General features: G+C 30.4%; 1 protein-coding gene across 4 annotated transcripts; it reads left to right on the top strand.

Moving 5' to 3' along the window:
* Nucleotides 1-37,527: 37,527 nt before the first annotated feature.
* On the top strand, nucleotides 37,528-67,841 carry LOC143916818 (uncharacterized). 4 transcript variants are annotated; one of them, XM_077438063.1, is made up of 9 exons: nucleotides 37,528-37,615; nucleotides 41,758-41,916; nucleotides 55,453-55,562; nucleotides 57,812-57,958; nucleotides 62,431-62,507; nucleotides 65,278-65,802; nucleotides 66,920-67,025; nucleotides 67,204-67,322; nucleotides 67,399-67,841. In XM_077438063.1, exons 2-9 carry the CDS (start codon nucleotides 41,795-41,797, stop codon nucleotides 67,516-67,518), a joined length of 1,326 nt encoding a protein of 441 aa, XP_077294189.1. In that variant the 5' UTR covers nucleotides 37,528-37,615; nucleotides 41,758-41,794; the 3' UTR covers nucleotides 67,519-67,841. The 4 variants fall into 4 exon arrangements, with proteins under 4 accessions (XP_077294189.1, XP_077294191.1, XP_077294190.1 ...); XM_077438064.1 differs by lacking the exons at nucleotides 37,528-37,615; nucleotides 41,758-41,916 and adding exons at nucleotides 52,169-52,201; nucleotides 52,412-52,533; XM_077438065.1 differs by lacking the exon at nucleotides 57,812-57,958 and having other exon boundaries at nucleotides 37,539-37,615.
* The last annotated feature ends 4,248 nt before the right edge of the window (nucleotides 67,842-72,089 follow it).

Raw genomic sequence — 72,089 nt, 5'->3', positions numbered from 1 at the left:
AGCTTAAACTTCTAGATATGAAATTTCAGTCCAATAAACCAAAAATTTTCTGAGAAAAACATAAAAAACCTCGATTCCCTAGAGTAAAATTACTACTTCCGGTTCAGATTAAAGTATTAAAAAAATATAAGGTTTTAAAATTTATAATTTCTATTACATGTAGAAAAATTCAGTCTGATTCAGTTAGCGGTTTGGGAGATAAATGAATTCAAAAACTTTAAAAAGGGGGGACACCTTTCCCTTTATACTTTCCCCTTATATGTATAAGGGGAAAGTACCATTTCCGGTCAACTAAAAAATTAAAAATAAATGACCTCGTATCGATAATAATTTCAGTAACCGATACTAAGTTTCAGTTCGATAAGACTAACGGTGTTAAAAAAATCCCCGAAATACATACTAGACCATGAAAATGTGATCAGTGATCGATTCCGAGTTCAAATCAGTCAAAATATCGATTTCGAATTTTTGCATGATCACACAACTTCATCTATTGTTACTACGTACATATATAGATAAAGTAAAAATGATTAAAAGCGCTTTCCGATTTTTTTACCGATGAATCTATCGATCAGATGGCAACTTAAATGAAATGAAGTATAAAATCTAGCATTCGTTGAATCGTATGGATCAAATTAAACAGCTTGATTTAATATTAAAATCAAAATATTACAAGTTACAAACGACTAATTACAAAATCGAAATCATTCACGGTGCGCATTACTATAACAAGCTCGAATCTAACGCCATTGTATTCCCATGGTACAATAAATTTGCGGACTTTTGTTACGGATCACAAAAGAAGCTCGTACAAATCACCGTATAATTGCCGAAAATTAATTCAATTTTTACCCGACAAAATAATTATCCGACAGGTGTATTAATTTCGAACAGGTGAGCCTTTGAAGACGCAAAGTGTTTACGGTATGTACGTAGGTATTACCTATATATAAATAGCCGTTTGGCTGAAGCTTCATTAGACAATTTATGGATGATCGGCTACACCTAGAGTGGCTGTCATCATCAGATCAATAACCGTAATTTCGATTTTTAAAATATGTAAAAATTTTCAAACAACGGCTTTAAGTCTTAAAGTTAAATTATATGTAAAATTTTCCCACTGCTAGGTGGAGAATTATAATTATCAAGTGAGATATTGATGAAAATGAACGCAAAATATTCAGAATAGTCCAAAGGATTGAATACCTTGAGAGCAGGCAATAAGTACAAAAACAAGTACTCAGAAAAATAAAAAAAATAAATACGAAGAATTGCATAAAAAACCGAACCGAGATCTGATAAGAGTGAGTTGAAATTTTAATTATCAAACTAATTGAGATAGCGTCTCAAATGAATGTTTTTCGTATGAAACTGGTTGAGTTAATTGGTTTTATTCCTTGTAAAAAATTTGAAGACTTGATATATGTATGATGTATTATTTATTTAAAAAAAATATAAATTATAATTAGCCTTTGACAATTGTGTCTATTGATGCATGAAATTGCGTTTTATTTATGCCAATTTTTATCTGAGATATTCAACTCTTAAAGTACATATGTAAATTAATGTTCAAATTTTCAATATTTATTATTTTAGTATTTTATAAATAAATCGAATATGAGTATTAAAATATATTAAAAACACAAAATTTAAAATTGGTTTTAAATCTTATTATTTAAAAATATCTAGTAGACGGGTCAATGACACACAATATCTTGTTGAATTCAATTTAACAATTAAATAATATGAAATTTTAAGTTAATTCAATACATGTAACTACATATATGTAACTATGTATATGTAAATGAGCAAAGAGTGATATTTTGAACCCGGACTTTTTCGGTTCCCGGGACATAAGACAGAGATCGGGATCAATTCCGGGATTCCCGGCATCCCGGGAAATACGATGAATATGACATATTTTTAATCTAAAATTTATTGAACAAAATATTTAAAAAAAAATTAAACATCTATTAACTAGAAAAAATATAATTATGAAAGTAAATTTTATTTGAAATAGCTTCTTAAGAATGCTAAAATATTTAAATGATAATCTGAAAACCTTTTTCTAGATATGACACAAATATTTTCATCAATGAAAAAAACTCTTTCAATTTTGGTCGAAGTTAATTTATACAAATACATACATACATAATTAAAAAATATATATATTATCTATTTTTCTCAAGTCAGCATTTTTATTTTATTTTTTTAAGTTGAGACTATTTTCATTTACGCTATTTTGTAAATTTGCTTTTGATAACTACTTATTTAATTCATCTTTCATAATCAAACACACAATTGTCTCATCTTCATTTGAATCTAAAAGAGTCTTTTTCATCGTGGAATCGTCAATACAAGAAGGTCGCTTCATAATAGTTTCATTATAGGATATACATTAATTAGCCTTTATTATAACATTTAAAGAACGTTTTGATTGAAATATTTTTCCAGGATTTTGAGATAAGAAATTGGGATATCAAATATTACGTGAATTCCCGGGGATTAAAATATTCACCAATATTTAACTTTATTTAATTAATGTCACTTAAAAAGTCTTATTTATGTATATCACATGTATTTAAAAAAAAATTAAATAATACCCAATGACATTAAAAACCCGAATCTGCGGTTCAACCCAAGAGAACTAGTGCGTTCATTACGCTACAATCACTAGCTCAAATCATCTGTTGAATACTCTATTTTTGGTGATTCAAAACCTCTCAACATGGTCAGTCCCACAATATTCATGTACAATCATTCTTCCCCATTTAAATATTTATTTTTTGCTATAATTATTATATTATTTATTTCAAGGATATCATGTCTCACGGGTTGATGGTGCTCGGGGCGTTTGTGGTGGTGATAGCAAGGCTGAGTGCTTCTCCAGCTCCAGCTCCAGCACCGATGGCACAACCTGATCCGGCTTCTGCTTATCTACACAGTAAGTCCTCAAACATACATACATATATCGTGTCCGGATTGTTCATTTGTACATTTCAGATGATGATTTTTGCACGTTGAGTTTCAACAAACGGCATGTACCTCACTTTGAGGCCATTCTCAGGACGACAGCAGCCTCCCCACGTTATTTATTATAATACATACATTATAAGTGGATAAAAATAACAATAACAAATTAATGACCAATGTAACCTGACAGGTTGCTCCAATGCTTCACACCAGACTTACAAAAAAACAAGAACAATAAAAAATTAGCAATCATTCATCTCATTCAAATAGACTTGTGTTGAATCTTATGAAACTTACCAGTTCATCAACATGACAATATCAAACAGGTTCAAATACTCATCTATCATATTAAGGAACCGGGTAGGCTTTACAAGAGACGAGTTATTAGCCTTTACAAGAGACGTTTTCGCAGCAATAGGTTGGAAAAGTCTATCGCATGACGAAAAGCTCTATCGCATTCAGGCGCTCAAAATTTAAGTTCCGATAAAATCAAAGGGTTGTCAATACTTCGCTTTAAAATTCCAAAGATTTGTAAATGGCAGTAATTCTTCTCGAAGACAGTGAATCCAGCCTAGGACACCTTGTAAAATTGCATTGGGAAATAAATAGGGGTAATATTTATATTTCCTCATGTAAAGGTATCGAATAAACTATCGTTATCGTTTCTCTGTATCGTCAAATCGGTATTTGGATTATTATTACACACATTTCGATCGCCCAAAAGACAATTTTTGTCTTGAAAATCACGAATACGAAATATTTGGCAATCGAGTTCTCGTTAGTATTTTTGATTTTTAAATGCTTTTTATTATTACTAAATTATGTTCACAATACATCTTATATATATTTCAATAGCTATTGATCTACTGATCATTTTCGACTTTACAATTTTAATTTAATTTTGTTAGTAATCATAATCATTATAATAATATAATCATTATAATAATTATATTATTATAATGTTAATATGTACAGCATAAAAGGAAAAAGAGCTCAAAAACCTATTTACAATTCTTATAAATGCTCATAATATATCTAATACATAATATTAATTAAAGTCACTCAAAGTCGACGATCTAAAGCAGATTGTGTTTAGGTAATCTGTGTTTATACCTGAAGGGTATAGACATTTTGTTGTAATCACCGAGACTATTCACAAGTGTGTTAGTATGGTTATTAGTGATTCTGTCATAGAATCTACTGGTTAGTTTGTTAGTAATGTCTGTAACAAATGGAATATTATATATGGCATGCAGTTTTTTCAAGTTAGTATATATGGGTGTATTATAAATTATTTTTAGGGATTTATTTTATATTATTTGGAGTTTGAAAAGGTTAGTATTCGAGGCGTTATCCCATACAGGTGAAGCATAGGTTAATAATGGTAATATGAGCGCGCGATATAATTTTATTTTATTTTGGTTATCGTTAGTATGATGGACTTTTCGACTGCCAGATGTTCCATTATAGAGATTTCAGTGACTTTTGGACGAGCGTTTTGTGAGCAATAATCACCGAACCCGTCAAATCATATTCTTGATGCCACAACCACTCATTTCCATTCATCACTAAATATTCAACGCATGGAACATACTCGTGACGAATGTCTCCGCCGTGTTGATTTAATCTAAGGGGATTGAAAAGAAAAATTGAGGCGCACTTCGTTGTAGTATGTATGATCGTCGCACAATTAATGCGAATTATGCGAATCAGTGAATTTCGTCAGAGTGGATCAACTAACGTTTCCCTCTATCTCTCTCTCTTTCTCTCTCCCGACCATAAAATGTTTTGAATCACTGAACATATTAATATACAGACCCCCCCTCCGGGTCGTCAATCTCGTATACACGTCACATATGTAAATTATTTATGTACGTGTTTAATTAGTATATGTATATGTATGTATATGTATGTGCACTGGTAACCAGGTACACGCATTCGTGCACTTTAAAGAATAACGCATTGTCATTTATTTATTTATAGTTTTGGACCATTGTGGCCATTACAGGGAGAACCTAATGCGCCACAATGGTCATCATGACGTATGTACGAACAATCAGTGTGGCGTCAGTCACAAGCTTTGACACACATCTCACCAAATTAAAAACAATGAAATACAATTTATGTATTTTATTACATTTTATACCAGGAAGGCATTACAGGTAAACCCCAATGCGCCTTCCTGGCCAATTACAAACAACACAGCATTTTTATTATACAAGTCGCTGAACTACGAGACACTGAAAAGCTCTCAAACTAACGAGACATTTATGAATTGTACATAAATTTTATTGTACATTAATCATACTCAAATAGTGGTGACATAGTAGGTAGGAAGGTTTTTAGCCATTTTTTAATTGGGAACCGTTTCAACAATGAAATCAGAAAAAATTGGCAAACTCTGATAGGAAACGATCGACTTGGAGTCAAAAATATCCAGGTCTAACCAGCAGCACTACAGATATACTCAGAAAAATTATTTTCAATCGAGGTCAGCTTATGGGATCGAACCCAGCGCCTCTCGGTGTTAGGCAGAAGCTTAACGACTGAGCTATGCTGCTGGCTAATGTATGTATGTATGTATGTATGCTGGCTAACAATATATTTGTGACTCCAAGGTTGATCGTTTCCTATCAGAGTTTGCCAATTTATCTCATTTCGTTGAAACGATTTCAACAAATTGGAAACCCTGTCCTATCTCTTTCACGAAAATTCGAGTTATTAAGCATCTTTATTTTTGCTGATTATGAAATGCTGCAAAAATTTGTCCATAGATGTCACTGTGGCTGTTAGTCGTTTGATTATATATAGATAAATGTCGTTTTTAATTAATAGGTATATACCTGTTTAAATAATAAAAATAATTCTTAATCTGTATAGCACTCTCTTCGCGATGGGGCAGTCTATTAGATGAATGATTATGATTGATTGAATAAATAAATAAAAATTAAATTAAATTTCAATCAAGGTGCGGATGTTCACATCGAATCTATGGTTGATTTGGGTATCACTTTTGATCCTCAACTCACCTTTCACAACCACATCAAGATAGTCGCTGACGTTTCTTTTCGTCGACTTGGATTTGTCTTGAGATATACTAGGTTATTCTCCAACACTTTGTCTTCTCGATTGATATTCAATTCGCTTGTGAGAAGTAAGCTGGAGTATAATGCGATTGTGTGGAATTCCCATGAAGCAAACTACTCTCCGATGATTGAGAAAGTGCAAAAAGCATGGGTACTACCCATGTCTCTACCCCACTCCTTTACTTTTGGGGCATGCTTGGGTATGATTCACTTGAAATTCAAAGAAACTTCTCATTAATTTATTTTGATGTCCAGCTTTAAGTAGTAATACTAGTAGTCCCTAATAATTATGTGCGTGGTAGACATCATCATTACATGGTTGTACTTCCTGCCCGCACAGTCCCTTTATCGGAGGGCTCCTATTCTAAAAACTATCCGACTTATCAATGATATCGTTGCTGCTGAGCCTGAATGTGAAATTTTTCACCTCAGTGAGCGTAGGTTATCGGAGATTATTTTAACATATTTGCCTGGTAGCCTGCGCTCATGATTATTTTCATAATTTAATGTGATGTATGTGTAGAATTTTGATGTTCTGTCTTCCATTTGGGCTTCACAGGGATGTTTTGTATTTGTAGCTTGTTATTATTTATCGGAACAGGCTGTAGGTGCAAGTCCTTCTTTGTATTTTTACTTATTTTAATTTTAACCATTACTGTAAACTTTTTTATGATTGTGTTAAATGCTGTATTATTTTTTACTTTTCTTTATTTTTGTAATTTTTTGTATTTTTGCTTTTGCTTTTTGTTTTCTCCCTCTTTATTTTATTATGTAGGCCATTGTGGTGCATTAAGTTCTTTCTGTAATGCCACAATGGTCCAAAACATTAAATTAAATAAATAAATGACGACACGGCGTTGAAGAGAAATTAGTTGAGCTCCAACCATCACTTGAAACGGGAATGGGAATTTCATGCCTTGTACTGGCATTGCAACGCACGCCGGGTTCAGCTAGCAAAATAAATAAATAATTCTATGTGTATGTAGATGTGCGTATAGGAGCTTTGAGGCTCGTCAAATTTATTATTAATTAAACAACACTACCCGAAAAGTGGAGTATATCGCGATTTAATATTACGGCGAATCCGTTTCACGCCAGACGCCTGCCAGCATTTATTATATGACAGAGGGGAATTACGACGCGAAACCGCAAAATTGCGTGTTTTCTTTGGGCTTCGCGAATTCGAGGATTATCCTCGTCAAGACGAGAGAGAGAGAGAGAGTTTACGACCCCTGGAAAAGCGAGTTTTGATAGGTCGAGCCGGCCGTAATCGCACTCCATGAACGCGATGGATACGTCGACTAACTTTTCCCCATACGGGTAAAGTTGCACGCAACGCTTAAAGCATCCGGCCGCAGATATGGGGTTAACGTTGACAAATCGTCAACTATTCGGATCAATTCGGTCGAAATAGCCCCACTTGTATGTAGGGATGCTATAGCGATTGATTTTATGTCAACGCACTTTTTCAACTGTGGTGGGTCTAAAGTTTTGAAGAAAAACTGCAACTATCAGTTTTGATTTTTAAATGCTTTTTATTATTACTAAACTATGTTTACAATACATCTTATATCTATTTTAATACCTACTGATCTACTGATCATTTTCTGTTTTAACTTTGTTTTTTATTTTCGAGCAGATTGTATTTCGAGCAACTGACGTTCTAGGAACTCGTATATCGAGCAATTTGTGATTCTAGCAATTTATCTTTGAGCAACGGTTCAAAGCAATTAAATTTGAACAATATATCCGATACCATAAATTATTGAGTTCATAAGGAGTTAAATTCTTAATTAATTCAGAATTAGAGATTTATAAAAAAAATCAAATCACTGTGAGACTCTAAATACAAACCAAAATTCACATTTTTCATCAATAAAATATATTTCGTTATTTAAATTTAATATTTTTTCCAGTCTGTGTAAATAAACAGCCTTTTTTCCATAAAGTTCAATTATAAAATCAATGAAATTAGTTTTAGAAAACTCTTCAAGTTAATTTTTATAAAATCGAAAACCCTTCTAAGAAAAAGTTTTCATACATTGAAAGCTATGTATAATAAGAAAAGTGATTAAATTTATATAATCACGAGTTTTTATTTCCACACGATTTAATATACTTAAATAATCGCATTTATTATCGAAAATAAATTCTTACAAACGTCGTAGTTCTTTTTATTACTACATAAAAATCGTGATATAATAATAAACATTCATACTTTTCTTGAAATGAAAATAGCAATGTTTTCTTCTAAAAGCTTTGCGCACTCAAAAGATAATTTAATTTATAATAAGCACATCTTAAAAATCTTTTTACTGAAAATAACGTCAAAATTGTGCCTACGTAATTAAATAAAAAGCACATCATCGTTCCGAGTAAATATAATATATAAAAATAATGCGATTCCTTTTATTTTATAAAATGAAATCGATCAATAACAGCCGTTACTGTATTTTCCAATAATATAAATTGATTGAAACTGGAATTTGCATACAAAAGGATAAAGTAATTAGTGTCCTTTCATAATTGAACATAGCATTAGTATGCAATAATTATTCAATCAAATTTACATACGCTCAATTCAATTTAAGCTTAAATTTCATATATTGTATTTGTATGAATTTCTTTGAATAAACTATCATATTTCAAAATTTATTTGTATGTATTTTGTTCACAAGACTTCAATGAGTTTACATACGTCGATTATTTTTCTCTGTTGGACCGTTTTCCGAACGTTTTCCGCAGATTTAAAATTAATCCGATCAAAGGAATCGTCGGAAAATTTCTCTGAAACGATTACCTACTTAACGAACGATTGATAATTCGTGTGGAAAATAAATTTTGTGTATATTCAACACATAATACTTTTATCCTTGTAACTTGTAACCACAAGCTGGGTCGTTTTTCACCTCACTTATATTATTATTACATACGTACAATTTTATTTACATTTTTTATTACATGTCAACTGCGTTATAAACGACTTTGAACAATCCCAGATCTGATATTGAGATACGAAAGTCACACTTGGTTGAAATTTGTATGTACATATGTTCAAATTCGACAGGTAAAGAAAATACGAAAATGCGTACAGATAACATCAACAATTGAATAACAATGACAGTTTTTGTTTATAAAGTTATACATTATTTTCGTCACTTTGAAGTTTTGTATACCGAATTATTTAAATTTAGTCTTATGAATTGATTAATTTTATATTTATAAACGGAATAAATGCCAAGTGCTTAAAAGCTACAAAATATAATATTCAAATGTGAAACTTTCTTTGTGTCGAATTTAAATTTCAAATCGTTTTATATTTGCCGTATTTCAGTTTGTATTATATAATATATATGTATTGTATATTTGTAAAAGTGTTTTGAGGTGCAGTAGGAAAATGCAATTTGTTCTACGAATATATTCTACATATGTATTATATTCGAAACGGACTGAACAGCAAAATAAAACAATATAAAACCACACAATATAAAGCACGTATTGATATCCGAGTTTGGTCCAGATTTTAGGACCAACCCTGTATAACAAAATGGCTAATTTTTCAAGCCATATGTTGCAAACGACCGTACCGCAAATCCTCGCTGAAATACAAATTAACCTTTCGAAATGTTAATTACAAACTCGAAAAAAACGTGTTTTTAATTTGACTGAGTTCAATTTAAACGCTCTTTTTACTTTTTTTTATATACAAAGTACTAATAGATAAGGTATTGATTTCGTGGGAATTTTCGGCTGATACGAGTATATGTATTCATTCAATCGATCATTGATTTTTTGTAGAAAATGTGTATATTTTAGATAAGTGAGTAAATTGTAAAAAATCATATTATTTGTAAATAGGTTTTTGAGCTCTTTTTCCTATTATGCTGTGCATTAACATTATAATAATATAATACTATGATTACTAACCAAATTAATTTAAATTGTAAAATAGAAAATGATCAGTAGATCAGTGGCTATAAAATAGATATAAGATGGATTGTGAATATAATTTCGTAATAATAAAAAGCTATTAAAAATCAAAATATTATTAATATTTAGTCGACCGAAAGAAATATCTCCACTTACATATATGTAGGTCTTCTATTTTTTATTTTCCTCTGAATATTTTTATCTCCTAAGCCGATCAACACATCCGAGCTGAAACTTTATACGTGTATAAGTTTCATTAAATTTTTTTTTTTTAAATACTAATTAATACTATTAGTCTTCACATCTATTCAGTACTGAACTGGAATTTCATATGTAACATAATACATTTAATATACCTGCTCTAATCAGTCAAACCGAAAGTGTTAGTTTTCTCTCTATTATATGTAAGCCTCTTAAATGTTTCTTATTTTCACAATAAAATAAAGATTAAAATACATACATACATATAAATATATATAATACATGTCAGTCTAGGGCTTCCAAGCCAGCTCAAACCGAAAGCGAAAAGCCTGCTTTTTCACCATTTTTTAAAAAACGAAAACCGGCTTTTTGGCTCGATCAACCGGTTTTCTTTAATTAATGTTTTATTCCTCAAAATTAACAATTATGAATTTCAAATTTCTATGAAGGATAAAAATAAATGTAAACTCTCTTAGGCGTATATTTAGTATTGGACGAAGACCAGGTCATAAACCAATAAAATATTATTGAAAGTATGTGGTTTCAATGACCTACCCAAATTCAGGTATAGAAAACATTATTATCGCAAAACCTTTCACTTGACAACAACAAAAAAGTAGTCGTATACTCAAATGCTTTACGCATGGGAATTTCCGGAATACAATTGTTTTTTCTTCGAAGGAATTGGAAGACCTTTAAATATTAAGATTCTTTATCTATTCACAATTCCACAATTATAGTTTTTCTGCGAGGTTACACATTATTTTTTTAATAATATATTCTTGATAGTAACTTATTTAAATAATTTAATTATTTGTGCATATTTACGATCTGCCATTTTACAGCTGTGATATATAATACAAATTGTATTATTTGTAATAATAATATATAATAATGATCTAATGAAAGTTCATAATGTTTATAACTTAATTTAATTTATAAAAAACTATTTTGTTGCTTATGTATACATATTTACATTTTTTTTTTCGATATAAAATTTTAAACAAAAAAAATCATAATTTTCTAAAACCGGTGAAAGCCAGCCAACCGGCTGTTTATTTGTAAAAAAAAACCGAAAGCCGCCTTTTTCTTTCGGACGGTTTTTTGGAATATCAGTCAATATCTCGAGGTCTAAATTTCTCACGATTGAAAATTTATATTAATATTTTTTATGTATCTACTCTGTCATAATTGATTAGGTTTGGCTCAAATCTACCAACAATGAAATGGTAACTCTGTATCTCTCGAAAAATATTTCATTTTAACCACACTATGGAATACGGTGTGTTATACGCATTTCTGTCATCGAACTGATTGCATTTATCATTCGTCATTGTCCGACAGTGTATTGTGGTATAATTATAATAATGTGATCGGTATACTGTGTGGCAATTTCAATTACTTTCATGTCGTTCGCGTAAAACACGTATTCGTGATCAATAATGCATTTCATGACAGTTCGAAAAATAATTTATTCAATTAAAAGCCTTCTAATGGGCTTTCAGAGACATTTCACATTCTTGGAATTGAAAAATTTCGCCGCTCCTTAAATGAAAAGAATTTATTAAACACGATCAAAAGCTCTAACGTAATTATTTTCCTAAAGTGTCAATTTCCACGTAATGATCCAATTTAGTGAAAGCAATTAGTGCGATTGTCTCGTGGCTAATACCTTATACGTAATATTTATTCTTGTATTATATAAGCTCCAAATAAACACTGAAAATGGTGTCAAAAATTCCATTATCTATTATATGATATGTTATTCCACATTTAAGAATGAAATGTAAAAAAAATTGACGTGTTGATATTAAAACATAATTGCGTTATAAACGTCTCAAATATAATAAATAAACATATATCAAACGATTTGAAATAAGGCTTTCATAACATAATGACAAGTAGATGATTATATATTTTTATATATGTATATTATACATATATTTTTACAGCTTTTCCTTTAAATCTTTTGCTCCTTCAAAATTCTACTTCCAGATCTTACTTCGTATGCGTATTTAATTCAAACATACCTAATATTTTGTTGAAAAATTAAATTATTTAAATTATTATACATGTAGGCGATAGAGCTAATAAGCCCAAAAGGTTGGCTTACATTACAAAATAATATTAAACAGTAAAAAACACATTAAAAAAGAGTTAGTAAATAAAGTCTATACATTTTTGATTAACTATTTATCATTGGCTTACGAACTTTGACTACTTTGTTTTAAGAAAAAATGTGTTGTGTTTTATACAGTATTTTTCCTTTTAGAATTTTAGAGAATAGAGTATTATATATTATATACTAGCGTAATTATTAAAAAAATTGTCTTATGAATATTAAAAAAATCATATACTATCAATAATACTCGGCTTTTCCTGAATAATAAAAAAATTCACTTCATACCCCAATTTCACGTACACATATGTATATATAATATGTTAATGAATTTTATTTCTATACAATTGGCTATAATGATATTCTAATTCAACTCGACGTCTATTTTTATAATTACATTAATTAATTAATAAGCGTACACTTATCAAAAGAGCACAGCTTTCTCCACCGATATTCTATTTCGGTACACTATCGTAAAAAATTTATACGCTTATTCCAGACAAACCGATCACTCGTATAAAATCAATATTCTCTAAATCGTTTAATTGTTTAACGAGAGACTCAATTACGTTTCCAATATCATACGATCATTGCGGTCCATATGAGATCGCTTAATTTGCAATATATTCTATTATTACGACAGCGGTTGCACTTTCGAACCGGATACTCGTTCTACACACTCTTCCAGATACCTATGTTTAAATGCTTGGATTATAAAACAAACTAATAACACTGTTCGACACGAAAAATGGTTCAGAGACGAGATATAACTATTCTTATAGATCTATGCCTAGTAAACATGAATCTGGTAATAAAAAATGTTGATTGGCTCGAGATTCGGAGATACATATGTATGTATGTACATATATGTACATATGAGTTTTTTAAATCGCGCGATTTTTCTATATCTTGGTGTTGTTCAGTCGATGTCTCAAAATTTGTCAATTTCCAGTTCAAAATGAATATTTAAATCTATAGTCGGATATTTTATCTTTCATTTGTAGTACTTTTCAGCTTTCAAATCTCTCTAAGTAATCGTCCAGTTCAAATCAAATGTCAAAAGTACGTATTTTCACTTGGGATTTTTCCCACTGTTAATACTATTTTATATTAAGTATTTTCTTTTTAAACATGTTTATTGGGATAGTGTTCTGGCCACACTATTTTTTATTTTCATTTAAAAGGATTAATTGGAAGTGTGCTGAATTTTAAATCGGTAAAATTGCGAGCTAAAAACTCTGTTCTAGTATTTACTCGTAATTTACACAAATTTGAATTGAATTAATATTAAATTGTCTTTATATGATAATTAAATAAAATTCCACATTGATAAAATCATATTTCGACTATTCTTGTGGATTAATAACAAAAATTCTATTGATAACTGGCTTACCTCGATAAAATAAACAAGTAATTAACAACTAACAATTACAATTGTTCAACCTAACGTTTTTAATTCAGAGTTTATTCACGCAGCTTGAGATTTGATTTGTCGCGTTCGAGAAAATCGGTATTGAAATACGTCGTATATTGGATTTTGCGGTTTTCCATGAAAACATATATGTATATATATATACATATATGTATATATATATACATACTACATATGTTTGAGTCTGTGATAAATCAATCGAATGTGTGTAGATTGACATCAAAAGACCTGGTATTCTGACAAAGGAAATATTTAAAGAGAATCTTTCGGTCCGTGGGCGAGTTTGTCTGTATTGTAATATTGGTGGAATTGTATAGGAAATTGGGGATTGATTGGAAATGAAAGGGAAATAGGCCCAGTTTGATGATTTCGATTTATAGTCTGATATGTTTTTTATATATCACCTCTGGAATGTTTGGATATACTATGACACAAAGGTGATATTTCTTTGATTTTATCTATGTTTGAAATTTCAGCAATCTCTAGATATATTTCGTTAAGTTTTTATCCTAATTATTGAACCTATACTAAAAATTTCCTTCAATGACTTTATCGCCACTTTTTATATTATTGAAGGCCAATGAAGTCAACTTAAATACATATAAACCTTCAACCTAAAGTTGTGTTTAATTTAAATATATAATTAATAATTCTTAATCTACATACATATATAGCACAATCGTCGCATTAAAGCAATCTGTTAAGACAAGCGTGCATGTTTGATTGAGTAAAATAAAATAAAATAAATAATAAATATTATACAGGTTTTCATCGGATTGGATCACTATTTGCTATTTTGGATTATATTTAATTTAGTTGATAGGGACGTGTTGATTGTATAATATTTTAAATAAATTTAATTTAAAAGTATATATTTATCTATATATGTATATAAAATTGAATGTCTGTATGTCTGTTTGTCTGTCTGTCTGTCTCTCTCGTATAGGCTTCTAAACCACTGAACTAATTACTATGGAACTTTCAGTCTTTGTTGTATGCATGTCCGGGAAGCTTGCCGTGAAAAAAAAGCAAGAATAAGCTTACTGTGTATGACATGCATATGTAGGTGATTAATGTAATGGTTAGAGTAAAGTCGTTGAAATGGCAATGGATGGGTCAATGGACGAATGGTGGACAAAAGAAGTGTTAGAATGGTACCCCAGAGAATGCAAAAGGGTAAAGAGAAGACCGCAGGGAAGATGGGTAGACAAAAATAAGAAAATTAGTGGGGTGAGATGGATGAGAGTTGCACAAAACAGAGACTAGTAGAAGCGTGTTAGAGAGGCCTTCATCCAGCAGTGGATGGTAAATAACTGTAGATGACGATGATGATGCTTTTGTTCTATTTTTAACTATTGCAAAGTGAATAAATTTAATTTAAAAGTATATATTTATCTATATATCGATATAGGGATATAATTGAATGTCTGTTTGTCTGCATGTCTCGTATAGGCTCTTAAACCACTCAATCGATTATGATAGAACTTTCAGGATTTGTTGTATGCATGTCCGGGAAGCTTACTGCGAAAAAAACGTTAAAAAACCTCTCAATAATAATATTCGTAATTACGATTTTAACGACGCTAAAGATTGAAGCTCCATTGTCTAGTCAAGGAAATGTATTCGTGGGTAACCACGTTATCAGTTGGTTTATGACGACACTGCTTTGAAGAGACACGAGTTGAGCTCCAACCATCACTTGAAACGTGAACGGGAACTGGAACGGGAACGGGAACTGGAACGGGAACTAGAACGGGAACTGGAACGGGAACTGGAACGGGAACTGGAACGGGAACTGGAACGGGAACTGGAACGGGAATTGCATGGGTTATTGTGGCATTGCAACGCATGCCGGGTTCAGCTAGTACATATATATTATGAACATAATCATATGGTTACTATTGTATATTTTCGCTTTTATTAATTACTTTTGTGCTTAAGCTTCTTGAGCTTAAATAAATACTCATTGAGAACTTTTTTTCTTCTTAATCGTATTATACATATTGTCCCATACTTCAAAGAAAATAACGATTTCTTCATAATCCTAGTGAAGCTCGTAAAGTAATAAAAAAAAAGAAAAAAGAAAAGGCATTCATCCCAGACGGGATAACTCCTTTACGTTTTAGCAAAATCCGTAATATGCTTTTTTGAGATGACGTATGACTGAAATTAAGTCGTGCCGTAATGCCAGACAGAAATAAATTTGCACGACAGGCAAACCCTCCTCTTTATTACCCTACTACGAAGTTATTTTTACCTATGCACCCTTCAAATGCGTATTTCAATCGACCGATTCAAAAAATAATTGAAAATTAATAATACGGTTCCAGCGAAACGAAGCGAACAAGCAAAATTTGCATATATACATACCTGCGTAAAAACGTCTCTCGCTTTAATGATCGAAAATTATTTTAATTGCAGTCGAACTCGGTTATAAGAAGATTAGGGGGACTGAAAACATTCCCTCGTAATATCAGTAATGAGTAAGCTTACATAACATCACTTAAATTACATTTTTTTTTGTACTTTGTTACTGCTCACAATTTAGTATCGATGAAATACGTATATTAGGTATGGATAAACCCACTAACATACTCTTACCATTTAAATGCCATTAAGCTAAATTCAGTTGGGAGTTTTAGTGATTTGATAATCTTATTTTGGGCGAGTTTTGGTTTTGGACATTGATATTTGCTCAAGAGCTACAAAAATGTTGGGTTTCATGAAAGGTTTACTTGCACTGCGTGCAAGTAAACCTTTCCATAATGCATTAGCACTCCATACCCTATATAAATAAAATTAGATTGCGCGCTCATATAACCTTTATTAACCTATGCTTCACCTGTATGGAAGAACGCCTCGAATACTAACCTTTCCAAGCTCCAAATAATACAAAATAAATCCCTAAAAATAATTTATAATACACCCGTATATACTAACTTGAAAAAACTGCATGCCATAAATAATATTCCGTTAGTTACAGGCATTACTAACAAACTAACCAGTAGATTCTATGACAGAATCACTAATAACCATACTAACACACTTGTGAAGAGTCTCAGTGATTACAACAAAATATCTATACCCTTCAGGTATAAACGCAGATTACCCAAACACAATCTGCTTTATATCGTCGACTTTGAGAGTCTTTAATTAATAATATGTATTAGATGTATTATGTGAATTTATAAGAATTGTAAGTGGGTTTTTGAGCTCTCTTTCCTATTATGCTGTACATATTAACATTATAATAATATAATATATTTATTTATTTATTTTATTTATTTTTTAAACAGACCATTGTGGCATAACAGGAATTCCTAAAGCGCCACAATGGTCAAAAAATATAACACAAAAAAGAAAAAAAACAAAATAACAATTAAACATAAACATAATACATCCATACATACATAAAAAATAGCATTTAATAATAACAGATAAAGTAAAAATATCAAATAAAATATAGCATAAGGAATGCCTTGCACCTACAGCCAGTTTCAATAAATATGTAAGAAACAACTACAAATACAAAACATCCCTGTAAGGCCCAAATGGAAGAGAGTTAATCAAAATTTCACTCATAAATCACAATCAATCATGAAAACAATGATGACCGCAGACTACCAGATAAATGGGTTAGAGTAATTTCCGACAATTTACGCTCACTAAGGTGGAAAATATCACATTCAGTCTCGGCAGCAACGATTTCATTAAGAAGTCGGATAGCTCTTGGAATAGGAGCCATTCGAAAAAGGACTGTGCGGGCAGGAGGTACAGCCAGCAAATGATGATGTCTACCACGCACATAGTGATTAGGGACATAAAGCCCCAACTGCTCCAGCAACAACGGGCATGACGTATTACCACGTAAGAGCAGGAGAACGAAACGAATTAATGAGAAGTTTCTCCGAAGTTCAAGGGAATTATACCCAAGCATGCCCAAAAGGAAAGGAGTGGGGTAGAGATATGGGTAATACCCATATTCTTTCCTATATAGGAAACGAAGAAATGCTTTTTGCACTTTTTCAATCATCAGAGAGTAATTTGCTTCATGCGGATTCCACACAATCGCATTATACTCTAGCTTACTTCTCACAAGCGAATTGAAAAGCAAGCGAGAAGACAAAGGATTGGAGAATAATCTTGCATATCTCAAAACAAATCCAAGTCGACGAAAGGAAACGTCAGCGACTTTTTTGATATGGTTGTGAAAGGTGAGCTGAGGATCAAAAGTGATACCCAAATCGACAATAGATTCCACACGCTTCAACAAGACGGATCTAATGGAATATCCGTGACAATAGAGCGAATGTGCACGTCCATAGCTCATAATTGCACATTTGTTTAAATTGCAATTAATACTATGATTACTTACAAAATTAAATTAAAATTATAAAATAGAAAATGATAAGTAGATCAGTAGCTATTAAAATAGATATAAGATGTATTGTGAACATAATTTAGTAATAATAAAAAGTATTTAAAAATCAAAAGATCAAAATACCCTATATGATTCGCTAGTACGAAGCATTCTTGATTTTTTTAATATTATATGGGGCCCTAGTGATTGGGGCCATTTCTTGAGAATTGAGAGTACAGAGTAGGTTTCTAAGATACACATGATAGTTTACTAGCGAGTATTCCTAAAATTCATATGAATTATCAAGGGTCTTCTACCACCCCAAATTTTTAGTGTGCACAAAATATAATCGTTCCTTCACCTGAGACCCTTTCGATTACACCTCTGGCATACATATTAATATGAAAAATGTTCAACAGGCTGTATATATACATATTTATACATATACATAGGTATTGTAATAATCTGGGGTGAATAACTGAAACGTGCGCTGAAACGCAACCCCTCTACGACCGACGCGAGTGCAATTTATGACGAAAATAACGACGCCGCTGCGTCGCCATGTTCTATATCCGTCGGCCATTTTCACAAACCACCTATCAATATTTAAACCTGTGATTTCCAAACTGCGAAAACGTCCCACTACGTACCTTCTTCAATTCCGTCGCAGTTTCAGCCCGACTATATTTTAAAATATAGTGAAATCCATATGCAATATATATGTAGTTAGTCATTGGATTTTATTGCAAACTACCTACAAACAAACTATGTAAACCAAGTGATCCGTGAGTTCGATCCATTATAATGCTGGTTAGATTTGGGAGTATTTGTGACTCTAAATCGATCGTTTCTTATCAGAGTTTGCCAATTTTATCTGATCATTGTTGAAACGGTTTCTCAAAAATTGGCAAAAAATCATCTTTCCTGTTGTCACAAATCTTCTGTATTTATTGTATGTACAGTTTGTAAAAATTATGTTCAAATCTAAATCCATAGATGTCTCAATGGATTAATTATTTAATTAATTGTTATTTCGTGTTCTTCAGCTTCTGGAAATACAGTGATTTTAATAATAAAATGCTGCATTGTTTGTGATTAATTGTCCAGGAAGGCGCTTTGGGGTCTTCCTGTCAAGCCTTCATATATATTTACGTATTTAAAACATGATTTCTGGATTTAAAATACGTTCACTGCCACCATATCGATAGCTTGGTGCACATATGGACATACATACATACTATATTGCGTACCACATAAATTACGATGAAAGGAAAAACCTGAATTATTCCAGCATCTACAAACTTAAAATTAGATACAAATTCAAAAATGGACATACAATATCTGTGCACTAAGCCATCGATTTAATCATTTATTTTTAAAATAGACAATTGCAATTGTTTACCAGAAGAAAAGTCATGGATTTAAATCCCGACCGGAATCAAAAATTGATTCAATTTTTTTGATGATTGCGAGTACATATGTATGTCTTTGCTGCTGGTAAGATTCGAATGGTTGTAAAATTCAGACCGACCATTTCCTGTTAGAGTTTTCGAATTTTTCTAAATGAGTTGTGGTGGTTCTAATTAAATCGGCATCCTCTCTATTCGTTCAACTAGTATGAATTTGTTGATTGTTTCAAGCATATGCTTGAAATGTGCTTGCATTTTTTAATCAATATATGTACATACATATGTTTGAATATATACAGTAAGCTCTAAGGTGTTGATTTAGTGGGACATGTTATTTTATTTTTACATAGATATATACCAGGAAGACTCCAATGCGCCTTAAAGACGATTAATTACAAACATTGCAGCATTTTATTATGAAATAAATCACTGTATTTCCAGAAGCTGAATTAATTACATGATTATTCCATTGAGACATCTATGGATTTAGATTTTGTTCATAATTTTTACAAATTATACCCAGAATAAATATAGAAGATTTGTGAGAACAGGAAAGAGGATTTTTTGCCAATTTTGAGGAACCGTTTCAACAATGATCAGATAAAATTGGCAAATTCTGATAAGAAACGATCGATTTGGAGTCACAAATACCCCCAAATCTAACCAGTAGTATGGCGGATCGAACCCACTGATCACTTGGTGCTAAACATATACGTTACCATTAAGCCATGCTGCTGGCTAAATTTCATGGCAAATATTATATGAAAATTAAAAAATATATATATTTTAATAAATACAACATAAGCAATTTTGAATATTACGAGAAGTGGCTGAGTAAGATTTGAAACATTTAAATATTTGTAGTGAAAAGCGATACAAATGAGAAACGAAAGGAGGATAGTTGTATAAGACATGTAAATAAATTGATGTAAATAAACGTGGCTAAAATGCGTAAAGCTATATATGTAATTTATTTCTGAACGTTTTTTATCAAGATCCAATATCATATTTATTAGTAAAACTGAATATCAATAGGGAAATTTATATTTGTTATTTCTGACATTAATAATAAAAAAGTTATATTCGTCCTAAACGTCGAGTATTTTTTTGGCAAAGTATTGTACATATGTATATATTGTTTTATGAAATTTATTACATGTAAATTTTCGTTTATGCTCATTGGGAAAAGCAGAAGCGACTTCCAATATTAATAAAATCAATATCATAACAAAATTGCAAATATTTGAAAGCGCTCGCTTTTATAATGCGTAAACAAGTAAATGTATGTACTTATACATACATTCAAAGCGAGCTTATGTATATTTTATGCGTTTGCATAAATAAAATTTTAAATTATTAGATAATACAAATACATATATATTTATTATTCGTACAATTTTAAAGTATTATATGAAACTGAAAACATTGAAATCGTTTACAAATTTATTTATAAAGATGTATACTGAGCGATATTTTTCTATTCACTATCCTATATAAAGAGATTGTTTTTATTAAAAAAATAGATTAATCTGGGTTTTTCATTTTATTTTAACTTACATTATATACATAGGTACATCCTCGTATATATGTATGTATATATTACTACTGTTGATTATCAAACGATTCTTCAGCTTATTTACACATAAAATATCTTCACTCTGAGTTTTAATCATACAATTTTATATAAAATAATAGTCAACTAGAATTTATATTAGCCGATATGTACATATGTAACTCAAATATCATCTTCAAATCTCATTATGCCTATACATATATTATTATTTTCAATTCTACAATGTACAAATACAATATCGGAATTGATTACTATCGTAACGTGTCTTGCAATTGACTGTCTTGTCAAATTCAGACGTATCAACTGCACTATCTGCATGCAAGTGCATAACCAATCTTCGAGACTGTTTCCTTCTTATATTATAAAAGCGAATATTCATTTATAAATAGAATAGCAATGTAAATTAATTTTTTCATTCGAGTTTATCAGATTAACGCCTACTTAATAGCTTCGTCTTATTTGCGTAAGCCACTTAAGAAGAAAAGCTTTTTCCCCGATGGAAAATGATAAATTTTTTGCTTGACTCGAATTTAAATTTGAAAAACCGACCCTCTCCATATTCAGAAAATAGGAAAGTCGACCAATGTTCGTTCACATCGCTCAAAAAAATTTACATTTCCTCTGTAAAGGAAAATTTGTTTTACAATTCAAAAAAAAAAATTATCAACGCTCATTCAAATTCAATGTGGATTACTTTTTATTAATATTCAATATCAAAATTTTATTATTAAAATAGATTATTAAATAGCACTTATAATAGCATTTATTATTCATATTAGAAAATGTATATTTATTTATTTTAGATACAATCCAAACATCGTTAAAATCATTACAAAATAACTCAAAATTGATAAGTGAAATGCTAATCAACCATATGTAAAGATGGAGCTAAAATTTCGAACATAGATATAATAGATATAGTTTTATAGATATTTCTTTATAATCAAATACATATTTTTCACACATTTTCATACTAATTGATTTATCACACCTGACAGCAACAACACGTAAACTTTTCCAATACGCGCCCCATTTCAGCATCACTCCTGAGACTTTGGACCCCCGCAGCTGCATACAAATTGCACCTGCACTACCCCTAGGGGTCTCAAGACTGCTATATAACTTTATGCATATAACTTGAAGACTTACGTCCTGATTAAATTAAACCAGGCGGCCTCGACACTGACAAACTGTCTCTTGCAATATTCACGCCCGTTATATAAAGTCAAATTTTATAATTAAATGTTTCACAAACCGAAGAATAACAGACAGATATATCCAAGATAATCTCCACATAAAAGAATCTCAGTCGATCTTATTGAAGCATTGTTTCGTCGAACTTTGTAGGCGACATTTCGCCCACGTCTTGACCTTTCGTTTCAATTGATTCATTTACGCCACACAATGTATTCTTTTTATTATAAGTCTTCGTATTTGTTTTATTTATGGTATTTTATGTGTGTGTTTAATACGAATACGTTTTTTTTATATATTAAGCACGCTTGAATAATACTAAAATACATACGAAGTCACAACAGCGTAAATAAATCGATACACCTTTCACCGTGAACTTTCTACAATTTTACAGCACATTGATTAAAAAGATACTCCAAGAATAATCTTCCTTTGGTTTTAGATATAATTAAAAAAAATTGCTAAATAAATCAATCAACCATACTAAAAAAATAGTGAAACGTCTCGATGATTAAAACGAATCTCTTTCATTCAATTAAATCACACAATATCGATGAACGAATTGAATTTAGGTCACTAATAATGTAACTAAATGTATTATGAACTATTAACTTATTAAGAATAATTAATTATATAATAATTAATTGCATATGAATTGATATAATTTATTACATACATACGACTGTTTTTGAATCAATATTATTAGATAGACATTGTTGTTCGAAGTTTCATGCGATGTTAATGTAACTTCCACCTAAAATAACACATTTGCATTCGCAACTGTTTTCATTCAAAATATAGCACAAGATACTGTGCATCATATTTGTTTTAAAAAATAACAAACTATGCATCATACTTGCGTAGAAATCAACTCGTTATAATAAACAACCGAAACTCCAATCAATTATGCATCAAGTCACCATACAAACTCGCCACTATTTCATTGAACTTTTCTCGTCAGACGACGACTGTTTACATGTCTTATTAAGTTAATATCCGGTGTGGGTTTAACCGACATTCGTTTTAACTGCTAAACTAAAAACATCAACCGAGCCAACCTCATTAATCTTGTATAACATTGTTCGTCCTGCGAGATTCGCTCGTTAAGCGCTACACATGCAAGCGCAAATTGCGCGATAACTTTGAAAAACCCCCTCTAAATACCTCTAAAAGAACGACTTCCGCTTTATTTGTTTGCGGAAATCTTTTCGATGCTTTTGCGGATTATAAATTGATTACAATGTTTTAAATCGCCGCACTGTGACTGTGTTTAAGGTGAATTGAATGGTGTGAAGATTTTGCGGGTAAATATAGCGATACAATCAATAGCGCGATGTTCTTTTACGTGCATAATGTGAAAACCTGAATCGTATATGTAAGTTTATTTTCCGGGTTTTCCGACGGTTTATTTTTATATTTTCTGAGACTTCATTCGATTTCAGCGCGTTCCGTTTTGGCTTCCGAAACAAAATATTCTCGCACAGGTATTGTGTATGTGCCTGTAATAAATAGTGAATACAAACAGGGATATGTCAATAGCGAGCAAGTAAATCAAATTTTTACATTTTATAAACATATCATTATATATTGAGAGAGCTCAGAGTGTTCACTCGTTGATGTCTATTCACAATTTTTATGTCTATGTAGTAACAATAGATGAAGTTTTATGATCATGGGAACCCGAAATTTTTTTATTTTTATTAAATGAATTGCATATTCCATACATGTATGTATGTACATATATTTATATGTTACAGTCAAAGTGTATTTTAAGTTACAATAAATGCCAACTGGCATTTTTGGTCATTCATATTCGAATACAATTCAACTAGTAATTTATATATCTACATACAAGCGCAAATATACTTTCAACAATTTGCGCCAGTTGAGTTTTGACAGCTCTGATGTTTTTACGAATGCTTTAGAATTTAATAATACGTTAATATTTGTTAGATATAACGAATTATGGTAATGAGTATCGTATTGCGATAACTATAAGAATGTGTTCAAAACAAAAATGCAACTTTTTAACTCAATTTATTAATCGAGTGACGTTTTCTCGAAAACTTAACCACTCCATCTTACATGGTACCAACTTTTAGTTGAACAATATTTTCAATTGTAATATACATATTTTGACCAGTTGGAATGGAATTCACCATATGAATCAACTTAACTATAACGGTAGTTGGTACCAGGTTACATAAAATATATTCCAACTAATCAACATATATTACAACGGGCAGATACACTTCAACTGTAACATATACACCATTTTTTTTAACCTTTGAAGGACGGAGCGTCGAGATCGAACGAGTGTCCCGAACCGGGGTCGAGTAAGACCCCAGTAATTTTAATCAAAATACAGCTTTTATCATTTTTTTCATCAACATAAAAAAGTTTTAGTCCTATAGCATGTTTTTGATTATTTTTGTATTAAAAAATAACGACAATCATCAACACGCAAACGCACATAGGTAAAGCCAACAGGCGACTACATGACTCAATAGCCACGTGCCAAAAGCGACGAAAACAATAGCTTACGTAAATATAGCTGTATCTTTCTCTCGCATTGATTCATCGATCAACAGGAATATGCAAGGGGACAGTCAAAAACATGACTTATCGCTACAGCCTTTAAATCATACTTCGGAACGTAGAAATGAATAAATGTATTTTTTTACGATGTACCCCTTTTCTAAATCAAACAAAATCTATTAAAATAAATTTCTTGTAGTTCATTCTAGGAATCCAAGAAATATAGGGTGTATAGCTTTGAAAAACACATATTTATTACGAAAAACGTAAAAATTGGGGCACTTGCCCCACTTCGGTGAGGAAGGGTTGAAAGCTAAAAATTTCTCAACAAAATATTTAATACTTTCTGGTAACTTAATATGACTCTATTTTCGAAATCTACTTTACTTACTAAATCTAATCAGCAGCAGCATAGCTCGGTCGTTAAGCTTCTGCTTAGCGTTGAGAGGCGGCGGGTTCGATCCCTGGGCTCGAGCCTCGAATTAAAATGGATTTTTCAGAGTATGCTGTTGGTTACATCTGGATTTGTGACTTCAGGTTGATCGTTTCCTATTAGAGTTTGTCAATTTTCTCTGATTTCATTGTTGAAACGGTTCCCGGAAAAAAAATTGGCTAAAAATCCCTCCTATACGATATGTCACCTATAATTTGTTATTAATTAATATACAATAAATAAGATTGTGTACAAATTAATAGATGTCTCATTGATTTACGAGTTTTACAGTTTCTCGTAAGTTAGTGATTTATATAAAAAAAATGCTGAATTGTAATTTGTAATTGGCCAGGAAGGTGCATTGGGGTTTACCTGTAAGGCCTTCCTGGTATATATGTAAAATAAAATAAAATAAAAATAAAATAAAATAATGACTAAAATATTACTCACACTTTATTGAATTATTAAAAAACTGGATCATGAAAACGTGATCAGTGATGGAATTCTGAGTTCGAATCTGTTAAAATCTCGAGTTCAGCCAACACCTATTTATTTAAGGGTCAGAATAGGTTAGGTTAATTTAAAGTTAGTTCATTCTAGGAATAAAAGATATAAAAGGTGTATAGCTTTGAAAACCGCATAGTTGTTACAAAAAACTTAAAAATTGGGGCACTTGTATACCCCACTTCGGCTAGGGAGGGTTAATATGACTGAAGGACTGAAGGTACAAAAACTACATACATACATATATAAGTCTTTTGAGTTGCAAGCAATTGATTACAAAAATCTATAGCTCGATCATAATGCTTTCGACAAGTTGATAAATATGGATAGTACAAATAAAATCATTGTATCTGTTGTTAAATTGTATCTACCTTAATCTATTACGTGTAGTGCAAGATAGGTATTGCACGGCTAGACCACAGTTCGTGTCGTTTGCCACTTACCGAAACGACTTTATTAATCACCATAGAAAGTTAGGGTATTTGTTACCTAACTTAATCAATTATTAATTGTTGTTACAGGTAATTTGCCGGAATTGTGGGAAGTTTTGGCGAGACACGACGCTCTGGAATCGAACCACCAGTTGGCGCGCAAGTCGGTGCGTTCGCCATCACGACGACTTCGTTTCGGCCGATCTGATCCTCTTATGCCGGCGTTTGTGAGTGTTTTTAAGCCTTCATTGCATACATTAGGCCTCAATTGAGTCTTTATAATATCGCCTATCAGTACAATTAATTTATAGATTATGTTTTCATAGAAAATTTGATGAATTTCAGCACTAGATTTGATATTATACAACTATATATGGATGTAAACATTTTTTTTTTGTTTCAATATTGATTTTGTCTGGTACATACATATAGTATTCTAAAACTTTTCCATTTTAAATATTAAGGATTAACATCTAAGCACTCATTGTAATACATAAAGTTTATATATGTATAATACATTTGGAGTTGAAGTTTACATTACAAACTTCAACTTCAAATTAACAGATAATTATCATAATTGTTACATGATATAATATACATTTGTACTTTTTTAACATTCTGTTTTTCTTGAAAATTAGATAGATACATACTTCAATGTTTTTGAAAAGTATTTCCCATTTTATTATAATACTAGTTGTTTTACCCGGCTTCGCTCAGTATTTGTAAAATAAACAGCTTAAACATGGAGTGTCTATAATAATAGTAAATATTCATTTGTTTTTTTATTTCATTTATTTGAATGGAAAAAAAATCAAATCGTCTTCATAGAAACTTTCCCAACAGTTCCCAACTAACATTACATACTTACATACAAAGTCTCTTTCGAAATGACATATATGTACATATATTAGATACATAATTTTGAATCGGTTTTATTCATTTTTTGAATCAAATTAAAATTAACCTTTTTTTTCTTCATTTGTACTATTTAGTATCTACATACATATATATTATAGATTTTATCCTTATAATACTATTTTATCATAAAAATTGATAAAGGAAACGCAATTTTAATAATAATATACAAATAAGAAGCACATGATGAGGTTGAACATACATACATACATACATGTATTTAAATTAATTTTGGAATACATTTTGATAAAACAAATAAAATACAAAGAAGAGGCACATGACGACTTTAAAAATACATACATACATTTACCTATATATATATATAAATTAATTTTGAAATACATAGTTATAAAGATCATTAAAAAAACATTAAGAAAACTTTTAATTATATATGTAGCATCATTTTCAAATTCTATATATATGTATATGTAATATGATATAATCAATAGTTTTTCAATTAATGAATAATCATTTTTTTTTGTGGATAATAATATCCACAAAAAAAAAACCACAATATTTTGATTGACGTAATATATGTATGTACGTATTGTATAATATATTGTATATATATGTACATAATTAATGGTTATAATATTCAAAGTTTAATTTTGAAATTATATAAATCTGTATTATATGTACTTCGTGTGAAAATTTTACATTTGGCAATCTGCTTATTTAATTAAAATTTATATTAATCATAGTTAATTAGGATCTTGTCACTTCTTGAATTCGCGACACTTGTCCGTCACGATTGAAAATTTTCAAACTTACAATTTTGGAAGTTATGTATTTCCATAGGTTTAGAACCACGCGTCGGTTATTGTGTGGAAAGATTTTTCTCGAAAATGTTTTCATACAAATTGGATACGAACACATAAGCGTGGCTCTTAATAAAAAATGTATTACAATTCCGACTCACTTGACATCGCATCGACAACGTATCTCTGCCTTATTTTCAAATATAATTTCAATGTAAACCTAATCAAATTCAAAACACACTTGCGTGTTTGTACGAGAATAAATAATACGTTATGTTTGATTGTTTTGTTTATGTTTTTTTAGCCAATGCAAGATTTCTCCGCTCTGGGTCCTTATGATGATGAGTTGATGCCATCGAGGGCAGATCGAGCTCCGGTTCGCATGCGTTTCGGAAGACGATCTCTGGAATCAGCTGTTCCACCATCAGTAATATAATTTAAATTAATTTATTATAATTAAGATATGTATTAACTGATATGATAATGAAAAAAATATTTTTGTAAAAATCTATTGAGATATTTCTACAGCAACCCAACAGTGCAATTATACGGCTGCGGGATTTTGTTGTTGCAAAAAATATAGTGTTGTGTATTAAATTTTTTATTTCATTGAAATATTGAAATTGGTGTTCTTTTATGCATGTAATTCAGCATATTTTGTGTAGAAAAAAAAACGATTTATAATGAGATTTTACCGAATTCTGAATTAATTGCTGTTACAAATCGGGGATGTTGTTTTAGACTGTATTTTGCTTACTACATATGAAATACATATAAAATGTTTGTCATATGAAACGTTTATTTTTATTAAACCTTCACATAATACAACCAGTAGGAGTTTAAGATCATTTGAAAACTTTTCTTTTCATTTCTTCAATTAGTAGAAGTTAAATTGGAACATAAGAAACCCTATACTGTTTTTTTCTTCAATTACGGAAATAAAATTTGATCCTTTCAAAACGAATGCCAGTCATTTATTATTTCATTTGGCATAACCTTTTTTATTTATTATTATATTATTTCAATATAAATAAAAAAAAATTGTCAGTATATTAAATCAGTTTTTAGCCGTCCATATAATAGAATAAAATCAATTAATTCTTATCGTTTTCTACTGAATACTACATACATATGTATATAGTAAAGATAAATGTTTGTTTATATATTTGATTGTAATGCATATCTACATATATTTTTCAATTTCGAACCACCAAATTTGATGTACATAGGTTTTATCTAAATATGCTCTATCTTAGAGTATTACCTTACATTTTTTTAATTTTAACTTATTTATTTATATATACATATATGTGTATATATTTATGTATCAATATAATTCATTGATCAAAAGTAGACATTTACAGACATATAATAAGAATATTCGATGTTAAAATAAAAATCGAATACATATCTCGTTTTGTTCGTTATTTTAAAGCATCATTTTGGAAAATGTGCATCTAAATGTGTATTTTTCGTTGTAAAATTTAGTTATTTGATTTATATTTATTTGCTTTGCAGAGAGTAGACAACTATCCGACTTCAAATAAGGAAATAAGAACACCATCTATGCGACTGAGATTTGGCAAGCGATATGATCTGTTTATGTCACCTTATGAGGTAATTATTCTTATTTTTAATGTTTTAAATTTGAATTAAGTTCAATTGAAACGTATATGTTGAAATTTTCCAGCAAGCTGAAAGGGAATACCGAACAAACCAAGAGATTATGGACGCGGACGCGGAAGAATAAAGGGATGTGTGTTAAACCTACCATCAATATATCGGATAAATGTATAAACTATTATAATAATTAAACAAATGGAAGCGGAACAGTGTCGCTTAATATTGTATGATAAATATATTAAATATAATTGTTAATTCATTTATTATTATTTTTATCAAATCTACGCTAAATAAAAAGGCTCCCCTCTAAACGTTCACTCTTGTAACGTTCGTTGTTAAATTTATGATATTTTACTATATATTTGAAAAAAGCTATTGCGAGATTGCCAAAATATTATATCGATAATGTATTAGATTATGGATTTGATGAAAATATTTTCATAATATTCAAAATGTTTAGTTTTACTTAGCAGCGTTGGAAATTTTAGTAAAATATCATAAAACATATCAAAAATGTTTTAAGAAATATTATATTTTGTTGAAAATTTAACTGTGGCTGAAATGGAATATTTTTATGATTTATCATTACAATATTATTTTTAGTAATTATATTTTAATATTAAACTTAAGTATCAGTTTACATTGTTATGTTTATAAATTATTTTATTTATTACATCATCCTATGTTATTGTGTAAAATCTGTGCTTCTTCTTATATTAGATATTATAAAATATATATATATACATATATAAATATAAATATAATTATTATTATTATACATAGATCGTTGTATAATAGAAATATAAGTATATGGACAAGTATTAGCATCAAAATTGATTTTTATTTACATTATTTACATTATTTGGAAAAGGTAAATAGGCATAAAGAATGTTCAATATGCAAAATAAACTCCCCATTTCGTTTATTTTTGTGAGTTTTATACGTTGATTTTATAATTTATTATTATTATTATTAAATAAAGATTTGTATGAATTACTGGAAATTTGTTTTCATATTGTCATATCGTTAGAGCAAATTTTTTTTATTTTGCATAAATTAAAACTTACAATCTATTTTCTTATAAAATGGAAAATCTTCAAAATCAGAAAACTTCAATACATTTTTCACAGATGTCCCAAAAACGAGTTTCACTTTCAAATTGAAAATATTCATTTAATACATTTAAAAATATGAAGTTTTACACATATCTTTGTAAAGATTAAAATTTTATCTGACATTGATTTTAAATCAATATATTGTAATATATTCCTAAAATGTTTCACTATATTGAATCAAAATGACTTGCATATTCTAAATAAACTTTTTAGATTGTATTAATAATTGTCTGCATTCAAAATAGAGCTAAATTTAATTTCAAATGAAAATAGAATATGACTTACGTATTTATATATTATTTGAATATTTGCGTTTTAATAATATAACATCCTAAATTTAAGATCAATTATTTGAACGCGTGCCAACTATAAAGTTGTCAAACTGAAAATTCGTACAATAAAAATAATATGTTGTTTATACCACTCGTATTTTGAGTGTATACCGGCTGCCCTAAAGATTGTCAATTTTTTTTTTTATTTCATGTAGAAACTTATGTTTTTATCATTTGCATATGAAGACGTGTTTTAAACACTGTAAACTTTCAATTGAATGTGATTGAATCGAACGTCGGAAAACGATGGAATTTTCCGATAGAAGTTCCGGCGATAGCTTGCATTTTAAAATCCACCGATAAAAATTAAACATTTTAGAAATGCCGGAATAGTCCGATGTAAAAAATAAGTTCGAAGATTATAGCTGGACCAAGCTGTGGAAAGAATGCGAGATGTGATGAAAATAACTTGCGTTGGACGCCCACGCCCAACCACATTCACCTCTCTTCATAACACTTCTTTTGCTCACCTCAGCAAAGTACCACTTTACCTAATTACAAAAAAAAATCTGAAAAGTGTCCAAAATCAACAAAACACCTTCAGCAACAGTTTTTAATAATAGTTTTATACAAAAATTTACAAACAAATCGATACGCTCGAAAAGTACACTTCAATACAATACGCATATGAACTTCTGAATTCAATACAGTTTTATATTATGTACTAGCTGTATTACCCGGCTTAGCTCGGTATTTGTAACATAATCCGTTTAAACATGACTTATCTAATAGTAAACATTTTATTAAATTTATTTCAATAGTTTTATTTTATATAAATTTATTTGAATACTCGTTTGTTTTTTTTATTAAATTGACTGTCACGAATAAACAAACATTTATAGTAAGTCTCTTATAAAAAAAATATATGTCTACATCCAGCGTCTACGCCCCCTAGGGCTCTGCCCTTGGCGTCTGCGCCCCCTAGAGCTGCGTCCTTGGCATCTGCGCCCCGTAGGGGGTGGAGCCCTAGGGCTCCTAGAAAAGCGAATTATTTGTTCGATGACGTCACGGATTTCTACGAACGAAGGATACATATGTACATACATACATACAAATATAAAGTCTCTTTCCAAATTATATATTAGATAATAAAAATATTCAAAACATGCCATGAACAATATAATACTTACGCTTAAACTTAGCCAGCAGCATAGCTCGGTTGTTAGGCTTAGCACCAAGAGGCGCCGGGTTCAATCCCATGAGCTGACCTCAATTGAAAAAAGAATTATTTCGAGTATATCTGTAGTGCTGCTGGTCAGACTTGGATATTTGTGACACCAGATCGATCGTTTCCTATCAGAGTTTGCTAATTTTCTCTGATTTCATTGTTGAAACGGTTCCCGATTACATTGGCTAAAAACCATCCTACCTATGTACTTTGTCAACACTATTTGAGTATGATTAATGTACAATTCATAGATGTCTCGTTAATTTGCGAGTTTTCAGTGTCTTGTAATTCAGCGACTTGTGTAATAAAAATGCTGCATTGTTTGTAATTGGTCAGGAAGGCGCATTGGGGTTTACCTGTAAGGCCTTCTTGGTATAAATGTAATAAAAATAAATAAACAATCTTAAAGAAGTCATTTAAACATTCAACGATAACATTTGACTATTGAAGTAAATATATTATATATAAGTACAACGAACTAAAATTTAACTACACATTTATCTCACATCGTTACATTAACTTACATATAGGTATAATCCATATACATAAATAGCATAGTAAATTACATATAAACGATATTTTTATTTAACTAAGAAATATTCCAGATTTATTTATGTGTGTGCAAAACTTAAAAATAAAATTAAATAATCTTGATAAAAGTGATGATATGAAAAATATGAAGGTCAATGCAATTATCATTCTCTTGTGATCTACGTGGTTTATATAATAAGCTAATGTAACGACATTAAAATATATAAAATAGACTATAAAGTTTAATTTAAAATAATAATATATTACGTAAAGATTTATTTTATATTATAATACATAATAAAACTTACATACGATTTTTTAAACATAAAAAAATGTACATAATCCACAAAATGAAACATATTTCATTCAAGGAACCTGAAAATTCTTATTTTATTTGGTATTATAATAAACAGAAGTTTCTAATTTCATTATTAGAAAAAGCAGATTCAATATACATATATTTTAAAATGTGTCTCTACCATTAAAGGCGTAATTTTTGGTCAAAATATATACAATCAAAATACAGTCAATCTTCATATGAAATGGAAAATCGGATGAATAAAAAACTCAAATGTAAGAAAAGATGCTATTGCTTTTTAATGCTTTTTATTGCATATAAATTATGTTCACAATACATCCTAAGTACTTAATAGTAGATTCTGATCTAGTAGTCATTATATATTTATTTACATATCAGCCACAATGACATTACAGAATACTCTAACGCGACATATAAGAATAATACAAACACTATATATAAGAAAATTAGCGAGACACCTATGTTATAGATAATAAATTTTTAAAATCATATTCAAATAGTGGTGACATAGGGGGTATGATGGTTTTTGCCAATTTGATGGATGAACCGCTTCAACAATGAAATCAGATAAACTGACAAACTCTGATAGGAAACGATCGACTTGGAGTCATAAATATCCAAGTCGGCTCAGCAGCATTAAAGATAATACTGTTGCGTAGGGGTGGATGGAGGATCCAAGTAAAAGGCCAAAGTCGTGTCACAGCATTTATTGCTAATTAAGGAGATACACGCACTGCCAGTGCTCCGTCCAGAATGTCTTGATATGATTTATTTATTTATTTATTTATTTAATATTTTTGGACCATTGTGACATTACAGGAAGAACCTAATGCGCCACAATGGCCTACATTTGAAAAAGATATAAAAACATGATATAAAAACAAGTAAACTGTAAATAATGGAAAAAAGCAAAAGCAGAAAACATGGTAAAATAAAATAATAAAAAAAAGTAACAAAAGGAAAATAATACATCATTCAGAGAGAAAAAAAAATAACAAAAGTGTAAAAATTAAAAATAAAATCCATAAATCCCATTCTTTGTTTACACTGAACAAAATTAAAATAGTATATAAAAATGTACAAAGGAGAATGAAAAAGTAAAATAAAATAAAACAAAATATGAATAAAAAATAAAATCACAGCGAGGCCCAAATGGAAGAGAGTAGATTAAGATTCCACTCATTCATCACATTCAAATTAAGAAAGTAATGATGAGCGCAGGTTACCAGATAAATATGTTAAGATAATATCCGATAATCTACGCTCCCCAAGGTGGAAAATATCACATTCAGGGACAGCAGCAACGATTTCATTGAGAAGTCGAATAGCTCTTGGAATAGGAGCCATTCGAAAAATAAGTGTGCGAGCAGCAGGTACAACCATCAAATGATGATGTCTACCACGCACATAATTATTAGGGACATAAAGTCCCAACTGTTCCAGCAACAACGGGCATGACGTATTACCACGTAATAGCTGGAGAACGAAACGAATTAACGAGAAATTTCTCCGAAGTTCAAGGGAATTATACCCAAGCATGCCCAAAAGGAAAGGAGTAGGATAGAGATATGGGTAGAACCCATACTCTTTCTTATAAAGAAAACGAAGAAATGCTTTTTGCACTTTTTCTATAATACGAGAGTAGTTTGCTTCATGCGGATTCCACACAATTGCATTATACTCTAGCTTACTTCTAACAAGCGAGTTGAAAAGCAAGCGAGAAGACGAGGGGTTGGAGAATAATCTAGCATATCTCAAGACAAATCCAAGTCGACGAAAGGAAACGTCAGTGATTGTCTTGATGTGGTTGTGAAAGGTGAATTGAGGATCAAAAGTGATACCCAAGTCGACCATTGATTCCACGCACTTCAACAATACGGATCCAATGGAATATCCGTGACAAGTACCTCCTTATAAAAGACAGGTCGCTCAAGGCATCTTCGACGTCCGGTTACTTCCCTATTGTTTAGGCATGTACCTGGATATGTATTCCCATGATATTCAGTCCCACGCTATAGTCAGTTCTGAAAACTCCACGGGAATGCGACCGAGTGCCGTTGCCGCCGATAAGTGCATTCGGGCGTCTCTCATTGTTAGCCGACTTGCACTTAAGCCTGGAGGTAATCCACGAAACCAATTATAACGGCGGCTTCTTTTAGCATACGCTACAATACTCTACAATACAAATTATATCCTTTTACACTTGATTCGTCCCAGAACCAAAGCATCAATCGTTGGCATCTCTGTGTGGTCTACCTGCGATTTGCACGTATCTTGAAACACGTGAAGTTTTGCGTCATATCATAACGGTTATTATAAAACAAGTGGTAGTGCTTTCTGGCATCGGGACAGAGCTGAGATTATCCTATATAATACATCGGACATATTTATAACTCACCTTGTCTGCAAGGGTTTGCCTTGAACTAAAAAATTCGACAAACGAATTGATAGGTAAATATTGCGCAAATTTTCACAGAACGTCATCAGGTGCAAACGAGAAACATTTGGCCAACACTATGAATAGATACTACAAAGGATCGTAAACTACTACATTGTATATAGAACAACCATTCAACATTCTATTTACATAAATTGCTTTGTAACAAATTATTCTCGTGCACAAGTATGTAGATTCATAACTAGATTTTGATCTTCATTTAATAACAACCCGGCACAATTGACCCATTTTTATATAGGTACAATAAACTCGTTTCAAATTCCAAATTAACTGTTTTGTTTTACTGTGTTGTTATCTATCTATATATGTATATAAAATTGAATGTCTGTTTGTTTGTCTGTCTGTCTCGTATAGGCTCCTAAGCCACTCAACCGATTACGATGGAACTTTCTGTATTTGTTATATGCATGTCCGGGAAGCTTACTGTTAATAAAAAAACGGGAAAAAGCCTCTTAGTAATAATATTCGTAATTACGATGTTACCGACGCAAAAATTTTAAGCGCCATTGTGTGGTCAATGAAATGTGTTCGTTGGTAACCACGTTACCAGTTGGTTTATGACGACACGGCATTGAAGAGACGTTAGTTTAGTTCCATCACTTGAAACGGGAGCGGGAATTGCATCCGTTATTATGGCATTGCAACGCATGCCGGGTTTAGCTAGTACATATGTTATAAAATATAACAATAATACTTAAAAATACTCCTACATATAGTAGAACCATCATTTGAAATTTCATATTACTATATAAATTTATATAAATCGTCAGATTTCGAGATGCTGAAAGCTTGAAAATTGCGAGAAATGGATAAAAGTTGCCAATTTTTTGGAACCGTTTCAATGAAAATCAAATAAATTAGCAAACTCTGATAGGCAAAGATCGACCTGGAGTCACAAACCAAGATTTGGCCAGCAGCAACCAGTGGGACTCGAACCCGTGACCACTATGTTCTAAAGCCGACAAATATGTATATGTATATGCTAACCACTAGTTCACGCTGCTGGTTTTATTCATGCAAATAATTCAATTCCTTTCCAAAACCATTAGTTGAAATATCTAAAGGCATGACACTAGTGATATATACATACATACATACATATTTAAATATGATTCATGATAATTTTGAATCAAAAGTTGTAGAGAAAACAATTCAGTAGAAAAAATTCGAATCCCTTACATCAAAAGAACACCGATTTTGATTTTTAAATGCTTTTTATTATTACTAAATTATGTTCACAATACATCTTACCTATATCTATTTTAATAGCTACTGATCTACTGATCATTTTCTATTTTATAATTTTAATTTAATTTTGTAAGTAATCATAGTATTATATTATTCTAATGTAAATGTACAGCATGATAGGAAAAAAAGCTCAAAACCCTATTTACAATTCTTATAAATGCTCGTAATACATCTAATACATAATATTAATTAAAGACTCAGTAAAGTCGATGATATAAAGCAGATTGTGTTTGGGTAATCTGTGTGTTATACCTGAAGGTTATAGACATTTTGTTGTAATAATCGAGACTCTTCACAGGTGTGATAGTATGGTTATTAGTGATTCTGTCATAGAATCTACTGGTTAGTTTGTTAGTAATGAATGTAACTAACGGAATATTATTTATGGCATGCAGTTTTTTCAAGTTAGTATATATGGGTGTGCTATAAATAATTTTTAGGTATTTATTTTGTATTATTTGGAGCATGGAAAGGTTAGTATTCGAGGCTTTATTCCATACAAGTGAAGCATATATAGGTTAATAGTGGTAATATGAGCGCGCGATATAATTTTATTTTATTTTGAGTTGATAAAGAGCTATGGCGATTAAATATTGGGTATATTGTACACCGATTTGGCATGTTTTCAACTTATCAAGATTGGAACATTTCAAAAATCAAGATTATCCTTTCATTACAAAGCTTTATATCGAGAACCTTCTGAACCATCCCTATCGCAACTTACAAAGTTGCGATGCAAAGTTTGAGTTTTTATTTTTTTATTTATATCTAGTCCACGTTAATATTGACAGACAGTTGACAGTGTTAAAATCAAACATACCAATACCTTTATATAAGTATATATTTTTGGTATGCATAATATTATGTATATATATGTGTGTGTGTTTTGAGTGGGTGGGAGCGGTGGTCAGCTTACACCAGTTCCCGCCCGCCCGCCCCACGCAACACCACGCTGCACAAAACAGGTCAGCATTCATACTAATCAACCCCTGTCACTGTCAATGACATCTCAAATTAATCCTACTACACTTGACAACGATCATGAGAAATATCAACGCATACTTTTAAATATTTCGGTACAAAATGGTGCAAAGTGTCACACTACTAATCATTTCACATTAGTGTGTTTTCGAGTCTTCGATTAGATCGTCAAATGAGAAGGCATTTATTAAATATTAAATGATTGCAATTTATACATATTATACATTTTCTGAAATGATTTTGGTTTTTGAATAAATTCGTCTTATATTTTTATATAAAGTAGAGAATTAGCGGCGTTACTCAGGTGCAAAAAAAAGGTAAATGAAGCCAATAAAGAGCTTGTAAAAATGGGAGCGTTTCAGAAAACTTATAAATTTACGGTTAAGAACACAGTGGGATAATATATATATACATATATGCCAAATTTAATGGTTCCAAATTGAAAACTGAAGATTTGATTAGCCAACAAACAAAGAAACACTTATCTATACGGACATTTAAACTTTTCAATGTTTGATTTATTCTTTATCCGTATATATTTTAATATAAAGTTTTGAATTATAATTATAGACTTTTTCCAGAGTATTTTGTTGAACCAAATATGGTTGTATATTTTTATTATTTTAATGGTTTGTAATTGAATTTGTCACATACACACTTATTTATAGTGTGTAGGTAATAAATGCATTAAAATTAAATGTTCAAATCGATTTTATTACTCAAAAGGTTTAGTACTATAAATGGCAATTAAATGCTTGGTAAAATAAAAATAAATCATTTATTTATTCACATATTATTTCATAGTCGAACCTTTCCATACATTTTTATCGATTTATTTTTTTGGGTTGCAAATTTTATTTATTTATTATGACTTTGACTGCTGAAAAGCCTGAAAATTATAATCTAAAAGGCGACATCTTTGCATTATTTGTACAATCAAGCATGATATAATACTACTCAATTCGAAACGAATCTATTGAATGAAATGTTTTTCACAACAAATGTTGACTGAAAAATAAAATTAAAAGAACTGCTTAATCCAAAAACAACCAATGCAAGTTTAAAATTGTCATTATTTATTATTTATTTATTCAAATCGACGATTTTTCGTGTCGCACGAAAATAACGTTCGTAAATGGGACACGAGAAGATTTCTCAAGAATGCGGAAATTATTATTTCGGATTCGTATATGTGCGTACTTTGTTTTATTGTTTTTTCTTCTGAAAAATTATACGCGGCTTGAATTCTGCGAAAAATTGTATATTTGGCTCACGATCAGTGATGCGAGACGATCTTTGTACTTACAAACAAGTCGCCTAAATTTATAAAATGGTTAAGAAAAATTATATTTTAAAAAATGCGTACTATTCAAAGCTCAAAGCACAAAATCCAAACAGTGAAATTCCAAAATATAAATTTGAAACACCTCAAATTAAATTATTCGAATTCGACAGACGTCGTACGATTCGGTTTAATTAAATCAACTAGTCTTCCGTCGTTTTAATTAACTGTTTAAATATTAAAATAACGATCTCTCGGGTGTGTTTGCCAAATTTTAAATCCAAAAAATTACACACGTTACAAACACACTTGATTTTTCGTATTTTGTAGTATGACACGCGTAATATTAGATCAGACGGCAACAGACAAACAATTTTAGAAAACATGTAGGTGGGAAACGAACGTCTCAACCAGTGAAATTAGCGATAATACACACACACATAGTAACGAAAACATCAGAAATCATTGTTCCAAAACCAATATCTCTTTCAGCGACGCTTCCTACGATTTTCTATTTCAGGTTTCCAATTTTTTTACTTCTCTTCAGTATTCCACCGTGCTGATAGTATCTGTTGTAACGAGTCACTTAAGCTGACACAGTTTGGGAAATATTATATAATATAACCTAACATTCGTGTTTTTCTATACAAAAAATCTGTTATGAAAGAATTTGAGTCACACTAAAATTTCATTGGAATTTTTCAATACAAAATTACACATTTTCATTATAATAGACATTCCATGGAAAACCTGAGATTTTCCACAGAAAATTTTTTTCCACAGTTTAGAATCGTATTTTTTCGGAATCATAATACAGAAATGTACTCTAATAAAGAAAATATGTAAACAAAAACTCTTTTTTTTTTTGCTCCTTCTGTAGGATTAATTGTAGTTTCAATATGAAAACTTTTGGGGATGTTTAATATATGTATAAAGTTGTATGCATTTGTGCTGACACAAAACAATTTAGAACCAAATGATTTTTGGACTTTATTCAAAAAAATCTGCCTTACGAGTTAATGTATGATGTTTTCAATCTTTTTATATATGAAGGTGACTTAATGATAGTAAAATAAGAAGTATGAATGCACTGAATCGTTTTGAATCACGTTACAGAAATAAGTAGACAATGTCGTACCAGAATATGAATCACTTTCCATGTGTTATGCATCACGTTTAATGTCAATGGCCAAAATCGAGAACGAAAAGATAAATTATTATGTGTCGAAACAAAAAGGCAAGTGCGCAAAATATTTTGGATTCATTTCAAAGTCCTTGCCTGTCAGGTGATTAAATCTAACCGGTCATCATCAGACCAACTTCAAGAAAGTGAAGCGGCTAAAAAGAAAAAAAAATGTCTGAGGAATCCAGCCAAGTGCTCCAGAATTAGACGGATGAAATCCCATTTAGAAATAAAAAAAAAACGTAAATTTTCTCGCATATCGATCGATACATACGTACATATTTCACGAATCTCTCAAGCGTTCCGCAAATAGTTTATCTATAGCGTTGAGTGAATCGAATTATTGACAGAGTGTCTTTATTGCGTTTATTTCAGTACGTTCTCAATCAATTTTCAACTTGTAAACAAGACAGAAGTGCATACCTGCATCTCACCACAAATGCAACTCATATTCGACCCGATAATATTATAAGAAACACACCGACAAACGTCGAAAAATGTTTTCAAATAAATCAAAATCATATATGTATGTACTATAGCTACAAACAAAGAATCAAATCAGCTATGCAAATCTACAGTTTTTAATTTAAAACCAACCAACTCGTGGTACTCACTTACACAAATCGCAGACTACATTTTTTTCTGAAAAAGCTCAAGCTTTTACCCATCCAAGCAACTTCAGAAACTTCAACTATTATTATTATGAGTTTTAAACTTATTTATCTTGCATTGCTTTTATCAAATTTTACATTATCAATATATATTATACTAGTTGTTTAACCCGGCTTCGCTCGGTATGTGTAATATAAACAGCTTAAACATGGCGAATCTAATAGAGTACATACCTATATATACATTTGTTTTTTTTATTAAATATATTTGAATCGAAAATAATACAATATTCAACCAATCGAATTATCGTCATAGAAATTTTGACTTGTTTTCGATTCCCAACAAAAATTACTTATAAACTTACATACAAAGTCTCTTTTGAAATTATATATTAGATGTACATATGATAGATGTAAATACAATTCACATTTGTATATCATTGACTATTGTCTTATAAATTTAGAGGAATATTTTGTAACCAGTCGTGAAATTCGGTGCTTAATTGACTCTAAATTATTGACTGTTAGTGTTTTTACCCGGCTTCGCTCGGTATTTGTAATATAAACCGCTTAAACATGGCCAATCTAATAGTAAACATTTTATTAAATTTATTTGTACAGTTTTATTTCATTTAAATTTATTTGAATATTCATTTGTTCGATGACGTCACGGATTTACGAACCAACAATACTTACAAAGTCTCTTTCGAAATTATATATTAGACTAGTGTTTTTACCCGGCTTCGCTCGGTATTTGTAATATAAACCGCTTAAACATGGCCAACCTAATAATAAACATTTTATTACATTTATTTTAATAGTTTTATTTTATTACAACAATACTTACATACTTACAAAGTCTCTTTCGAAATTATATATTAGATTGGGTTTTGATTCAAGTCATATTAATAACTATAGATAATAAAAACAAGCCAAAATTGTATACAAAATTGAATGGCAAGTTTGAGGAAGACGTATTTTTTGTAAAAATACGACATCACTAGACATCGAACTAATATTTTTTATTAATTTTTTTTATGATTGTTTCAGAAAAGCAGGCGAGACGATTTAGACATAAAAACCCGACATGGCGACCGGACCTAGACTCGTCAACAAACAGTTCAATTCCCCGATAGGACTTTATTCCCAGCAAAACATTCAAGACACCCTCAGCAAGCAGACACGCGTCCTCAACAATGGAGCTGTCGGGTAATGATTTATCATATTGTGTTCTATTTTAGAAAATGTTATGACAGTCGAAATATGTTATTTACAACAATGTGCATTGTCATCGACGAAATGCATTCAAGACTGTGTGTTGATGACTAATCGAATTCGACCATCTGTCGCGTCAGTCAGAGAGCTCTCGTTAAAGCTCGCCGACTCATACGCGCAATGTTTATGCCAAGTTATACCGAAAAAATGCGTGAAATCATCGGTTGACGGCCTCTGATAATGCCGAAACTCCGGCCTTGCCAAATTTGAAACATTTGTTCTAGACTTTTTAAATTTGGATGAGTTTTCCGATGAAAAATGTACACGCAAACTAGTAACAATTTAACTGGACTTCTGAATAACATACTAAATATAGCAAATATTAATATTTCTATTTAAATTTCTTTCAAAATTTATATTGTTACTAAAACTTGAACATATCCTCCTTCAAATTGTTCCAATCAATTTTTTTTTTCTTCATCAAGAACTTTTCTATTCATTTCTTAACTACATATACTTTCCTTATTGAACGTTATATTGTGTTAACGTTCTGAATGCTTTAAACATTCAATTGTATTAAGTTGTAAAATTCAAACGTAAATATATGCTATTTATATAATGTGGCATATTTTAATTCTCCCATTCCTCGAGACCCCCGTTGCTTAAAGTCACTGGATGGTGCCATTGACATTTGTCATATGTCTTTTCATTCACTGCACCGCTTCCTCGGTCGACAATTTTTTACAATTAAACAATTAAGCAGTTAATAGTTGATAACTGTTGACTTGGCTGTTATATTTACTTTTATGAAGTTTTGTGATCATGCAAAAATTCTAATTCGAGATTTTGACCAATTCAAACTCAGAATCAATTACTAATCACGTCATGCATTTTTTTTTTCTTCTGTGATTCGTGTATTTTTTATTCTGCTCTTAATCCGTTTAGCACACTCACTCGTCACTTTGGAGCAATCTGTTAGGCGATTGTGCATGATTAATTGATATAAAATAATAAAAAATAATAATAATAAAAGACATAATTTTAATAAAAACATATTCTCTTATAAAAAGTAAATATATTATGCTTATTAATTCAATTCAGATTCGTGTAAATACGAGTAAATACTAGTACGAGCTTTAAGCTCGCAATTTTACCGATTTAAAATTCAGCACACTTCTAATTAACCCTTTTAAACGAAAATAAAAAATATTGTGGCCAGAACACTATCCCAATAAACATGTTTCAATACAAAATACTCAATATAAAATAGTATTAACAGTGGGAAAAAATCGCCTTGAATTCAAAATCAGATTTGCTAAATATTTGATACGAATTTGTTAAAATCAATTATCTGTCGATATTAGATTTATACTTCATTTTTCGTTTGAAATTTTCATCTATGCAAAAATTTACGCTTAGAATTTTTTTTTTAAAGATTATGTGCGGCTTTCTTGTGACAGCATACTTGTCAAATAGTATACAAATAAATTCTTAAATTGTGAATAATTTGTGTTTAACTGTCTGAAAGCCCTGATTTATCCAAGTTATATATGTACTTATGTACACATGGGTATACATGTGTGTATGTATGTATTCATATTAAATACATTGGTCCTTTTGGAACCGAGTAGCGCAAATAACTGTCGTTAATTTTTATTAACGTCTCAATCAATTAGTTTATTTTGGTTCGCCGTCATCGATGGTGGTCGTTTCGCGTAATAAAAACTAATTTTATGGCGGAAAAACCGAAAGAAAACATACAAACGAGCGAAAGCATATTTGTTCTATAAATGAAACGTAACGTAACTGCAAAGGAAAATCGTCGCAATAAAGAACAAACTCTGGTGTGTCACACGGGCTTAAAATAGGTGAAGTTGTTTGTTTTGAAAGAACAATTCATTCGCAAAATGATATATGAAGGTCGTGTTGTGATTGGCCATTTAATGTGCCAATCGTAGCCAAGCAATGTTGTGATTGGTCAGTTATTTTTGAAAAACGCTGCAATTACACGAAACGATTTTTTTTCTTGAGAATGTTATCAATTTATTTTCACAAAAGACTATATAATATTAAGCTATCTTAAACCTCAACAAATCCTATTTCTTAATGAAATATATTTGTATAATTTTGACAATGTATTTGTAGTATAAACCGTTTAAGGTCTGACCGCACTATGCGTCAATTGAATGATACGACACTTCACGGCAGTATGCGACAATGTTAGGTAAACCGTACTTGAACGACAGCGATGCGACACTACGCAGTAAATTATGTCAATCATTCGTTCGGTACCTCGGATCAAGATGGACGAAACGGACACTATTATAGTATATCTTTGATATGCGAGGAAGAAGAACCGTCGAGAAAGACCAAAAGATATGGCTACATGCTATTTCAAAGTCACGATATAAAGAAGGAGAATAATTGTCGCAAGGCGACCCCAACTCAACGGCACTGCGTCATTTTGCGAACGACACCTTGGGTCAAAGTTGGTCGGAAAGTCAACTTTGTCGCACGGTGTCGTTCTACGTCATGCGGCTGTCGCGCAGTGCGTTATGTCTCATACAAGTTCATACAAACAATATTTGGTCGCGTACTGTTGTGAAGTGTCGTATTGTTCGACTGACGCATAGTGCGGTCAGACCTTTAAACATGGCTTATCTAATAGTTTTATTTTATTTAAATTTATTTGAATATTAATTTTTTTATTTTATTAAATTTAACGTGACGGATTCTAATAACCAAAACTTACATACATACATACATACATAAATACAAACATACAAGTCTCTTTCGAAATTGTATATTAGATAGTATTTTAAAATTATTAAATAATTTCAAAATTACCCAATTATCTGCCGCACTTATTTACATTTTTCTGCAATAATAAATCAATATGTATATTCAAATTTTCATTTTTTATGTTCATTTGAAAATTAAAAATAAAATAACTATAAAAAAAAATTATATTAAAATGAATTTTACGTACATATGTATGTATATAGTTTTTTATTTATTAAAAATATATGCGATAGTTTCCAAATCGCCCATTTTTTGCGGCACCCCTAAAATTCTTGCTGTTTTTAAAGTAACAGCAGTTGGCAACCTTTTGAGAGTGGGTAATTTTTTTTTTAAATATTCATTTAGTTTCCGGGTAAAATAAAACAACTTTTTTCAACCCCCGAGTAGTAGGTTGCCGACCACTGATCTAAATATTATTATTAGTCACCGGACCTAGAAGGTGCTGCGTATTTTATTTTTTATTTTATTTTATTTTATTAATTGAAAAATCAACAGACAGGATGTACATAGCATCCGAGTCCAATAATAGATTTTTACAAAAATGAAAAAGATAAATATAAGGAAAACAAATTATTAAGTATTGTTCAAAGGTTGTAAATGCATACCGTTATAGTTGAAATGTATTTTAAGTTGTAATATATTTTGACTAGTTTGAATATATTGCTTCCAACCCACGTAAGTTGATTCATATGGCGATTTACATTCCAACTGGTCAAAATAGATAACAACAGAAAATACAGTTCAACTATATATTGGTACCAGGTTAGATAGAGAGGTTGGATTTTTGTGAAAACGTCACTCGACTAATAAATTGAGTTTGTTAGTCACATTTTTGTTTTGAATACATTCTTACAGTTATCGTAATACGGTACTAATTACCTGTATCCGTAATACCCAGCAAATATTAACGCATTGTTAAATTCTAAAGCATTCGTAAAAACATCAAAGCTGTCAAAACTCAACTGTCATATTACAACTGGCGCACATTGTTGAAAGTGTATTTGCTCTTGTATATACATATATAATTTAATAGTTGAATTTTATTCGAATATGGATGACCTAAAACGCCACTTTGAATATATTACAACTGAAAATACACTTCGACTGTATTATATGTATATAAACAGCTTAAACATGGCGAATCTAATAGTAAACATTCATGTGTTTTTTTATTAAATTTATTTTAATCGAAAAAATATAATATTCAATCAATTGAATTGTCGTCATAGAAACTTTGTATTGTTTACGAAGCTCCCAACCAAAAACACTTACATACATACATACATATATACATACAAAGTCTCTTTCGAAATTATATATTAGATTATATGTACATATGTACAACGTACTTGAATAAATCCATTTAAATTTAAAAGACGTTTCTTTGTTAAAAACATATCAATTTGATGTATAAATATTCCCATACTAAATCAACAAACCTTCAGATTATTTGAAACTCTTCAAATCAAAAGAAATACGTCATAGTTTTCCAACCCAGTTCCAATTCATTTAAATGTAAAAGACATTTATTTGTTAAAAACACATCAATTTGATGTATAAATATTCCCATACTTATTCAACAAACCTTCAGATAATTTGAAACTCTTCAAATCAAAGAAAGACGTCCCCGTTTTCCAACCCAGTTTGAAAATGAAAATGAAAACACACAAATAATACTTAAAATATGACACGTTGTCGCTTTTTTTTATAATATATAATATTATATTTTCCACTCTGTATGACATGACTTATGCCAGTCGGTCGTCAATCATCGCTCGATGGACGCGTTCTTGACACGAATTCGACCATTTCACATTCAATGTCAATGACTTCCAGTCTAAAATAAATGACGCGAACAAAAAAAAAACGAAAGTAACAAACGGATCCGTACTTACTTGGGTGTAGCGCGCGTAACGGTTACCGGCACCGGCCCGTTAAAGGTTAAATCGCGAACCGATTGCATATAATTTTAATAACTGCATCTCAACCGGTTCGCGAACCCTCCGGCCAAATGTAGCGGACCTTCGATGACCGACTTCGTGGTCACGAATCAGCCAACAGAAGGACATACTACTTTATGGAGCTGATAATTAATTCAATTCAATGTTTAACTTACACTTGAATACACTTTTCAATAGAAATAAACAGTGGAGTAAAAAAAAACTACCCTTTTCTATATTTTGTTTATAAAATTAAGACAAAATTCGACTGATTACGTTCGAAGTGTCAAAGATTTACACTTCAGATTCAATCCAAAAAGACACGACTCAACAAACGTTCAAAACGTTCCGATTCCACAGCCCTAAATATCATAAAAATGGCTCCTTTATCAATCAGATGTTTCTACTGACCACTTTTAAGAATGAAGCATAAAACTACAAAAGAAACCAGCTGCCGTTTATCTTAAATAAGATAAACATTAAACTCTGTTATTTGACAAGGAAACGCGCATGTCATGCTAGACATCTGATTAATTTCGAATGGTCTTTTTTTTTCATTGTAGAAAACAAGTGCTGATAATCCCGATTAGCATTGATCAATGTTTAGGGGTACTCAAAATATATATTATTAATGGCGAAAAAACATTGCGATTATTTGTGACATTATTTGGCAGTTCGATCACAAGTAATTATGCCTTACTAGAACTACATAAATAATTACTACTTGCTAGCAATCGAACTCATCTTTAAAACCAATTTCTGGAAATGCAAATAAAAAATGATTGAATACCGTTGGCGTAGATATGTTGTTGAAAGCTTTTATAACTTGATTTATAATGCAGAGAATAGGCTTTGGAAATCTCCAAATTTTTTTGAGTCAAACCCTGATTGTATAAAGTTTCTTGTCCTAAGATCATTCAGTTCATCCGTGTTGAGGTCAGCATCTTCAAAACATTTTGTTTCAGAATGAAGTAGATCTTTACAATCTACCAATCTGCGTCCTTTAAATCATGTCCAGGGCCGGCTCAAAGATGCAGCAGATATGTATATATATATATATATATATATATATATATATATATATATATATATATATATATATATATATATATATATATATATATATATATATACATATATGTATGTATATGTATATATAAGGGATGGATTTGCTTCTCAAAATTAAATATCTTAACCAATCATATTCGACAGAAGAAATGTCACTCTATAAAATTTTTCAATTCATTATTGAATATAAATTAATGTCTTCATTACCGAATTTATTCATAGTTATCCGTATTTTACTCATTCTTATACATAAAACGTGCGTATTTTGAATAAAAAAAAATTAAATTAATTTTTTTGTTTTTATTTTAATAGATATTTCTTCAACATAAAATTTCATGAAATTTATTATTTAAAAAATTTAATGGAGGGCGCTTAAACCAATCTGCCTAGAGGTGCCATATACATACATACCTTCAGGCTGGGCCTGATCATATCTGCTCTTAAAGCTTTTAAAGATTAACGCATAATCGCAATACAATCAAATTAATTGACTGTATTCGGCATGCTAGATATTAAAAATGGCTCCAGTATTGGTAATTGGCATAGTGACATGAAACTAACTAAAGCTGAAACCAAAGCTGTGCTTGTTTTACATGAAAACTTATTGTTTTTGATCATTTTCATAGGCTTCAATTCAATAAATTGTTCCAAATATGTATGTATATCCGATCATGGTCCTCAATGAACTAAATTAAACCAGATAACTGGACAGAGATGTCCCATTATCGTTTTGGTTCATCGGAACACTCCGCCGAGGAACGCAGGCTATTCTCGTGCTGGAGCATTGCAACGATTCAAAATAGAAGCAGACGCTGAACCCATCGCATCGTCCAGGATATAAATATATAGTCCAAGTGTGTGTCAACACGTGTCCTGCACCAGAACATCTCAGGATATGACTCCTGCATGCCTTTAAATGTTGGGTACAAAACGAGAAGAAATTGGGTCAACTCCCGATATAGGACATCCCGTATCGCATTACCTATCAAAATACATACATACATACATAAAGATTCAAAATATGTGCATTAATATAGTGTTTTTTTTTAATTTTTGCTACTTTTACTATTTTTTATTGCTACTCACTCATAATGATGCGCTGTCACTTTTGTCGATATGTGAAAGTTGTCACGTTTGACTTTGGTCCTTTGGTGTCTGAGCTGCATGTACGTATGTATATAAATAAACACATTTATGATGGGAAAGCTGGTATTTCTGGTCCAATTAAATCGGATGCTGATTGTATTTATTATGACATTTAAACGTGACACTGTGAAAATGCAGCAGTCGAGTTGTGACGCTTCAAAATGCGTGACCTTTTGGCTGCGTGTAATTTTCACCGGGACAAAAACGACACGGCTACAGATTAGAATTTCGACTTAACCTTTTCCGTGTTCGGACTTGATGTTGAACAATTGTATTGTGGAAAGGAAAGTTTTAAAAGTTTGAAACAAATCAATTGAAATGTACAATTTGACAAACTTTGTACTGTCGCATTTGCTTAGAATTAACACATCAAGATAAATTTCAGCAGCAGATTTTTTTAATTAATAAAATTAATAATAGAGAAATTCGTGGTACGTATTATATTAGTTAAATAAATATTCTATATAAAAAACTTAAACTAAATAAATATTCTATATATTTTCTTTAAACAAAATGTATGAATATACGACAGCAAATCATTTCTCACGTTTTTTAAGATACTACATACAAATTTGACTTAATTCAGAGTAACTGAATGCAAATACAATATCTTTTTCCACTGTTGAAGGCTTTCAATATACTTACAAACAGATTCTATCCAATAATTTTGCTTTTCTTTTTCATCTTTAGTGTCTAATTTCATAATGTTTTCACTCAAAATAAATATTAGAATCAATACTCAATGTTTTTCCTTTAAATTTTCGTATCTATACGTAGTGTTCTAAAATCTTTAGCTTTATATATAATAATTCTTGTATATTATGAGTATAGAAATTACAATTTATTATTTTTTCCTTTAATTTTTTGTACATTAAATGTATAAATATGAAGTATAAACCTTAATAATTAACATTCCAGATGATTTGAATGTCGAAACACATTATCTTTTACTTTTAAACATTATTTACATAACTAAAATATAAAAAAAGATTGAGCATAGGAATATTTTTTTAAACATAACATAAGATAAATAATAAAGTGTATTTGCAATAAATACTGAGTCGATATAGCAATATCACACTATAAAATTCCGATCTAATATGAGAATATAAACTGCTATGTTCCGATATGTTTTTCAAACGAATGCACTGTTTGATTTCGTTTACACCGTGTAAACAGAGTATGCGTTCGACTTTCGAATTCAACTGCAGTATTTACGCAAACTTTGCAAAAAATAAACTGTTCCCAATAAAACCAGTGAAATGTACAATTTTCGTACGAACGCTGTGCATATTTTGAACGATGTTATCGCAACGTATGAAGCGTGACAAATTGTAATTTAACTTATCTAGGAAATCGTAGTAAATGTAGTAGTAAAAAATGGTAATTAGAAATATGCACATACATACATATACATATACGCATTCACTCTCGTTTTACATTCACCGGATTTTATCGCCCAGGTGTAATTAAAATGAAATTATTTTTAATGTGTCGCTTCACCTGTACGCTCGTGCGAGCTAGCTGGCAAAATTGCAGTGACGTACCTGAAGTTATAAATTTAATATTTTCTTCAACTTTGTTTTGAATTCTGATACGCCTATAAAAAACTGACCTGATTGCCTAAATTCCACACGACTGCTCACTATAAAAACTTTGTCAAGATTTTAATCATTTAATTGGGATTAAACAATGTCATCTCTTGATACGACATATGTATACTCGTACATATGTACATACATGTTACATGTAATATATTAATTAATATGGTTTTTAAAAAATTCGGATACCAAATATTTGGATTATCATTAATTTTAAACAATGTCCTGTGTCTCCAACCAATAAATTTATCACGATAAACATTTCTGAAAAATAGGCTTTTTTTCATATACCTCTATTTTGAGAGATAATTGAATTTTTTTTTCTATTTAAAAAAATAAACGCTTAATATTTACCTTTTGAAGTTTATTTGAGTCTATTATTGTACATACATATGTAAGTTTTGACTGTTTGATGAGAATTCAAAGTCGCCATACAAAGCACGCCTATGTGTGTATAGAGAAAGCATTATTTTCAGAAAATTTACATTTTTTTCATGTTTCCGTGATTATTTTTAAAATAAAATCATAAATAACTTCCTTGTGTAGATGCCTTTAATTTTAACACAAAATACTCAAAAAGTTACGAATTTTATTAAATATTTTTACGTCAAAACATGACTAATAAATTCACTGGCAACACAGGCTAACCAAAATAAATGCGATCAGACGGTTGTTTCAATTATCATCGAAACTTTCAAATGGTACAAACTTTAAATAAATAAATATTAATGTTTTAAAATTGAAATTAAATTTATTTTTTGTTACGAATTAATTAAATGCATTTATATGATATTATCCACCTGAGATTTATTTTTATTTTTTTAAAATTCAATATAAGTTACAATTGAATATAAGGAAAAGTAACCACATAGATATAGTTATCAAATCCATGAAAAAAAATCTTTTTTTTTCATTTACCGGTAAATATCGGTATACCGGTAGTAGGAAAAATCATTTACCGTTTACCAACTTATCAGAATTTGTCGGTAAATTACAATCCCTAATCTATAATATATACGTATATATAAAATTGAATGTCTGTTGGTTTGTCTGTCTGTCTCGTATAGGCTCCTAAACCACTCAACCGATTACGATGGAACTTTCAGGATTTTTTGTATGCATGTCCGGGAAGCTTACTGTGAAAAAAAAACCTATAATAATATCCGTAATTATGATTTTACCGACGCGAAAGTTTGAAGCGCCATTTTGTAAGTCAAGGAAATGTGTTCGTTGGTAACCACGTCACCAGTTGGTTTATGGGGACACGGGTTTGAAGATACGTTATTTGATCTCCAACCATCACTTGAAACGGGAACGTAAAAATAATACAACTTTATACGATGAACTACAACTTTCAACATAAGAAATAAAAAATATATATTTTGAAAATAGTAAATAATAATTAAAAACAACTCAAAATACAACAGTCATACAACATAATTACGATCTTCTTCCACCAAATACATACATACGAGCGTACTCATCGATTCGCACCGCGCCAAAAATACAACTCACCGTGAAACACTCGTCTGAAAATACCAAACAATGAAATCCGTCCATCGGCGGTTATTCACCGGTCTAATACGGTCTAAGAATTTAACATTAAATTCATATACTAAATGAATCACCACCACGAACGCCCCTGCACTCGCGAGACAAGTTCGCAAGCAGTGTCGCCCGTCTCTAGTCAATCTGACCGCTGCGATTCCAGTGAGAGCACGCGTACGCGAAACTTTACCATTACCAATTATAATAAATATAATACAACAGTGCAACGTACATATAATATACGAACAAATGATCGTTTACACCTGTGACACGAACCTATGAAAAAATATTGTTATAATATAACTTTTTTGATGTTCAGTTCGAGGCTCGCAGGTGTAAACGGTGTTTGGTTCTCTGGTCTAATTTGATTTTAACACTTTGCAGATATAATACAGAGTCGATTCGTTTATAAACAGAGTGTGGTTCTTGTGTTGTTTTTGTAAATCGTAAACAGTTCGGATATAATCGGCTGAAATCAAGATGACTAGCCTAGCCATGAATCAACGGTGAGATTTGACTTTTTAATTGTTATCTATTTATTTATTTATCATACTTGGAGTTTTATTTATACATATGTATATGTATATGTAAATTAAATGAAAAAAAAAGCAAAATACATTTAAAAAAAGTAAACAAGAAACAGAAATAAAAAAAATGGAAAATAAGATAGTGGGAAAGAAGAATTACAGAAATCCTTTAATTTTAAGAAATACATCAAGCTTATTCTTAAAAATATTAAGGTTAGTAAAAATTACAATTTCATTGGGAAGACTATTCCAAACTGAAACCACTCTGTTTGAAAAGAAGGAATCTCTGATCAATTTATTAGATTTTTCTTTTTGGAGTCTAAGCGAGTGACCTCTGAGGTGAGTGTTTTCGTTGAATATAAAAAGATTGGACAAATCACATTTATAATGATTATTTAGTATTTTATAGACTTCAATTAAGTCGCCTCTTATGTATACTTTTCGTCTCCAGTGTAGTGAGATTTGTAGTCATTCTTTTCAATCCAGTGTAGTCATTCTTTTCAATCTTTCGTTATATATATGTTAAGAAAGTGAATTAAGTTCAGAAGGAATCTTTGTAATTCTCCTTTGTACCCTTTCGATACAATTGTATTTGTATTTTAATTATGTATAAGAATGTATCGGTATCATATTTATTAATCTTTTTTAAATTGATTCAACGATAACATACCTAATTAATGATGAATCACATAAAATAAATTCATATTTTTTTCACATTGCCTTTCGAATTCACCTGCTGATTAAACTGTTACATTCCTTTGTTTATTTAATTTATTTTGCTTTAAATTAAGAGCAAACACATATAAATTTAAAATATTCAATACACAATGTTGGGTTAAAAAAAAGTTTAATTAATAAAAGATGAATCATTTCAATTGATAATTTATAACTGATTAAAAAAATATGTGTCAATGTTAATAAAAATATCCAATTATAATCACGTATCTGTTCTTATTACTATGAATGGAAATATATAATAACATTGTAATAATGGCAATGAAGTTACCTTTAACGGATCAATGTTACCTACAACTGAATGGTAATGCTTTAAGATGAATTCAATTTAAATTTTCATTCTATACAAGATGAACTCATCTTTCTTGAATAAAATCCTTATATAAAAGGTAGTCTTTGGACAAAAGTTTGCGAATTAAATTCGAGACAACCTTCCAGTGGCGTAATAAGTTCAAGGCGCCAACTTTTTCCATTTATGGTCAAGTGGCACAGTTTCCATTTCACTCTCGGACGATGAACACTTTCAATTATTCAACAGCCATCTGCATTATCGTTGTTATTTATCTGCGAAATTATCTGCATGGCGAGAAGTTTGCCATGTACTCTTTATATAGATAAAATATTACGCACGAGTTCGAGCGATTCGTACAACCAATTTTGGCACATTTGACTCACATATTTTTCAATAGCATATTATTAAAAACAACTTCAGAATATCGAATAATACCGAATATCGTCTTAAAAACGAACACTTGATTGCACTCTTTAAAATATGTCAAAGTATAGGGGTTTTTTATAATTCAATTACTTTATATATGTACATATACATATATGTATAAGTACATATATACAACATAACTCTGATTAATCTAAATTTTAAATAGAATATAATCAATTGTTCAATTCCTCGTGTTTTTATCTTACACATTGTCGATTCTATAATATCTTAATATAATACTTACTCGTACATACATATAATTTTTTCCTCTTATCCTATTTTGGTCAGAATTCTCAACTTTCCTTCTTCAGAAGAACTTTTTATTTACTTTAAAATGGTATATATCATAGATTAACATCTATTAATTGTAATAATTGACATTTGACAGTTGAATATTCACAATGAGTTAATTGATTTTGATATTTAAATGCTTTTTATTATTACGAAATTGCGTTCACAATACATCTTATATCTATTTTAATAGCTACTGATCATTTTCTATTTTACAATTTTAATTTTATTTTATTAGTAATCATAGTATTATATTATTCTAATGTTAATGTACAGCATAATAGGAAAAAGAGCTCATAAACCTATTTACAATTCTTATAAATGCTCATAATACATCTAATACATAATATTAATTTAAGACTATAAAGTAATGAGTTAATTAAAGATTCGACACAGAATGATATTCACATCTTTATGTAAAAATCGAATCATCTCTTTTTGTTACTAGTTAGCGCCTACTTATTGTGTTTTCCGATATATTAACCTTTTTCTTTAAAAAATAGATTAAATTAAAGTAAATTTTGTCATTTGAACTCACAAATAATTTAATGAAAGTATGTAATCTCCAAAAAGTTCATCTAAACTGTCATATTGAATGCATCGCCAAATATTTTATGAATTCAAAATCTGCATTATTTATTTTACGTGTAATTAAAGCTGAATTTTCAATCTAACTAAAATTCAATTTTTGAAAAAATAAACTCACATATGTTTTTACCTCACGCTAAAGAAGGCTTTGTTCTTTTAATAAAACACATCAAAGTCTAGACCGCAAAAGAAAAATCGTTTCACCGCAAATTTTCCAGTAAATCACTTCGAATGACGTTACACTGAAAATGTTGGCAACGATCTGCAATGAATTTGCAGAAAAACTGAAACTTTCGTCATTCGTCTATTTCTTGTAGGCTTTCAACGCCGACAAACACGACATAAATCATAACTGCTTTTCCCACGCGCGTGAAAGTGATTCAGAAAACGCCTAATGACATAACGGATGACTTTCTGAACGGAGAAATGTAATTAAACGTACGAGTGAAACTCGAACAAAACCAGAATCAACGCAAGAAGTAAAACAAAAATATATGGCGAGCCAAGTTCAAGGCGGCCATTGTTATGTTCAATGTTAATCATTTGTATGATTTCTCTTTTGACAGAATCGACTTTAACAATCCGATGGCATCGAAACCTGCAAATTTAGCCAATTCGGCAGTGCTGAGGATGCTGGAGGAGGAAGAACAGAGACAGAGAAGCGGTCAGCCAGGAAGTGAGTATCATTACTTCTATTTCCCCCTTTGTTTTTTTTTTATTTTATTTAATAAACATTCCAAATTTATATTAAATTGAACATAGCGCTTTGGCTGTTTAATAATAATATGAAAGATCGTGCTGAAATAGCCATTTTTATATTTCCAAGTATTAAGCATTTGCATATGAAATATGTACAATAAGTCTACATATGTATGTATGTACCTATAAATATCAAATGCTTAGTTGTCGAATACTCCATATGCAAATGTATAATAACAATTTAAATTCTTCAAAACCCTTTCACATCCTTATTTTTGAATTTCGCTTTGAATTTATTATAACTCTTATGCTTTTACGAATTGTCATTGTATATTTGCAAATATTATACTGTGTTAGCTTTAAAATATTAAACGGATTGACGTGTCAACAATTGAGACAAAAGTAATTATTTCTGAAAATTTTATTAAAAAAAAACATCTATTATATTATAATTCCAAAATCCATCTGTACCTTGCCTTGCAAATATGACAGGAAACGGATTTTTTCTTTATACTTAAATATTATTTATTTATTTGGTACATCATCAAAATTGTACTTGAACATTGTTAGAGAATAATTATCCATTATATTAATATTGAATTTTCGTTTTAAACCAACAGTTTTTTGGAATTAAGCATCGAATTTCAAAACTCAATATATATGCAATTTAGATATTTAGTAAGAAATACCATTTTCCTGATAAATAAATACATAAAATATTATTATTTAAGTGAAAATACAAAATAATATGTCAACGGTTAGTGTTTTTTTATAGATTTGCTTAAAAAAAGTTGAATATATTTTACTTAAAAAAATGCATTTATCAATTTTTGACTTTGGCCGCCATATTTTTACTATAAAATCATAATTATCTGAAACGATTGTATTCTGCTCAAATGTATTCATTTACATTTATTAAGGTTTTCATTCAAATATGAGTTCAAAAATGTGTTCAAATATTCTATTCTTTATAAACCGTGAAAAAATTCATTGAATTTTTTTTCAAAGCTATAATATACGTATGTATTGAAACGAAATATATATTTTAAATTATCATTTAACTTAAATACATAGGTAATTATATGTGTAGTTCAGATATGCAATCTTTTTTCTTCAACTACATACACACATGTGTACGTTTGTATATATTATATACTAGTTGTTTTACCCGGCTCCGCTCAGTATTTGTAATATAAACAGCTTAAACATGGCCAATCTAATAGTAAACATTTTATTAAATTTATTTGAATAGTTTTGTTTTATTTAAATTTATTTGAATATTCATTTGGTTTTTTATTACATTAAACGTCAAGGAATCTACGACCCAAAAAAACATACATACATACAAAGTATCTTTCTTAATTATATATTAGATATGTGCATATAGAGAAATGTTATAATAATAGAATCGCCCTTTCGAACCCATTTTTTGTTTCAATAACAAGCGTCCGTTTCCGTAACTACGCGATATGGAATCAGGGTCATCACATATTACTACAGAATTAAATTCTTTTTTGATAATTAAATATACGTGTTTTATTTTGATTAAGATTTATTTACAATTTATTTATTTATTTATTAAGGAATATGTATTTTTCTATCCTTGGGAACTCTTAAATTAACGTGCAATGTATAGTTTCAACAAAAATATAAAATGAACGATGTTTATATTAATTAAACTTAAATAATTGGTTATTTATATATGTAATTGAGTATTCGGCGCCACAAGAGAAATGTTTTTACATTTATTTAAAAATATTTTTTACATTTCTCTGAAACTTTATGTAGAATGCGAGCGATCGCCATGACACTTTTAAAAACTGTCAAACTACGATGTTAATCGAATAATATGTTACTTAAATGATCAATTTACTTATAAAAATGTATCCCATATTGTTTATTGTGTGTTTTTGAATGCATCGTGCAATTTTTAACGATGCACTTGCCCATCTTGCGAGTAATATAAAGTTTTTATCGGACATACGTCGAGCATCAAGCGTCAAATACGACTGATACTAAAATTATTTAGGATTGTCTGTGGACAACAGTCACTTGACAACAATATAACACCTAAAGCCACTTCTATTAATGTCATTACATTTCTCTGTGTGCATACGTAAAAAATTAAAGCAAAGCCTCGATTGTTGACCGCCGATCAAATAAGCAGCCTCGTTTCACAATAGTTCAAAACTTGACTAAAAATTTTCCAATTTTCCTCTTCGAAAGGGCATTCGATGGGGTGGCGGAAAACCGACCCGCACATAAGACGAATCGACCGATTTATCGATTGGCCACCGAAACCGGTGGCAAACAACGATCAACTTAACATGAACAATACGCACAAAGCCGGTTTTTTCGTGCCAATCAATGCAGGTATTGGGTGGGGGTGATGCAAAAATGACCAACAGTCGGTAAAATAATATATACACATATGTATCCACTTTTTGAGAGCCATCGCTTCGTGTTGTATTCACGTGCACTCATATTAAATGCTATATATTTATATATTATATTAGCAGTGGTACATTGTTCTAACCTGCATCGGAACGAATTAGTTTATCTTTAGTTATTATTTACATGTTATGGCTTTGTGTGTTCTATCATGCGTTTGAAATCGTCTCATCAAAATCAATGTCATCCGACGCCATTTTACAGCATCGTTAATGCACTAAAATGCTCATGAAACACAGTACACGAAAATTGGTGGAAAACTCTAGTTTTCCTCTACTTAATCAATTTGTTCAAATCTTACTTCCAAATATTATTATAATAAACGTTATTTCTTAATGTAATATTTGATAAATACATTCACATTCAAAAAATTAATATCAGAAAAACTTCATTTTCCACACCATAGTAAGCAAAGTGAATTTACATTTTCAAATTCCAAAGCTGCTTTTAAATGCTTCCAATTGATCCAAAGTTTTAATTCAAACACGGCTGTACCGATGACAGTTAGACGGGTCATATTGTAAACATAAAAATGTGGTGATTTGACACAATTTGTTCAACCATGTGATTAAAATTACCACACTGATATACAGTTACTAGTTCAAATTTGAATTTCAATTGCAGTTTATATATGTATTTTTTTTTTTTATATTTTGCTTCTAAATACTTTATATATCTTATACCATTCTTTAATATAATACACTGAGCAACAATAAAAATTACTGGAACGGAAACTAATCCATGTTTACCCACTGAATTCGAATATGGTAATGATTTTTTTTTTTGCTTTCTCTCGTTTGAGAGATAGCGTTTAAAGGAATGGACAGTTTTTATAGATTTTTGGCTTTTGCGGTCTTTAATTCAAAATCTAGTATTGCTGTGTTTTTCAAATTTTACTTTTTAATACTTAATATTTACTTAATAATACGTAATTAATACTTTTTTCATTTTTCACTCAAATTATACATTATATATTATATATTTCCACTCAAATTATACGTTTAGATAAATTAAAAATTATTGAGATTGAAAACCAACCCTTATACACATGGTTGAGTTAAAAACTAGCGAAATTATCTTATAATATTACGTAAAAATAGTGTAAAAAATATATATTTCAGACATTGAAAATTTACTAGATAATTAATTATACAATAAAAAATCAGAATCAATAGAAAAAACATCTGGATATTGATTCCAATACTCACTTTTGGCACAGAAATACTAGATTTTAAATTAAAGCTCGTGTTTCTTAAACGAGCACAAGCAAATAAAAACTATTATCAGATTCAAATTCAGTGAGTCAAACTTAGTAAATATTGATTTATCTTCTCTTTGGTAAGTAAAAAACGTGATTTTATTGCTGTTCATTGTTAAGAAACGAGCAATTCTTGTATGTTTTATCCCTTTTGGGATATGAAAAATCGATTTAGCAATTATACAACGTCGAGAAAGATTATTTAAAAGGTTGATTTCAACTAATAATAAAAAAAACTATCATAATAAAGCAAATGAAATGAAACAATTTAATTTGATTTGAATTCTATTATTTATGTGCTCAGTTCCTCTTAACCGAATTTGGTATTGCACACAAAATTGACACGATCAAAAATTCCAACCTACCAACCAAAACATCATTATCCATTCCTACTTTCCATTCTTTCCGCTTCAGACGGCAAATGAGAAACCACTGGAAATAAAAAAAAACCTTTCTCAAGACAACTCCATTAAATGGCAATTTGTTTAAATGTTTTCGACATGGCGTAGTGCGTCACGCTCGGAATGGAGTATTTATGCATTAAAGAAATGAACATATCAAACTAAAATTGAGGCTTTGATGGTATGCGCTCATTAAGAAAGACTAGATGTTTTTGAATAAATTGGCACGTTTTGACATCGAACCAAAATCCAGAGAGCAGATCAATATCGCGGCGACAGATCGCCGACGATTATTAACCTCTCGTGTATAAATCAGACATTTCCAACCGTTTAATTTATCTCGAGCGTGACGGTGCTCGTTGCCAAGCGTTCACAGATGTAGCAACCGTGTTATGATGACGATGATGACGACGATGAATGCAGATTAGCGACTCGATGAGAATGGAATCGCCTGTCTCTCTCTCTGCCTATTTTTGCGCAGCCTCTTCTCCTAGATATTCACGATAACTTTCCGCTGCATCATCATGCTATCATTCCGAATGTTGGCATCGAAATGCCGAAGACCACCACCGACCAGCTCCGGGTTCTCGGATGCTGGGTGGGGGCTCGCATATTCCCGAAATGTTCATGTGAAGTTAATACCGTCACGTTTATTTTGATTCCGCCTCACCTGCTTATTGTAACGTTAGCCGGCCCCTGCCAACCCGACGTATTCCTCTGCTCCTCCTCATCCATCCAATTTCGCTTCTAAAGTGCTCTCTCCACCATCCTCCCTCCTCTCAGAAGTACCCTTTCCACTCTGGCGACCACCTCCTGACAGTAGTCAGAGCCTCACATCAGAGACACGGTTGCACACAAATAAATCTAGCCGACCACCGACTTTTTTTTGTGTGAGTTTGCACTTTTTTTTCAATACTTTATCGTGACTTTTCAATCCATATTTTTTATTTTTAACATTACTTAGACTTTGAAAAGTGCGTCAAATTTATTTCAGATCATTATTTAATTGTTAACTGCATATAAAACACGATTCGCGTAAAAGTACATGTAACGTGCGCGCTTTGTTTTTATACGAGCTTTCACTTTTTTTCCTGAAACTTGAGTGCGACTTTTCGATTTGAAACTAATTTTAACTTAATTTATTTACTCCATAGAGTATTTTAAATTTATTTAAGGTCATTTTTATATTGTTAACTGCATATAAAATACACTCCGCGTGAACTTATATACTATAGTCTTTAACGTACTTGATTTGTTTTTGTGTGAGTTTGCACTATTTTTTCGATACTTTATCGTGACTTTTCAATCCATATTTTTTTATTTTTATCATTATTTAGATTTTGAAAAGTGCGTCAAATTTATTTCAGCTCATTCTTAAATTGTTAACTGCATATAAAGCACGATTTGCGTAAAAGTACATGTAACATGCGCGCTTTGTTTTATACGAGCTTTTACTTTTTTTTGCTGAAACTTGAGTGCGACTTTTCGATTTGGAATTAATTTTAACTTACTTAATTGACTCCTAAAAGTAAGTCAAATTTATTTAAGGTCATTTTTATATTGTTGACTGCATATAAAATACACTCCGCGTGGACGTATATACATATACAATAGTCTTTAACGTACGTGATTTGTTTTTGTATGAGTTTACACTTTTTTTCAAACACTTGAATTAAACTTTTAGATTTTGAATTTGTTTTATTATCATTATATAAACCTTCAAAAAATCTGTAAATTTTTATTATAAGTCAATATAGAATTATCAACTGTATATTAAGCACATTCCGCGTAAAAGTAAATGCGATTGAATTTAAGTCCGAGTGTTGTATTTGTATTAGTTTGTTCTTTTTTTCAATACTTTAGTATGGTTGTTCAACTTTCACTTAATTGCTAAATCGTTTTTTGGTTTTGTATATGTACGTAAATCGTCAATTTTTTTTAAGCAGTTTCAAAATTATTTAGTGCATAATAAAGCACATTTCACAAAGTGTGAGAGATTTGAACGAGCGATATAAACAAACCATCAACTCATTTTCAAAATCGTCAAATTTTTAATTAAATTGTGTATTCATTTTAAAATTAGTACCATTTAATTAAAATATAATATATTTCTGCCTCAAAAGTGGATTTTCATACTTTTTATTGTCACATTACATTGTATTTAATTAACCTATTCAATGTGTTCATTAATAAAATAAATAAGGCCATGCAGCTAAATATAATATGTATAATAAATTGGGTCAGGGCCAAATAGTTAATTATGGGCGACGATATATTGGAACAAAAAAATAAAACCAACATTTCACAACTAAATAAGCAAGATGACATATTAATGTGATACAATTATACATAATTGATTAATTTTCATTTAAAATTCATACCATTGAGTGATTGTATTTTTAACATTAACCTTAACAGGGTTCGTTGTGGTTTTTTGTGCTTTTGCAATTATTGTATTATTATTTTACGTATGTATGTATTGTATAATATTATACATATGTACTAATCGATTATTACATTTGGTTGTAATATTTATGTTTTAAACATTCATTTGACAAATCAGAATCAATACATGATATGTTTGGTCAAATAGAACAAACTGTGTCTTGTTTTAAATACAAACTAGACTTTGATTCAGAGTATATTTTTCATATATATTCGGCAGCATATATGTACTTTGAATGAAATATAACCAAAAGTCATGTTATTTGTATTAAATAGTGTTGTGTTTGAAGGTTTAAAACGAGTTGCGTGGCCACCACCACCTGAAGAAGACGGACAAGAAGCTCAACAAGAAGCTCCAGTAAGACAGGTAACATTTAAACTAATCAAGCAAGCCGTACATCACCTCAACGAGTACTAATTATAATAATTTATTTCAATTTAAAATCTTGTAAAATATATTGAACAAACTATAGATCACTTTTTATGATTGAATGTATGCAATTTCTATTAAATAATCTCAGCATCTTACAATCATTTGAAGTGATCTACAAAAACTATTTGAATTAAACGAAATATTAATTGATCGTATCAGATTCATCGAATTATACTAACTATATTAAAAAAAAAATGGGACAATTGTAAATAGTACTTATATATTACGTATATTTCAAACAAATTCTAGCTTTACTAAAAATAATTCACTTAAACGTGCTTTTATTTTTGTAATACTATTATTGTATTAATCGATGGATTTAATTCAATTGTATATATTGTTTTAAAAACAGAAACTTAATCAACAGGTGCGTTCCATAAATAATGGCATTTTTTATATATATTATACATATTATACTGAATAAGCTCTCAAAATGTGTACATTGAAATTATTTACAATTGACAGCAGTTCTGCCAAAAGGATTAAACCCACTTTTTTATATTTTTGTAAAAAAATACAGTATTTATATTGTATGTATGTACATCTTGGCAACTATCTCTAAATTTTATAGGTTACAAGTATATTGCATAAAAGAGTTTGTAGCTGCGTTTCTCGAAATATTTCAAACGTGGGTTGGATCACTTTTGCACACCTACATACATACTAGGGATCCCAATCAAATATTCGAATATTCGAGTATTCGAATTATTCGTCTGATTTTTCAGCCATTCTTTATTCGAATATTTTATCAACTATTCGAATATTATTTGTGTATAATTTTTTTTATAAACTTAATACACAAAATCAACATGTAAAGAGTGATGACGAAGAAGCCGACGATTATGAAGAAAATGAATATAAGGAAGAAGATGAAATGTCTACATGTGAAGAAACGGATTTTTATTCATTAAATACGGAAATGTTTGAAGAAAATCAATTTTCGATCGATAATAATCTCTACGAAATTTTAGAAAACATCAGAAAAATAGTACGAATATTTAAGAAGTCACCGGCGAAATATAAATTTTTAAAAGAAATCATTATGAAAAAAGAAAATAAAAAATTTAAATTATTATTGGCTGTAAAAACGAGGTGGAATTCAATGGCAACAATGATAAGACGATTCATTCAAATTTTTGCTTGGTACATACATATGTACATATGTATGTAATTACCATTTTTCTAAATTTTCGAATATATTCGAATATTCGAATAGCTCTCGATTTACTATTCGAATAGTTGAAGTCGACGAATATTTAGGATCCCTACTACATACATAAGTCCATTTGTACATATTACTCAATGTCGAATGTTTTAAATACCAGCAGCTTTTTATTATACAAGAAAATTCTCCATGTATTTTGATAAAAAAAACATTTCGATAAATATCTTAACGTGTAAGATTTATTGTAGATATGTGGCACCCAATTTTATTTGGAATTGAGCCATCTACTCATTAAATTAAAATCACAATCACAATTTGATTAAATTTTCTATACTATATATATACATCAAATAATAAAATATTATTCGATACTGAGATAACTAGGTCAAATCTAGGCAATATTAGATTTTCTTCAAAACTCAAATCCATCAACATATATTATAAGCTCATTCATTCGTCTTCAAATATAATGTTTCTTTTACTAAGAGACAGATTATGTATATCCATTGTAGATGAACACTTCTGAATTATACTTCATTTCATTTACAAGGTACATTCCTATAGGGTCTACGTGACGAGACAGAATATTAAATTACAGAAAACACAAATACCGGAAGGCAAAGATCGAAAATCGAAAGATCTTAAGTCGAAAGATCTTTCGATTTTCGATCTTTGCCTTCCGATATTTGCGTTTTCTGTAATTTAACAATCTGCCTCGTCACGGAGACCGATTCGTATAACATACATAGTGTTGCGTAGGGGTGGGTGGAGGATCCAAGTAAAAGGCCAACAGTCGTTTCACAGCATTTATTGATGATTAACGAGATACACGCACTGGCAGTGCTCAGTCCAGAATGACATGATATCGCCTACGTACCGCCTTATAAAGGGTCGATCTCTCAGGACGTCTAATCTGTTTACCTGTTGTATAGTCACGTATTCGGATATGTATTTCCACGACATTGGGTCTGCCCGTACTGATTCTGAGAAAAAACTAATAACGGTCATTGTTTAGCCTAAATGCACTTAAAGTCCAGATATAATCCTTGGAAGTAAGTGCATGCACTTAGTTAATCCGATAACAGATATCCGTTGGTCTAAGTGCAATTCGCTCAATCCGCGGCGTACGTAACAATAGCATAACTTTCAGACCAAACGAAGTGAAAAGAGTTAAAATTACAGTTGAACTTATTTATAACATCAAAAGACATTATCAATACATTTATTACTTATGTTTACTCTTTATAAATGACTATTAATAACACATCTGAAGCTTTTTGGATTGTGTACGATTTACGATGAAGTCTCATAGTGTCTTCGGGACGAAATTCAGTATAAAACAGCTTATCTTATTATTTGATAGATTGTACTGATTATAAAAAATGCCATTATTTATTCAACACAGACTGATATAAATAAAATAAATATTAAAAAATTCAATGAAATACTTATCTTTATTTAAGAATATTTATTATATTACATATTGTTGAATTGAAAATAGTATAAATTAGAATTTAATACGTGCGGGTGGCGTTACAGGCAGCCCCTGTCAAGCTCATCCAATCTCCAGCCCTATCCCGGCTTATCCCAATCGAACAGGAGTACGCACCCCCTCAATCCAAAGTCTACTCTCCAACACCAATCCAACCCAACGCCAACTTCTCTCCTCTATCACCTCAGGTGAAACCCCAATCGCCCCAGCTGAAACCCTTATCTCCACAGCCAGCATTCGGCACTCGCTCTCCGTTGTCTCCTTCTACGCCGACCCAGACCTTTCCACCTCCGATTCCTGAAGCTCTTCAGAAGGTTCCATCTCAAACTTCTGCCTTTTCGCGCCCTGCTCCGAAAGGTTTCGGTCCGGTCGCCCCTCCAGCTCCCTGCGTCCCTTTGAACCCCTACGTCCCTCCTTACCAGCCGTCTCAAACCTTCTCCCCAGTCTTCGTCCAGTCCAGCTCCTCACCTGGTTTTGGTCCTGTAGCTGCTGCGCCAACTGCTGGTGAGAGCCCTCGAGGCTGGGCACCTGTATCGTCCCCAACTCCGATAGTCGCACCCATCCAAAACCAGGTACGCAGTGTTTCTCAAATATCGCCTAAATTGTATGTGTCATTTGTTGTTGTGTAGGCTTTTGTGATAACTCAAATACATTTTGGTCAAAGGAATGCTTCGAAAATCAGTGGAGCAATTCGATTCAGTAAAAGTATAATAGGCGATATTTTCAACTAACATTAATTTGGTTTTTGTTTTTTTTTTGTGATTATTTTTCATTAATTATATAATGTATCACCACTAAATACTGTTGTGATATGGTTTTCATTTGTTATTGATTTTTTTTTTATTAATCGCTTAGCGCAAATATTGCTCCGCTGATTGAGTAAAGCATAATCTCATAAAAGACTGAGAAAGATTTGTAGAAATGAAATAAGGCAACGTCTACACTGCAGATGAATATTTACAAGATAAACATTTGAGAAACCTGTCAACCAGACGGATACGTCGTTAGAATCAATGTCAACTATTAAATGATTTTTTTATTATTAAATTATACGGAATGGAAAACGAAAATAATGGTTTTATAGCATGAATATTGGTTTTTAATATAAAACAATTTATTTTTACTTATTTTGAACGGCAAATTGATTGCTTTAACTATTTATTAAATCAAATCATAACAGTGTAATGAATTTTCTCTAAACATACTATATTTCCAATAAATAAAATAGAAAACCTAAGATTTTATGAACTCTGACATTGTGATATAAAAAAATTAAATAATAAAACTATTATATTATAAATATATATACACATACATACATACATATGCTTGCTTTGTTTGTGATATTCTAATAGTACTGATAATATAATAAAATTATTTATTATTATAAATAACACTTTTTTTCATTCAGTACAAAAAACAAGTCAAAGTTCATAATAATATCAATACATAATTCATTACTATTAAAAATTTATATATAAAAATAATACTTTTTTGGTATGAAGCATGCAAAAATTTCATTTACATACTTCTTTATACATATAATGCCGTTGTGAATTTATTTTGTGAAGTTTTCAGTACAAATCCAAAAAAGAGTTAGAAAAATATATAAAAAAATAACTTCACCTAACAAAATAAATCTCAAATTTGACTTCCAAAAAATTATACACTCATTGGAAATGTTTTCAGTTTGTGGAGCCACCCCCAGCTACGATAGCACTTCGCCCCGTAGCCCCTGTCCATCAACTTCCACCACCACTTATAACAAGTCAACCAGCCACGAATTCTCTCAAAGGTAAATACAAAGAACCATCAATGCACACAAAATGAACTTTCAAATCAATCCTAAAATAAAAACCTTGTAAAAAATACCTAATTTGAACCAAAAACAAGCTCATTATGTGAACGAAAGGTCAAAATTATCATTTTCAAGTGTATTTTTTTACTAAAATATGTATTTATGAATCAATCAGGAGGTGTAAACATGCGTGGAGATCAGAAGTGGCCTCCGCAATCAGTGAAAGAAGCAGTGGCTGCAGAAAATGATGCACGAGTGTCGCTTGCAAAAGGACCAGCTTGCAGACCTCGCAAAGTTAGTAATCATTCTATTGAGTCACTCAGTATTATCTGTTGCAAAACATGTACTTCAATCTTGTTTCTTATTGTAGGTAAAGAAGGACTATGGATCGTTCTTCGCCCAAAATGCCCTCCCACACAATTATCCTGGATACAGGGCACCTCCGGGCACACAACATTTCGACGACATTAGCGGTGGAAGTCAATATTAGTTTTTAAAATCTTCACTACATCATCCCCTATCACAGATAAAATTCAATTCATTCTTTCATCATATAGCTTTAGAAACGAACCTAAAAATTAATATGAAAATGTGCTGATTTCTTCACCGCACCTAACCGCTCGTCGACTAATAAAACATATCATATGTTCCGAATTTGAAATGCCAATGTGAAACACGCTTCGAAACGCTTAAGCGAAAAATATAAAATAATCTTAAAAAAATATTTTTTTTAATAAAAAATTAATAACAATTAAAATTGTACAAAAAAATATTATTATGTATTTCATTATTTATTATCAAATAAAGCCCACGAAAATCTATGCTGAGAGTTTTTTTTTTAATATTCAAATGCTATCTGCGAACTTGTTGAGACTATTTTTAGGGGTCTACCTTACGGAATCGAAAGTGAAACGCCCGAAAACGCAAATATCGGAAGGCAAAGATCGAAAATCGAAAGATCTTAAGTCGAAAGATAAAAAAGGGGTCTCTCTCCCCGTCGTACATACTCACTTAATTTTCGCGAGCAGGATACAACAGGAACAAGAGGAACAGGCTTTTCCTCCCGTATTCTGCGCGTGCACATTAAACGGTTCCACGACATAAGGTCCAATGCTATAAGATCCAACGACAAGGGCACCACGAAAGAAGATCCACCCGTTAGAATGCCCACCTGCTAAGTGATCCAGACAATAAAAAGCCCAGATGATATGAGCGTTTTATTAAACATTATTACTTTATCTATGTTTTATATTTTGTTTTCGGACTTTTTGTGGCTGGACCTTTAACAGGGTGGACGATTTTCGGTTGGACGTTTTATCATCTGGGCTTTTTATTGTCTGGATCACTAAGCAGGTGGGCATTCTAACGGGTGGATCTTCTTTCGCGGTGCCCTTGTCGTTGGATCTTATAACATTGGACCTTATGTCGTGACACGCATTAAACAAGGCTGTATGATAAAAAGAGAGATAATTTCACCGCATGCCACTCATATATATTATACATATATACATAGTACCGTTTACCATGCACCTTTTTTTTTTGATCTTTCGACTTAAGATCTTTCGATTTTCGATCTTTGCCTTCCGATATTTGCATTTTCGGACGTTTCACTTTCGGTCCCGTGAGGGAGACCGCTTTCAAGTATGTAATCAAAATATTATTAAATACATACATAATACACCAGTTATTTTTTTGTCAGAAAAAAAAGGTGCGTGTCATATCGTCCGATTTGGTGTAGTAAAATCAAACTTAGTAGATAAAGATCTCTACAATCGATAATCTAGGAGATTATTATCCCATCTGTAAGTCTCATAATAAACAAAACACTTGTTTATTATGAGACTTACATATGTATATATGTATATATTAAAAAATTACTTTTTTGCCTGTGTAATCATGATATTTTGAACATGAGAACTAACGACTATTTTAAAACCTCTTTTAACATATATGTAAATACATACTACGGCTTCCAATCTCGGGATCCCGGTGTTTTCTGGTACCGTGAATCCCTGTGCTGAAACTAGTCTAAATAACGGGATTACGGTGCTGGCAGACATTTCTTTAAAAATATTATTTTTACAAAAATAATAAGGAAAAAACATAAAACAACATTGTAAAGTGAACAATGGTGAGATGTACAATGACAGTCATAATCCATTTGTTTGCTCTGAGCTATTTCGATTTAGGAAACAGTGATTTAGCAATCCAACTGACGGATTGCTCGTCGAATAAACGAACGTCAGACTCGTGTTTCCAGTTTTTGCATAAGGGCAAACAGGACGACATAAATAAAGACCATTGAACATTGCTAAATTTTGAGCGCTTAAATAAATCAACAATAATAAACATGGTTGTTGGCATGTCCAAATCGTTAGATAATACTTCAAAGCCAGATATATAGAAATAATAGTCGACGACATAGAGGAAGTCGAACTAGAAATTGAACTTTAAAAAAAACTAACAACACCAAATTTATTAAATATAGTCAAAAAGTAACTACAAAATTTTATAATCGATGGTAAGCGTGGAGTAAACCTCGAAAATAGTGTGGAATCTGGGCGTGTTTCTTCAGCATCCGGAAAAACTGCGACTAAAGGATATATATATATATATATATATATATATATATATATATATATATATATATACATATATATATATATATATATATATATATATATATATATATATATATATATATATATATATATATATATATATATATATATATTTTTTTTTTTTTTTTTTTTAATTTTATTATTATTATATATATATATGTATAAAGTATAGGATATACATATAGTAAAGTATTCAGTTGTGATAAAGCATGCATTTATATTACAGTATTTATAAAATTGAAGTAAAGATTTTTGATATTTAGTCAAATCATATAAAAAACATAACACTTTGATCCATTGTTATCCTATTGATAATAAAAAAATATAAATTATAATCTCACTCATATTAATTTATCATACTAATGATTATTAAATGAAGCTATTTACATAACTTGAGTGACACTCTTTGACAGCCATTGTTTTCACAATCGAAAATATTGTGAATCAATTAATTAATTGAATAGAAATATGCAACTTATCAAACGCTCAATATTCATGTAAGAATCAAGCAACTTGCACATCGACAATTATATACATATATAAGGAATAATTAAATTGAAAAAAGATAACCCCTGAAAATTATGAAAGAAAAATCAAGCTATTTGTACATCGATAATAATACCTTAACACTTTTGAAATATAATAATTATATAAATGTAATATTTGGATTGAAAAAAATAGCCATTAATAATGGTGGCATTTTCGAAGTTGGAATACGTTACAAATTACTCACCATTTTTCTTGTAATTTTAGCATCTTTTATCACAATGTTGAGTGCAAAATATGATGTTGGAAAAATTAATTTGATCCATTTTAAAGTAGTAATGTTTTCTTCTTATAGCAAAGCAATTCTTGGTTATATTGGTATCGCACTATATAGTGTTCTTGTTTGTCCCTCCAAATATAAAACAATGATTTTAAACATTTCAAATGTAATTCGGAATCTGAAACACAAACAAAGTTTTAAAAAACACATAATATTATTACATGCAAGTTTCGGATTTGTACGAATCGGATTGCTTTGGATTGACTTATGTGATCTCGTTTTGAGAAAAATATATTCACTGGGAACCCATTTTATTTTTATTACAACTGACTTGGAACTACTTCACTTTATCATTGAAGTTAATCTTATATCCGGACTATTTGAAAATCTCAATTGTAAATTAATTCAATTTAGCGACAAAACAATCGATTCAAATTTTCCTATTTTAAATCGAATTTGGCGATTAAAAATAAGGAAAAACCACATTGCTATACATCGCCTTCAAAGAAAAAAAAATGTAATGAAATACATACAAATTTTCAATAAACTGGCTGAAATAATAGTTCAAATTAATAATTGTTATGGTGTAATGGTAAGTCAATAAAAAAGACTCCTTAATCTAAGTTTTAAAAATATTATAGTAATATGTTGAATGAATTTTCAGTTGTGGCTTATATCGTTCATATCTTTGATAACATTTTTAACAACAGCTAACCTGTCAGTTCATCTAGGATACAACGTTTGATTAAAACACGTATTAATAATATTTTCATTATTAAATCAATCGTTAAATTGTATATATTGTTTTGCAGATACTATATTCTCGAGGTACAATTTGCTGGGGGGTTTATATAGCTTTTAGATTCTTTATTTATTTCATAGTTTGTGAAATTCTACAAAGTGAAATAGAGACGACTTCAGTTATTGTCAATAAATTGTTATTAAATTCAAAAATAAGTATGACATCTTTTTTAAAGTATGATCCATCATTATACTATACATACATATATAATGTTATTATTATTTTTAGTGAACATTGAATATGAACATTGGAAGACGTTTATGAACGTAGTTCAACGGAAGGATCTTCGGATACATTTTGGGCACATATTAATAGTAGATTTTAGATTATTTTTTTACATGGTTGGAATGTATCTTTCATTTTCGATAGTATTAATTCAATTGGCAAAACATTAAGGTAAATGTATTGAATGAAGCTTTAATCTAAGTCAATTTTTAATGTAATTTCACACTTTTTACAAAATTTAGTCACACGAAAAAATCGAAAGTGAAGTAAGAAGAGGCTAGTAATAACTAATTATAATAAAAAAAAGTTTTTAAAAACATACCTCTTCTATAATATGTATATAAAATTATTATTTTGAATAAAAATACCAATAATTTTATTTTACTACCGCCATCTATGTTTAAAACTAAGAACTGGATAGACGTCAGGCACTTTTCAGAAACTCAAATTTCAAACGCGTCTTACACTATATTTTTGCACCATCGTATTGGCGGACGATCCATTTACTTATATTGGTGACCAAAATGAGCAATATGGCAAAGTATGAAATCGATCGGATAAGAGGCAAACTTTTTCCTGAATTGTAATCGTAAGTGAAACGTAAAGGAGGTATGTATGTAAAAATTACTAACAATATGTGTACAATG

Source organism: Arctopsyche grandis, chromosome 9 (assembly GCF_051622035.1).
Source record: "Arctopsyche grandis isolate Sample6627 chromosome 9, ASM5162203v2, whole genome shotgun sequence".
NCBI classification, from domain to species: Eukaryota; Metazoa; Arthropoda; class Insecta; order Trichoptera; family Hydropsychidae; genus Arctopsyche; species Arctopsyche grandis.
The sequence above is the reverse complement of the archived record's forward strand: the minus strand, read 5'-3'. Positions and strand labels throughout refer to the sequence as shown.

Bases quoted from the DNA above. Each gene is read 5' to 3' on its own strand.
- LOC143916818 (XM_077438063.1), top strand. From the start codon at position 41,795: ATGGCGACCGGACCTAGACTCGTCAACAAACAGTTCAATTCCCCGATA. The intron at 62,508-65,277 runs GTAACATTTAAA...GTGGCGTTACAG, and splicing joins AAGAAGCTCCAGTAAGACAG to GCAGCCCCTGTCAAGCTCAT. The intron at 67,026-67,203 runs GTAAATACAAAG...TGAATCAATCAG, and splicing joins AGCCACGAATTCTCTCAAAG to GAGGTGTAAACATGCGTGGA.